We start from the raw sequence: 71,676 nt of genomic DNA, 5'->3' as shown, positions 1-71,676 counted from the left end.
TAATTTGTGTATTTTGTATTTTAATTTTAATAGTAAAATTAAATAAGTTATTTCTTTATTTTTTTATTATATTTAAAATTTATTTAAACAAACTATAAAATAATAAATCTAAAAAATAAGTTTAAATAAAATACTTTTCTTGCTTTTTAGTAAAATAAAAAATAAAATGGAGTTTTTTTTCAGTAAAATATCTGACCGACATGTTTAAATGAGGCTAATTTACATGAGAACCCAAATCATGTAAAGATATTTTATAGTCTAGATCTTGAATTAAGTTAAGTTTTTTGTTAATGTTTAAGAGTAATGTTTTTGAGTGTTTGTGAGTAATGTTTTTGAGAGTAATATGTTTTGAGTGTGTGTTTGAGAGTAATATGTTTTGAGGGAGCGTTTGAGAGTAATATGTTTTCAGGGAGCGTTTGAGAGTAATGTTTTGAGTGTGTAATATGTTTTGAGTGTGTGTTTGAGAGTAATATGTTTTGAGGGAGCGTTTGAGAGTAATGTTTTGAGTGTGTGTTTGAGAGTAATATGTTTGAGGGAGCGTTTGAGAGTAATATGTTTTCAGGGAGCGTTTGAGAGTAATATGTTTTGAGTGTGTGTTTGAGAGCAATATGTTTTGAGCTAGCGTTTGAGAGTAATATGTTTTGAGTGTGTGTTTGAGAGTAATATGTTTTGAGGGAGTGTTTGAGAGTAATATGTTTTGAGTGTGTGTTTGAGAGCAATATGTTTTGAGTGTGTGTTTGAGAGTAATATGTTTGAGGGAGCGTTTGAGAGTAATGTTTTGAGTGTATAATATGTTTTGAGTGTGTGTTTGAGAGTAATATGTTTTGAGTAAGTGTTTGAGAGTAATATGTTTTGAGTAAGTGTTTGAGAGTAATATGTTTTGAGGGAGCGTTTGAGAGTAATATGTTTTGAGTAAGTGTTTGAGAGTAATATTTTTTGAGGGAGCGTTTGAGAGTAATATGTTTTGAGTGTGTGTTTGAGAGTATTGTGTGTTTGAGAGTAATATGTTTTGAGTAAGCGTTTGAGAGTAATATGTTTTGAGTGTGTGTTTGAGAGTAATATGTTTTGAGTGTGTGTTTGAGAGTATTGTGTGTTTGAGAGTAATATGTTTTGAGTAAGCGTTTGAGAGTAATATGTTTTGAGTAAGCGTTTGAGAGTAATATGTTTTGAGTAAGTGTTTGAGAGTAATATGTTTTGAGTGTGTGTTTGAGAGTGTTGTGTGTTTGAGAGTATTGTGTTTGAGAGTATTGTGTTTGAGAGTAATGTGTTGTTGTGGCGGTGTGCTGTAGAGGACATCGAGGTGCGGTTCTTCCAGGACTCGTGGGAGAGCAAGGGCTCGTTCTCTCAGGCTGATGTTCACCGGCAGGTGGCTATCGTCTTCCGCACGCCTCCGTACCGTGACCCGAACCTGACGGAGCCGGTGCGTGTGAAGATGCAGCTGCGCAGACCGTCTGACCGAGAGGTCAGCGAGGCCGTGGACTTCCAGTACCTGCCGGCCGACCCCGGTGAGAGCCCTGCTCACACACACCTATGTGTATATTAGTTCTTATTGTAAAATAACAAGCATAAAATAATGACAAGGATTTTCTCTTTACCCACTTTAGCGTTAATATCCACAATTCTTAGATATGTTGTGTTATCTTGAAAGGCTTTGTCTTTACTCCAGGGAAATGAGTCTGGCTGTAATGCTCAGACAACGTGCAAAATAGTAACCCAACAAAGAATGGTGATTATAATGTGTGTGTGTGTGTGTGTGTGTGTGTGAACAGATGAGCACAGACTGATGGAGAAGCGCAAGAGAACCGAAGGGATGCTGCAGAACCTCAAACTGAGCAGCATCATCACAGGTGTGTGTGTGTGTGTGTGTCATCATCACAGGTGTGTGTGTGTGTCAGTGTAGTGTGTATTGCTCTGTGTAATAATCTCTGTGTGTGTGTGTGTGTGTGTCAGTGTAGTGTGTATTGCTCTGTGTAATAATCAGTGTGTGTGTGTGTGTTTTAAGGATCCTCTGTGCCCGCAGACAGACGGCCGTTCAGTACAGCGAAGCGAACACTAGGTCTCTCTAAACCCCCAGCAGCCAGCGGTCTCTCAGCAGGTGACCAGATCTGACCCGACTCATGTGGAGGAGTGGGAGTTACTGGAGTAGTTACAAATGAGAGTGTGCTGAAAATATCCTCAGGTCATCTGAGATCAGGATGAGTTTGTGTCTTCATCAGGTTTGGAGAAATGTAGCACTGCATCAGTGTCTCATCAATGGATGCTCTGCAGTGAATGGGTGCCGTCAGAAAGAGAGTCCAAACAGCTGATGATGTTTTTAACTCAAACACATCTATAAGTCTATAATCCATAATAACTCTTCCTCCAGTGAAAAGTGCATCTGGTGTCTCTCACACTAGTTTAGATCTGTTTAAACGCTGCTTGATCTGTGCAGATTTCTCTCCTGATTCAGACCAGAACACTTTTCCACTGGAGGAAGTGTTATTATGGATTGCTTCATTTCTCCAAATCTGATGAAGAAACACACTCATCCTGATCTTGGACAGCCTGAGGACGAGGATCTGTAGTTTTTGTGGTGAACTAATCATTTAAAGGGGTCATATGACTGCGCTAAAAAGAACATTATTTGTTGTAATGTAATTTGTTCATGTGGTTTAAGGAAAAAAAAAACATTATTTTCCACATACTGAACATTATTGTTTCTCCACTAAGCCCCGCCTTCTGAAACGTGTTGATTTTTACAAAGCTCATCGTTCTGATGAGTGAGGTGTGCTCTGATTGGTCAGCTGTCCAGTGCGTTGTGATTGGCTGAATACCTCAAGCATGTGACAGAAATGTTACGCCCCTCACCGTACTGTGCTGTGTCCCGGAGCAATGAGACAAAACCAATAATGTGTAGCATCCAGTGGAGACATAATTACTGATTATAATGACTTTTACTGTGTTTTTACACGTTGCATATCACACTGCGTAAACACAAAACCATGTCTGCATTTGTGATCAAACAACAAACAAGCTCTACTCTACACTGCTCAAAACTCATGTTTGAATCATCAGAGACACATTCTTTAAATCTGAAACATACTAACAGACTGTGAGTCAGAAGACCACACTGTTCTTGTGAAGTTGTTATTGCCTCACTTTATAGAAACAGACACCGACAATGAAGACTGCTCTCACAGGAAACAGTCCTCAGTAAAATGTGCTGCACTCATCTGAATATTAGGGTTGAACTGTTCTGGAACAGTGTTGAAATACATCTTAACCACTGATTTCTAGTCCTGTCCTCTTTTGGAAAACCAAACAAAGTAGTTTTGCTTTCACAACAACAACACACAGCGTCTCCACAACATGACACCGGTGGGAACAGAGAGAATAAAAGTTACTCCTTCTTTCTTCTTTCCCACACAGAGATGTAGAGATGTGGGGTATGTTTAAACCAGGTGTTTCAGGGGGGCGTGGAGTCTTAACTTTGATAAAGAATATCTCTCTGGATTTGAGACTTTACAGATCTTCTTCATGCACCAAGAGAGAAAGAAAAACTTGATATCGCATCATATGACCCCTTTAACATCGGTTTTATTCTGTAAAGCTGTTTGTGAAAAGCACTATACTAATGAACTGACTTAAGTCATAGAGCTGGGTTATATTCAACAGCATTTGTGACATAAACCGTAAAACAGTGAAATATTCTTTATATATAAATCATCTGTTTTCTGTGTGAATCTGTGTTAAAGTGTAATGTATTTCTGTGATGCTCCGCTGTATTTTCAGCATCATTCCTCCAGTCTTCAGTGTCACATGATCTTCAGAAATCAGAATAATATGATGATTTACTGCTCAAGAAACATTTCTGATTATTATCAGTGTTGAACACAGTTAATAGTATCAGTGCAGTGTGTAAAGCGTGTGTGTGTGTGTGTGTTTCAGCGGCGTCTGCAGGTGTGTCGGTGAACTCCTCGTTCTTCTCTCCTGCTCCTGGTCAGCTGTTCACTCAGAGTTCACTCAAACCGGATCCGTCGAGCTCCGGTGACTCGTGGAAGTTCCTGCAGAGTCTGACGGTGGACTCCCAGCCTGCGCCTGCGGTGTTCCTGAACCAGAGCGTCCCGCAGGACTTCCCCACGGTCAACCTGTCTGACCTGCAGGACTTCCCCCTGAGCAGCTTCGTCCCGGCCGAGCCCCCGAGCGCCCCGAGCACCGCTCCCCAGGACGCCTTCAGCGACGAGCTAACAGACTTCTCCAGCTTCTCCGAGGTGGACTTCCAGGCGCTGCTGGGCGAGGCCAGGGCTGTGGACGACCCCCCGGGGGGCAGCGGCTCCACCTGGATGTCCATCCCTCCCAGCATCGCCAGCTTGATCCACAGCGAGGGCCTGCAGGAGAACACCCCCCACACAGTCCTGGACGACCTGGAGGTGCTCAGCTCCATCGACGACGACCGCTTCATGTCCATCCTGTCCAGCTCAAACCAGGTGGGCTTCCTGTCCGGACACCCCAGCTAGAGCAGCTCCTGTTCCTGATGACTGACCGCTGTGTGCCTTACTGAGCCCCTCGGCCAATCACTGCGCAGCATCCACCGCCTCGCCGACCAATGAGCGCTCAGAACACTGACCACTGCAGACTGTAGACACTTTTAAAGGAGCATCGCACCATTTCTGTCTTTATTTAAACTGTAAACATGTGTTTTGAAGCCAGTTACGTTTTTATTTGATAATTCATCTTTTAAAGTGTAATCAACTGGAGAGATAAACATTAACAGTTTAGTTATTCTATTAAAAAGTAAAGGTTTTATGCCGTTGTTCGCTGGCCAACATAAACACAAGAGATTCTCTACAGAACAAAATCAAAGATTTCATAGTGATCTGTGCGAAATGGTAATATATTATTAGAAACAAACACTTAAGTAAGCCATTAAAATGGACTCAAGTAAATTTGGGACTGAGAAGAACTGATTTTAAAATAAATCGTTTATTAGATTTCAAAGAAACAGACGTGCTTTTTAAGCACTATTTTATTATTACTTAAGTGTAATTTAAACTAAGATGGAATTAAAATCATAAAATTGAAAGGACATGGCCCAACTTCGACTTTATTAAACGGTTTTCGGTAGATTAGATGAGCTCTGTGGTGACTAATGTTTTATTCACCATTGGATCCAGAAATCTGATGAATCTGCAGGATGAGCCCTAGATCACAGCGAGCACTAGTAAGGGGTCATGTTTATCTAGTGTGCAGTGAGATGAAGGCGCTCAGTGCTGTGTGTAGTTGTGCTGGTCTTCTGTTACACATCAGTTACTCTGAGGACCTCTGCTATCCCCGTCTGATCTGAGCGGAGGACCTCGAGGAGAGACTGAGGCGTTGTGTGGTTACTGCAGTTAAACCTCTTCTTTTGAGTGTTGTACAAATCAAATATGCTTTTGTACTATTATTTGAGCTGTAATAAATGTATTTACATCTCACGATTCAGACTCCTCTCATTATTCTGAGCTTCTATCTCCGATGCGATGCAGATCAGCTGAAGGACATCACTGGATCCTCTTCAGATCAGAGATCTGTGCACGATGCAGTGAACACTGGACTGCTCTATACTCTAACACCAGACCGGGACTTGTGTGAGGATCATACACAACTGCCTATTGTAATATACCTGCACATACAATTGTATATTGTTATTCCTCACTTGTATTTTGTATTCTTTTGTTTGTTTGTTTTTTCGCAGTCATTATGTTTCACTGTGGAGCTTCTGTCACGAAAACAGACTCCTCTTAAGTGTAAACACCTGGCAATAAAGTTCATTCTGATTATTTTTTACCTTCTCGTCACAATCACAAAATTTTCATCTAAAAATGTTTTTTTACTTTTTTTTTCTTCTAATTGAATTTAAGGAAGGAAGGAATTTATATTTCACCATTTGGACTTTCTTGCAACTGTGAGTTTATCTCTGAATTCAGACTGATTTCTCATGCTAATTCTCACACTTCAGATTCTGAATTTGATTTCTGAGTACTGACTGGATCTCATGTCATTCTGTGTTTTGTGTCCGTCGCATGATAATAAGATAACGGAGACATTTTCTCTCACAATTCTGACGGTTTTCTTGTCGTTCTGCTTAAAAGCAGCCTTTTCTTCTCAGAACTGCGAATATAACCCCCCCCCCCCCCCCCTCTCTCTCTCTCTCTCTCTCTCTGAGTTTATATCATCAGCTCTTCAGTTCAGCACAGACCCAAGAACCGTTCTGTTAATGTTCCCTGTCGTATTAAAAGCGCTAAAGTCTCTTTTTTTTATTATTCAGTATTAACAATACAATGCAACAACATCTGTTTATGCCAAGGTTGATGCACAAAATACACTACTAAAACAGACAAACAATAAGCACAAAATAAAATAAAAATAAAACGAGACCAAATTACATAAAAGGATGCAAATTAAACATATTTAGAGAGTCTATATTATATTATATTTATATTTAGAGATCGGTCTTAATAGCCTTTCTATTTTTAAGACCTTGCTAAAGTCTCACTGTTGTGTTTGTGTTTTTTTAGCAAAACTCTGCGGCTCCCACCCACTTCCGCCTTAACACTTCCGGTTTCCGGCTCTTTTTCTTCTTCTACCACTTCTCGGTTGTTAATGTTGGTTCATTACCGCCACCTCCCGTGATGGAGTGTGTTTAAGGGAAATAAAAACAACAACAACAATAATAATAATAATACATATTTTTCATCTATGTCTAAGTTTAATAATAAAACTGTGTTTTATTGTAAGTTTTTTGGGTGTCCGACTTTGTAACATTATTTAAACACCCGGAAGCACATTAATCACCGTAAAGCAGCGAGAACTCGCGCAGGTGGAAATCCCGCAAAGATCCACCGTAAACTGCCGATAAAGTCTCAGAAACGCCCGGACGGTGATCGGTGATGGCGCTTTAATGGTTTGAGCGACGGAGCTGCGGGAATCAGCGAGCTGAGCTTCATCTTCATCAGTTTGACCGCAGACTGCGACGGAACCGAGCCTGAGCCGCGTGTGTGTTCGACATGCCGAGCAAGAAGAAGAAATACAACGCCAGATTCCCTCCGGTGAGACTGACACACACACACACACACGAGCTTCTGGTGAACACGATGAGCTTTAGATCAGCAAACACGGGAGAAACGCACTCGGTTACCGTTAATGTTATTCAGCTAGCCGCTAGCGCGCTAACTCCCGTGTGTCTGCGATAAATCCGCTTTAATCGAGCCCAGTGTGACTCAAGTCAGTCGTGAGGGAGTGTAGTCGATCATATTTACTCGATAAGAGTCTTTTAGTGAGGGCTACTGTAAAGCTCTGGGGTTAGCATACACGCTAGTAACCTCTCTCTCTCTCTCTCTCTCTCTCTCTCTCTCTCTCTCTCTCTCTCTGTTGATCAGTGTGATGTGTGTAGCTGGATCAGTGAGATCAGACCATCTTCAGCTGATCTGTTCAGAGTGTGTTTGTGTCAGACATGTGCTCGTGTTGACATCACACACACACACACACACACACACACACACATCACGCCTGACTGATCTCTGCTCCTCTTTCACTCTCACACACAGATCAAGCTCCAGAGACTGAATGACTGCACAGTCTTTGTGTTTGGTTTTGCAGGCCAGGATCAAGAAGATCATGCAGACGGATGAAGAAATCGGAAAAGTCGCCGCAGCAGTTCCTGTCATCATCTGTATCCTTTGATTCTCATGCTTTATCTTGGGTTTTTTGGGCTATTTTGCTGGAGGAGACTAAAGCTGAAACACATCCAGCATTAAGATGATTTTAACTCAAACACACAGAGTCTATAATCATAATAATACTTCCTCCAGTGAAGAAGTGCATCTGCTGTTGTCTCTCACATCAGAATCCAGACACTTATTTGTTCAGAGCTGTTTTGGCTTGTTAAACTGAGCTTGATCTGTGCAGATTTCAGAGCAGTAAAGCGTCTGTCCGCTGCATGTGTGTGTGTGTGTGTGTGTGTGTGTGTGTGTGTGTGTGTGTGTGTGTGTGTGTGTGTGCTCAGTGTCTGCTCTTTCCTTGACTGTGCTCTGAGCTCGTGCTCTGGAGCTCTTCCTGGAGTCTCTGCTGACCAAAGCGTGTCACGTCACACAGTCACGCAACGCCAAGACCATGACCACCTCACACCTGTGAGTCTCAGCCATCACCTGTGTGTCGTTCCAGCCGCTCTCGGGCCCAGTCCCTCATGTGTGTGTGTGTGTGCGTGTGTGTGTGTGTGTGTGTGTGTGTGTGCAGGAAGCAGTGCATCGAGCTGGAGCAGCAGTTTGACTTCCTGAAGGATCTGGTGGCGGCGGTTCCTGACATGCAGGGCGAGGGAGAGGAGAACCACACGGAGGGAGAGAAGATCCCACGCAGGTCAGGAGAGTGTGTGTGTGTGCGTGCGTGCGTTTGGAAGAGTGCAAGAGAGTGCTTGTGTAAGAGTGCACATGTGAGAGTGTATGTGCGTGAGGGTGCAAGAGTGAGCGAGTGTGTGTGTGGGGTTTCACAGGTCAAGTGTGTGCGTAAGAGTGTGCATGTGAGAGTGCCAGAGTGTGTGTGTGTGTGTATGTGTGTTAGTGCATGAGTGCGCATTTGAGAATGTGTGTGTATATGAGTGAGGGTGTGAGAGAGAGAGAGAGAGAGAGAGAGAGTGTGTGTGTGTGTGTGTGTGTATTTGAGTGAGGGAGAGAGAGAGAGAGTGTGTGTGTGTGTGTGTGTGTTTGGATGAATTCACAGATGAAGTGTGTGTGTGTGTGTGTGTGTGTGTGTGTGTGTGTGTTCCAGAGGTCGTAAGCCCGGCTCAAGTCGTAAGAACGGAGGCACTGGAGCCAAAGGCAAAGACAAGAAACTCTCAGGCACCGAATCCGAGCAAGAGGTAAATGAGAGCTGTCCGCTGTGTGAGACTCTATCCCACAATGCAGTGCCTTCTTTACCCACGTACAGAACTGGATTAAAGATGCATCGTCTCCAAGACATTTCTAGAAACCTTCCTGTAAAGCTCAGTACTGTCAGAAGTTTTAGGCCCTTGTGTCCTTGGTGCTAAAGCAGCTTTCTCCTCAGTGCACTTGAGCAGATCTTCTCAGGAGGTTTCTCGAAGCGTCTGGGAGACACAGTTCTTCTGATTGAGTCTGTCTCAGTGTGTTCAGGTTCTTCATGTGACTCCAGACAGACTGATGATGATCAGATCACACACACACACTGCATGATTAGAGTTAACTGAGATTCACTCCTCACACACTACAGCAGAAGATACACACGACTGACTCTGAACCAGTTCTAGCAGCTGATAACACTAGTGTTCTGTGATTTTGGCCACCTCTGTATGTCAGATCATGTGAAACATGTTATTATTGGTGAACGTCCAGCTCAGTGAGAGTGGTGTGTTCTGTGGTGTGTTCAGGATGATTCAGAGGAGAGTGAGACGGACGGAGAGGAGGACGAGGACACGTCTCAAACCAGCACAAACACACAGCCGGCAGTGTTCTTCCACAGGTACAGCTCTCTCGCTCTCTCTGTCTCTCTCTCTCTCCCTGTGTCTCTCTGTGTCTCCCTCTCTCTCTCGCTCTCCCTGTGTCTCTCTCTCTCTCTCTCTCTCTCTCCCCCTGTGTCTCTCTCTCTCTCTCTCCCTGTGTCTCGCTCTCTCTCTCTCGCTCTCCTTGTGTCTCGCTCTCTCTCTCTCTCTCAATTTCAATTTAGGTGAGCTTTATTGGCATGACAAAAACTGTACATTTGTATTGCCAAAGCAGTGGCAGCTGGGCTGCTTACAAATAGTGCACATATGTATTTACAGAAAGAAAAAGAATAATAGTAATAATAAAATATATAAAAAGTATTAACCATGTAGTGCAAAGTGAATTAGTGTATGTGAATGTATAAGTTAGAAATAAAATAAAATAGAATATGGTATTAGATTTACAGAGGCAAAATATACATCTAAGTAATACAACACAGTAATATGGCATAACATAATCTACATGTGCTGGAAACATCAGGTCAGGGCAGGTTGAGTGTTTTCTCTAACATCATGACAGGCAGACACATACTGAGCAGCAAATACACAGCAGTTCTTGTGTTCTCCTAACAGATACGGCAGTTTCTCCTGGTTCGGAAGAGTTTTAAATGTCTGATGGATCTGCTGTATTTGATCATAGAACCCTGTCCGTATGTCCGTGTATTTGGAGCATTCTGTTAAGAAGTGCAGTTCTGTTTCCATCTGATTCAGATCACAGTGTGAACACAGTCTCTGCTCCGCTGGCAGCCATGTTTTTCTGTGTCTGCCCGTCTCTATCTTCAGCTTGTGTCCGCTGAGTCTGTATCTGGTCAGTGTGCTTCTCAGTTTCTGATCTGACACTGTGTACAGATACTCTGCCATACTGTACTCTCTCTTTAGAGCCAAATAGCATCGCATTTTACTCTGTTGTTCTGTTTGGGTTTGCCAGTGAGTGATGTAGTTCTGTTTGATTTGTGCAGTAATCTGGTTGATTCTGATGTGATTCAGAGCATCAGTAGATGTTAGTGAAGCATCAGTACTGAGGCTCTGGATCAGCTGAGGGAGGGGACTGCTTTCTTTGCTCATCTCTTGGTATTGAAGGGCTTTATAATGATATGATTGGGGGTCACTGAGTTTCAGATGTTTCCAGAATTTAATTGCCCTTTTTTGTATCTTTACGATTAGAGGATATTTGCCTAATTCTGCCCTGCATGCGTTATTTGTTGTGTGCCGGTGCACGTGTAATATATTTTTACACAGTTCTGCATGCAGGGTCTCAATTGGATGTTTTTCCCATTTGGTGAAATCTTGATTTGGATTGGTCAGTGGACCCCACACCTCACTGCCATAGAGTGCAATGGGCTCAACTACTGATTCTAATATTTTCAGCCAAATTCTAATAGGGATTTCTATAGGACATTGCCGTTTTATGGCATAGAAGGCCCTGCGTGCTTTATCTCTCAGTTCATTCACAGCATGATTAAAGTTTCCTGTGGATGTGATTTTCAGACCCAGGTAGTTGTAGTGTGATGTGTGTGTTATCGGGTTAGTGCCTAGTGTAAATGTGTGTTGTGTTCCCTGGGATCTGGATCTTTTCTGGAAGATCATGATTTTGGTTTTCTTCAGGTTGACTGTCAGGGCCCAGGTCTGGCAGTATTGTTCTAGCAGGTCCAGGTTCTGCTGTAGACCTTGTTGAGTGGGAGACAGCAGAACCAAATCGTCTGCATACAGCAGGCATTTGATCTGTGAGTTGTGTAGTGTGAGGCCAGGGGCTGCGGATCGCTCCAGACTGCTTGCCAGTTCATTGATGTAGATGTTAAATAATGTTGGGCTTAAGCAGCAGCCCTGTCTCACACCACGCTCTTGGGAAAGATACCTCGTACGTTGGGTGCCGATTTTTACGCCACATTTACTTTCAGTGTACATTGATTTGATAAGGTCATAGGTTTTACCTCCTATGCCGCTTTCAATAAGTTTGTAAAACAGTCCTTGGTGCCAAATTGAGTCAAAAGCTTTTTTAAAGTCAATAAAGCATGCATATATTTTACCTTTTTCTTGGTTGACATGTTTTTCAATTAGAGTATGTAATGTATAGATGTGGTCAGATGTGCGGTAATTTGGTAAAAATCCAATTTGACTTCTACTCAGTACCTTGTGTGTGGTGATGAAGTCTAATAGTCGAGCGTTTATTATGCTACAGAATAACTTTCCCAGGTTGCTGCTCACACAGATGCCTCTGTAGTTGTTAGGATCAAATTTATCTCCGTTTTTAAAGATTGGTGTGATCAAGCCTTGATTCCAGATGTCAGGGAAGTGACCTACACTTAGAATCACATTGAATAGTTTTAGAATGGCCAAATGAAATTGACTGCTTGTGTGTTTTATCATTTCATTTAATATCCCATCAGGTCCAGATGCTTTTCTGAGTTGGAGGTTTTTGATTTTTTCTTTAAGTTCTTTGTCAGTTATTGGGAAATCTAATGGGTTTTGGTTATCTTTTATCGCTAATTCTAGTTTTCCCAATTGGTTGATTGTTTGGTTTTGTTTACAGTTTGTGTCTGTTTGTACTTTATTAAACAGTGTTTGGAAATGACTTTCCCATATTTCTCCATTTTGGATTGCCAATTCTTCATGATCAGTTTTTTTCAGATTGTTCCAGTTATTCCAAAATTGGTTTGTGTTGACTGACTTCTCAATTATTGTGAGTTGGTTTTGGGTGTATTGTGCTTTTTTGGTTCTGAGTGTATGTTTGTATTGTTTTAGTGTTGCACAGTAAAGAAGGCGGATCTCTGTATTATTTGGATCTCTGTGTTTCTGATTTGAAAGTGTTCTCATTTGTTTGCGAATAGTTTGGCAGTCCTGATCAAACCAATTTTTGTCATTTTTGGGTATTAGATTTTTTCCAGATTTTGTTTTCAATTTGGATTGTTTTGCTGATTTTTCAAATATGTAATTTAAATCTTTGACCGCAAGATTGACACCTTCATTGGTGTGAGCATAGATGTTATTTAGAAAGTTATCTATCAGTGCTTGTATTTTTTGGCTGCTGAGTGCTTTCTGATATTCTTCAGCGCTGTTTTCGGCCCATCTGTATGGTTTTCTGATGTTGTACAGTTTACTGGGCTTTGTGTTAATGTTATTTTCAGTCTTTTTGAGATACACAGTGATTTGACTGTGATCGGACAGAGGGCTTAGTTCTCTAACAGTGAATGATCTGAGAGATGAAGGATCTATATCTGTTATCATATAGTCAACTGTGCTATTCCCAAGAGGTGAGCAAAATGTGAATCTTCCTAAAGTGTCTCCTCGTAACCTACCGTTGATGATATACAGACCCAGGCTTCGACAGAGCTGCAGGAGGTCTTTCCCATTCTTATTCACTATATGATCATGGTTATTTCTGTGGATATGGGAGAATGTGTTATTAATAACAGTCAGTTTGTTGTTGATGTATTTGCTCCCTTGTGTGTCAGTGAAGTCCGGCTGTAGTCCTGTTCTTGCGTTCAGGTCTCCACAGATGAGCACATTTCCCTGGGCCTGGAAGTGGCTTGTCTCTTCCTCTAATATGGAGAACGTGTCTTCTCTGTAGTAGGGGGACTCTGATGGTGGGATGTATATGGCACACAGGTATATATCTTTTCTGGATGGGAGCAGTTCCTTGTGGATTTTAAGCCAGGTGTAGTATTTGCACTGCTTCACTGTGTTGATGTGTTTGTGGAGTTTTGATTTGTACCAGATTATTTGTCCTCCTGAGTCTCTTCCCTGTCGGACTGTGTTGAGTTTTTGTGATGGTAGGATGATTTCTCTGTAGTTGGGTGGGCAGTGGGTGACGGTGTCTGCCCTGCTCCATGTCTCCTGTAGAATTATAATATCCATATCTTTGATGCTCTTCTGGAATTCAGTGTTTGAGCTCTTTAGCCCAAAGGCTGCTGAATTCAATCCTTGAATATTCCACGTTGATATTGACAGAGTCATTTTAAGAGTTCACGGTATAGAGTTCTTGTTTTCAAAAATGGAGGTAATCCTTTTCTAATGTAATATAGTGTTTTGGAAAAGAAAAGTTTTTTATTTTTTTATTTTTTATTTATTTATTTTTTTTTTTATTTTTTTCATTGTTAGGCAGGTGTTTGCATGCTGTGTGGCCTTTCATGCTGTCAGCTGGGTACTGATGTAGTTCAGCAGCTGTCTGATCTCACTCATCTCCAGTGTATTTGCTTGTCCTTTCAGGGCCTGAGCGTAGCTCCTGGAGTGTGGGAGTGGTGCTGGGTTTGGTGTGTTGTCACCTGAGGCTGCATGAGCGGGTGGAAGGCTGGTTGCTGCTGCTGATGTTGGGTTGTTCCTCATGTTGCTTCTCTGCCTGGAGTGATGTTTTTGTGGTTGTGGGTGTCTTGGGTGGTGATCTGGTGCAAACTGGGGTTTCTGCTGATGGGCTGGTGTAGATCTGTGGTGGTGTAGTGCTGGTGCATGGGGTATCCTGATGTGGATTTTAGCATGTTGTGGGGGTCCCTGGTATTGTGCAGCCAGTGGTGGTCGTTCTCTGTGATGAGTTTGTAGGTTTATGCTGGGTGTCTGGTTTTGCGTTCTGTAGGTTCGCAGCTGTGTTGTTTTCAGGGGTGTGAAGGTGTTTTGTCTGCCCCACGCTGTGTCTTTCAGTGTTTTTGCAAACACATTGACTTTGTCCTTCTTTATGTGTACATGGTCATACAGGTCCCTGATTGTGATGGAGGGGTGATGAGCCAGGTGTACATTGGGCAGGCGAGCACATCCTTTGGAGATGTCAGCGTTGACTCTCTGGATGGTGTCTGGGTGGATGTCTCTGCGGGGTAGGAGGGTAGAGATGGTGATCTTTGTGTTGGGGTAGATTTCTGTAGCCTTCTCTGCTACTCTGCAGATCAGCTGCCCAACTCTCTCCTGTTCCCTTCTCAAGTCGTTGGTGCCTGTGTGTATGATGATATGTGAGGGTGTGCCAAAGGTGGAGTCAGAAAGTATTCTGAGGGCATCCCCTGTTTTTGGGCACCAGAGTTTTGTTGTTTTAAGGCCTGGAAAAAGTCTTTCTCCTTGTAGGAACTTCCCATTGGAGTCCATGAGGATGGCAATGTCAGCCTCTGTTTTCACTGGCTGTTTCTCAGCTGGGGTTGTAGCTGTCATGTTTTTCTGAAGGATCTCTGGTTTTTTGGAGGCTGCAGGTGTTCCTGCTTCCTTTTGGCTGTTGCTGGGCTGTGATGGTTTGGTGGGTGCCGGAGATGTGCTGCTGGACTTTGGATGTGTAGGTGTAGGTGTAGGTGTCTCTCTCTGTGCGTCTCGCTCTCCCTGTGTCTCTCTCTCTCTGTACATCATGTGCTTCAGTGCTATCAAAAACATATGTAAAGTGCCCCTGTTATGGGTAATGAGAGATTCATATTTTGGTTTTGGTCCACAACAAGTTAACATGCATGCAAGATCAAAAAACACTTTTATTGTCTTAAAATATGCATTTATTTTTACATTTGCATTTATTTTAAATAACTTCTTTGCTCAGTGACTCCCACATGATTCTTACGATTCATCTGTGTGACGCTAAACTGCTGTGATTGGTCTGATTTCTCCAGTCGCTGATGTTTCAGTTTGACGTCTAAGATTGGTTTTAAAAGCTCGTTTACATGACTTTGAGTCGACTCTGTTTTGAGAGATAACTTCATATACTTTCAGGTTTCACACTGTGCAGGACGTCTGTTACACCGGGACATCTTCACAAAACCATAACAGGGCACTCTAAAGACTTGTGTTAGACACACATTAATCAAACGGTCATGTCTCCCTCTCTCTCTCTCTGTGTGTGTGTGTGTGTGTCTCTCTCTCTCTCTCTCTCTCTCTCTCCGTGTGTGTGTCCAGCGCGGCGCGGGGGTCTCCGCAGGCGTCTCTGATGACTTCTGTCCCTCTCCCGCTCCAGACGCAGGACGAGGACGAGGAGGACTACGACTCCTAGCTGCTCTTCTCACACACACATCCTCCATCACACACCTCTTAGGTTTTTTAATCTTATTTTATTGAGGCTGTTTTATTGAGTCGGCCTGTCTTTCCTCCTCTTTTTCTTTGGATGAACGGCCCAGAAGCGAGTCCCGTGTGTCTTTGGTTGTCCTCCGTCTTCGGTCCTGTTTTAAGAGCATATCACTCGAGATGTTTTGGTTGGTTTTAGCAGCGGATGCTCCTTGAGTTTTTGTGTTGGAAGGGAAATACAGAGCGGACAGTTCTGTTCTTTTGCTTTTGTGACTTCTTCTGTTTCTGGTTTTTGTCCTTTTTAAGCTAGTTTTACGATTAAAGCTTGTGTCTTGCAGCGATGAAACTGTCCAGCGGCGCTTTCATGCAGTTTTAACTGGTTCTGTTCCAGGTTGTTCATCGGATGTTGGTTTGGTTTGAGAGCACTCTCTGTTCATTTCCCCGTCGATGCACATTTGTCTCTGATTTCCCCTTTGTTTTATATCTTTTAGTCTCTTAATGTTTGTGACGCTGGAGAGAGTCTCGTGACTTCTCTCGTCTGTTCGCTTTTAACCTTCTCTTGATTTTGTATGAGTGAAATAAACTTTGAGGTTTGAGTAATGAGCTCTTCTTTCCTCATGATTTGACGGTGACCCGAGAGATTTTAATAACACGAGGAACTACACCATACACCACATCTCAGTCAGCTCAATAACATCTAGAAACACATCGCTGCTGTTCAGATTAAATAAACAAACTAACATTGGAAAAATAGACATTTATTAAAAAAAAAACTAAAGCTAATAAAATTACTAAAATCTTAACTGAAATGAAGTTTAAAATGTATTTCATAATATAAGCAAAAATTAATATGTCGATGGTAAAACAAAAGAAGTATTAAATACATATATTTGCATTAGTTTGTTTTCCATGTTCAAATGATGAATTTGACTTAAGCACTAATTGAAGTACTTTTTCTTATTATTAATCATTATCCCTGATGATGATTCTCATCTGATTTATAAGGTTGCTTTATATTTGGCGCCAGATGAACTAAACGGAATGTTTACTGTCGACGCGCCACGTAAACACTGACGCAACATCTCATTTACATATCGAGCAGCGCAGCCAATCAGCGGATCGTGTGTTCTGTCGTTCCAATAATAATAATAATAATAGCGTAAACATCTATAAACCGCGGTGCATGATTCATTTATACTCCTCACATGAAGAAGTTTGGATCTGAACGGGAAACGACTACAAATGTTTTTTTTTTTTTTTTTTTCAATCGCTCACTGTTCTCTGGTCTGGTTTCATACACACACACACACACAACCGAAAACGGAGAAATAATTAAGTACGGTTGTCTACTAAATAATTATATATAACAATTAACGTAGAAACCTTAACTCCTCCAAAAGAAAATCGGTCTGTGATGCTCAGAGGAAATGCGGCTTGATAAACAGCTTTTTCACACTCAAATAAATAAATAAATGCTTAAATGTCTAACCCAACCTTGGGTAGTTTTATTTAATTTAACTCCACTATTGTTTCTAAATTACTGTATGACTAGCTTTAAAATAACCCAAAATGGGTGATAAATTAAACATCAGATGCATAATTACTAGAGGCATCAGGAGTGATCAAAGATGGACATTTATTAATGAACAACCACATCTTATTAATACATGTTTATTTACATAATATATTCATACATGTTCATTTCCAACCTTTGGGTTCATTTTAAGCAAGATATATAGTCATGTTTAATTATATTATTTTATTTTATTTTATTATAGTCATTTTTAATTATTTACTGTAAGTAATATAAAAGTGTGTGTGTGTGTGATCTTGAAGACGAGACTCGTTCTCTTTTCTTCAGTAGTGTCAGTAAATCAGACAGTATCTGGTGGTTTTGTAGATCTGGAGACCTGTGTTCAGTCAGATAAGTGTTTTGTTCAAATAACAATGAATTTGATGTGAAATATTTCAGTAGAAGGACCCCTCGAACAGTGTTTTCTTGTTAATCATGCTAATCATTTAAATGAGCAGCTTAGGAAACTCTTTTTCCGGGTGTGTTTCTCATGTGTGTGATTTCTGTAATGAGTGTGTTTGAGCTGTGTGTGTGTGTTCTGCTGGAAAAGACACGGATGCAGAGGAAGACCAGAGAGCTGCTGTTTCCTCTGGGAGCTCAGGAATCATGGGTAATAATCACACTCGTGTTCTGCTGGAAAATACATATGATGTTTAATATTAATATTATGACAGACAGACAGCTTCTGTAACTCAACAGTGATAGGCTTTCCCACTGAACACACTGACTGCTTCAGAGGGGCATGTTGTCACACTGTATGGCAATTTACAAAGTATAAAAAGCATTTTCCCAGCATGCATCTGTATTTAAAATGTATTAAACCTTAAACAGTCATTATCAGAAACACCATATATATATATATATATATATATATATATATATATATATATATATATATATATATATATATATATATTAGTATAGCTACTATATGGAATTATATAGGCAATGTCAACATAAAAGCAAACTAAAACTTTTTCATTAATTGTACTATATTATGTATTGCAAGTAATTTGGGGAGTTTAGAAGGCACTCGTCTTTATCAGCTGCTTTATAAATTTAAATAGTATGTTAATTTAAATGCATTTGTCAAACTAAACCTACAAAGCAATGCATGTACATTTTTTTTTTTTTTTTTTTGGCAATTATTATTTTCTATTGTATGAAATGCACAAAATTCATATGTTACATATCCACATACATTTATATAGACTGATCCTTATTAAAGTTATGATTGTTATTTTTATTATATATTTTTTAGGGGACAAATACAAATTGTGCTTTTGTGTGACTTTTATTTACAAAAACTAAAATGTATTATTTTTTTTATCAGTAAAGTAAAACAGCAGAAGGATTCCAGCACGCAGGGGAATAAATAACACGACATATAAACATAAAGATCTGTGTACACACACACACACACACACACACAGAGAGAGAGAGAGAGCGGCCAGGAGAGGGAGGAGGAGAGTCGACAGTCATCTGATTCTTTTCCTGTCCCACCCTCCACCGGACAGACGGGAAGAGCTGACGGCGCTCGAGCTCCACACACCGCCTCTGAGAGCGACTCCGAGCCGCGCGAAGCAACACGGACGACGCGGAGCGGCAGAAACGACGCGACGCGACGCCACTGAAACAGCGAGGCGCGATCAGCCGCGCAGACAGAAGTTCCAGAACTTGAGCAGAACTTGAGAAACTGATCAGACCCGCGATGATCGGAGAAACATGACGACGCCAGCGCGTTTCTGAGCGCGTATGTCCGCGAGTCGGAGCGGCTTTTCCTGCTATTCTTCTTCTGAGCGCTTCCTGCTCGGGCAAAACCACCAACAGCTAAAAATACTGAGCCCTCAATGGAGCCCTGAGCTCAGACTTCAGCTCTCCAGGGCCGATGCGTCTCCAGTCGCTCGGGGGTTTTACAAGGACTTGATCTCTGAGATGTTTTCCTCTCATATGTGATGTTTTGGGGGGTAGATGCTCGTGGAGTGACTGATTTGGTGTTTAGATGGGGATCGATGACTGATGGAGACGCTTCCACCGATGATCCGGGCGTACAGGGTTGTGACAAACCCACATGAACTTCAACATCACACTTCTTCTGATTTCACTCAAAGTGCCTTGTAATCTCTCCATGGAGCCGCTGAAGAACATATTCTCCCGCGGCCCGCTGTCCGCCTGGAAGAGTCTGGATCAGACTCAGAAGGGTAACTTCACCAACCCGGTTTGGACCGCTTTGTTCGACTACGAGGCTTCGGGGATAGACGAACTCACACTGCGTAAAGGAGACCTGGTGGAGGTCCTGTCTCTGGATTCGGAGATATCCGGAGACGAAGGATGGTGGGCGGGAAAGGTCAACAACAAGGTGGGAATCTTCCCCTCCAACTATGTCTCCTTCAAGCCCAGTGGATACGGTGAGCTGCAGGGCTCGGGTCTGGGACCGGCCGTGGTGAGCGAGCTGGAGCCGGACACGGTGGACTTCAGCGAGCTGAGTCTGGAGGAGGTCATCGGGGTCGGCGGCTTCGGGAAGGTCTACCGAGGGACCTGGAAGGGCGAGTTGGTGGCCGTGAAAGCGGCCCGTCAGGATCCAGACGAGGACATCAGTGTCACAGCACAGAACGTCCAGAACGAAGCCAGACTCTTCGCCATGCTCAAGCACCCCAACATCATCGCACTCATCGGTGTGTGCCTGCAGGAGCCCAACCTGTGTCTGGTCATGGAGTATGCGTCCGGTGGCCCGCTGAGCCGTGCTCTGGCCGGACGGAGGATCCCGCCTCATGTGCTGGTCAACTGGGCAGTGCAGATCGCCCGAGGGATGCTGTACCTGCACAACGAGGCCATCGTCCCCGTCATCCACCGAGACCTCAAGTCCAACAACAGTGAGTTCACGTCCTTCTGCTCGAGACATGCTGTTTCCAGCAAACCTTTATGTATGTATGTTATTTAGATTCATGCTGTATATGATACGTTCATGACCTTGCATTTCTATACATTTTTTAATAGCCACAAAAATTTAGACTTGCTAATGATTTTAAAGCGTCCATTTCTTTTATTTTTACATTGTATTCAATATCACATATTTTGTCAGGCCGTGCATTTCCTGGGAATTGAACCCATGCACTTGCATCTTTATTGCCACTCTGCTTTCCGAGCTCCAAAAATGTTTTGACTATAAAGCATCCATTTATTTTGTATGTACATTAATATATTTAGTAGACACAATTATTTGTATTTTTTCTGAAGCAGTTTACATTGCATTCAGTCTACATTATCTGGTCAGTTCATGCACTTCCTGGGAATCGAATCCCATGACCTGTGTTTTTATTGCCACTTTTATTTTTGAGCTTCATAGAAGTTGAGACTAGTGAATGACCATAAAGGATCCAATTCTTTTATTTTGACACTGCATTCAGTCTACACACTTCGTCAGTTCATGCATTCCCTGGGAATCGGACGACATTCTCATTGAATTACAAGAATTCTCAATTTTCCTTTAAAATACCATATAATTCCTTTTTGAACCCATGGCCTTGCATTTCTATTGCCAAACCATACTTTTTGAGTGCCAAAAAAAGTTTAGACCAGCTAATGACCATAAAGGATTATTTTATATTTACATTATTGCATTTGGCAGACACTTTTTGTTTTTCCAACACAGCTAACCCAAACATTGTATTCAATCTACACATTTGGTCAGTGCATTCATTCCCTGGGAATCGGACCCATGACCTCGGTGTTTCTAATACAGGTTAGAACCAGCTAATGATAATGAAGGATCCATTTCTTTTAAATGTACAAAAGTGTATTTGGCAGATGCTTTTTTCCAAAGCAACATGCATTGCATTCAATCCACACATTGGTCAGTACATGCATTCCCTGGGAATAGAACCCATGACCTTCTTGTTGAGCTGCAAGAATGCTCAATTTTCCTTTATAATCTAATTTCTGTTAGAGTCCATCTCAACACTGCCATTTTTCATCCAGTATGGTCTGTTCTTTGGTCCATTCAGCTGCTGGTGGTGTTGTGTTTTGGTTTGGGATTATTATCAGGCCCACATGGAATCTCGCCCGCAGAACTCAGGGGAAAGGGTTTGCAGGTTTCCGCAGAGTTGTAACGCCCTTCATTTACAGAGCTCTACATCCTCTGCCTGTTGCATGTGTGTTTGGTTTGGTATTGTGTCTAACTCGAGTGTGCATTCAGCTCTGCTGGTGTAAATTTAGCTCTACTTAAATCCATTCCACAGAATTCCACCCATATTCTTATTACAATTACATCTTGGTCTTGATCGTATGTATTGGGGTTATCTGGTTGCGCTCCAGGACTCTGAGAGAATCGGCTGTTTCGGAGAAGAGGATATTCCCATGGCATGTATCACACAGTTGTGAAGAGAATGCTGTTGGCCTGGCTATCAAATGACTCACACACACACACACTTTACCAAGTTGTGAAATTTGATTACAATACCACTCACAGGTCAAATATCATATCAGGACACAGACATACGGAGCTGGACTTAGTTTTGCATTGATCATTTTATCGTATCCTGTTTATTTGTTGTGTACTGAAATCAATGCTACCTGTGGAACTGTACGGTCTTGATTTTCCTCGGACCAAAGTAAATGTATTATTCTTAAATTGAACTGTTCTGATCATCAGGATGATCTGTTTAGATAATGCAAACATGGAAAATCACTGGCTCATGATTAATACGTTTAACATATTTTGATCCAGCAGTTGACCATGTTTCATAAAAGCATAATAATAAGAATGAACAGTAATGATTAATATATACATATTAAACTCTAACATGAATTGCAGCTGTGTATATTTCAGCATTAGCGAAGACTTCGATTGCATCTCATCTGATCAGAATAAAGAGTCAGAACTTTAAATATTCATCTCGTAAACACAGAGTTGTTTAATGAGAAGTCAGTAGTTTAGTTAGTAGTTTCTTCAATCATTCGTTTAATGTGAACTCTGTATTAATATACACATTACATCTGAACATCTGTTGATTTCCAGCGTTCTCAGAGACTTTGATCACAGAATATGGAGTCAGTTTATGAATGTTCATCTCGTGAGCACTACGTATACAGAGACGCACAGTGCTTTTTAAAAGCGAGTATTTGTAGTCTTCCTTCCTCAATTTTTCTTTCTTTTCCTCCAGTCTCTCACACCTTTAACCAGTGTCTGTTTGGTTATTGTCCACCCACGTATATCCCATGATCCTTCACTTCCCTCCCGAGTCAGGAGAGAGTGTGTCCGGTGGGCTGGAAACCACCTCAGTAGCATAAAACACACTTTTTTAATGCCGGCTCGCAACACACTGCAGCGGCTGTAGCTGCGATCTTATCTCTCTCTCTCTCTCTCTCTCTCTCTCTCTCTCTCTCTCTCTCTCTCTCTCTCTCTCTTTGTTGTTTTTTTTATTCTTTCCGAGCTCTTTGTCCCAGACCTGCCCTTACTTGTCTCTTGAGCTCTGTCTTTCCAGATCGCAGCATCCTGTGTTTTTCTTTCTTCTTTCGTCTCTTTCTCTTTTTTTTTCTCCCAGCTAACTTCATTTTTCGCTTCCTACTCATTTTCTAAAGACAGCCTCGCTCTGTTCCTGCGCTCCGCTCGATGACGGAGGATCATGGCGCTCAGTCTCTGCCATGCATTTGATCAGCAGTTCCTTCACTTCTCATTATTGTATCACTCGTTTCATCTCAAGAGTTTGTTTTTCAATTAGTAGTTTAATGAAGCGTTCTGTATTCCAGGGTTTATTTAATCAGTAGTTAAATGTAAAAGAGGTTCTTCTTTATTCAGTAGTTTTGCACAATTTATTTAATCAATAGTTTAATGTAAAATAGTTTCTTCTTTATTCAGTAGTTTAGCACAAAGAGTTTATTTAATCAGTAGTTTAATGTAAAAGTTTGTTTTTTATTCAGTAGTTTTGCACAATTTATTTAATCAGTAGTTTAATGTAAAAGTTTGTTTTTTATTCAGTAGTTTTGCACAATTTATTTAATCAGTAGTTTAATGTAAAATAGTTTCTTCTTTATTCAGTAGTTTAGCACAAAGAGTTTATTTAATCAGTAGTTTAATGTAAGAGTTTCTTCTTTATTCAGTAGTTTTCACACGAAGAGTTTATTTAATCAGTAATTTAATGTAAAAGAGTTTCTTCTTTATTCAGTAGTTTAGCATGAAGAGTTTAATCAGTAGTTTAATGTAAAATAGTTTTCTCTTTATTCAGTAGTTTAGCATGAAGAGTTTATTTAATCAGTAGTTTAATGTAAAAGAGTTTCTTCTTTATTCAGTAGTTTGCACGAAGAGTTTATTTAATCAGTAGTTTAATGAACAGTTTCATCATAAACTAGTAGTATATATCGAACAGTTCTTCTTTAATCAGCAGTTAAATGTGAAAAGTTTCTTTAATCAGTAGTTCAATGGAAAGTTTTCTTATTTTTTCAGTAGTTTAGTGTGAACCGTTTCTTCTTTAATTGGTTGTTTAGTGTAAATAGATTAATGCGATAAGTTTATTCTATAATCAGTATGAATAGAAATACTTTCTTTAATCTGATAGTTTATCTAGTTTCTTCTGTGTTTAATCAGTTCATTCTTTCATCAGTAGTTTGGTGTGAAGTTACAGTTCAGTGTATTCTGGTTGAATCGTGAATTAATCGGGTTATAGTTTGTGCTAGGAAGCGTCACCTGTGATTGTGTCCTGATCCTCATGTGTGTCATCTTCAGTCATTCAGATCCTCGCTCAGCTCATTCTGTCCATTTCTGTCTGATCCATTATGATCTGATTGTTGATCTGATGTTAGAAGCTCGGCTTGATTGTGGTCTGGCTGTGATGTTTGTCCTGCGAGAGGATTCGGTGTCCTATAACCACATTCAGTGAGACGTCTGAAGATTTCGCACCCAGACGTGGCTCATTTGTGTCTGCGGTCCAGAAGCATCTGGTGTTTTCCAGGTGAGCGAGGACAGAAGATCACTTTACAGGAATCTAGCTAAGCCAAGCCAATTTGATCTGTATAGTGCTTTTCACAATGCACACTGTTTCACTGCAGCTTTACAGAAAATCATGAGGATATAATATCTGTACTTTCACACTTTGAAGCAGATAGAGCTGGACGGTAATATAGTTACATTATGTTATGATATAAACAATCACACAGTTGAGATCTGCTGCCTGCTGAGTGTTTGCAGATGAAGGATTTTGACACAGACAGACATTGTAATGATAGTAGAAGACCTTTACCAGAATATTCATTCCTGTTAGATTTTTGTGTGTACTGAGAATCGTGTGTTGTGTTTTGCAAAAAGTGTTTCCTGAAATTGAAATCGGAGTCAGAGGCTGATGATTAGTGTATGGATTTGCAGATTTGGTGTGTGCTTCCTCTGTTTGAGTGTCAGCTCTCAGAAACTGTGTGTAAGCCGTTGAAAACAAGTGTAACATAACACTGGGATGTGTTTGGTGAGTAAGTGGTGACAGAATTGAAAAAAATGCACGTCTAAAACTTTTACTCGTTCTGTTTCCTGATATATTAATATTTGATCTGTTTAGGCATAGAATGATCAGTGCGGTGCTGGGAGAGAGAGAGAGAGAGTGTGTGTGTGTGTGTGTGTGTGTGTGTGTGTGAGAGAGAGAGAGACAAGGAGGAGCAGCTCATGGCCTCGCCGTCTCTTTATTTTGGAAAGGCCGCATCCGGAGATTGAGCAGCAGATTTGGGGAGGAGGCAGGTATGATCTTGGCACAGGATTCCCCTTGTTCCAGCCTCAGAAATATTTCCCAGCATGCACTGGGAGTTCTGCTTTTTCCCAAAGACAGCGGCGCTCTGGAATGAGCATGTCAAAGGGGCAGAGTATTCCAGAAGCACACACACACACACAATGAACCAGATCATTTGAATGTGTTTTGTTTCCTAAACGAAATGTGCAGTTTGCCCCCGATACACTACTGCACTCTCCATTGTCATTATAAGTCCACGAGTGTTAGTGCTTAAAGTCGACATGACGTATAAATGAATCAGTTTCTAAATGCCTGTTATTGATTGTAAACAGTTTAGCCTTGCATGTTTCATTTTTAAACACAGATCTGTTATGTGTGCATGATGTTTACATCGATGTACTGACCAAACAATTCCAGTGTTAACTCTGAGATGCTATTATAGCTTTCATTCATATTTTTAGATATATTTTTTGTTTATAAGATAAATAGTAAATATATATAGTAGATAATCATAAATATAATAGTTTAAAATATCATCTTTTTCTTTTCTTTTGTTCTTTATTTCAGGCAAAGTGTTTTGTAATGGTTCTAGTGCTAATGTAAGTTTCAGCTAACATTAATAACCCTGGACACAGAATGATGCCACTGATATTCCTGAGAGCTGGACGGGGTCAGAGGTCACAGCAGCACCCTGCACAAGTTAAACTTCAGCCACTCACAGCAGCACAGCAGAGTTAATTAGTGACCCATTCAGAGATTTCAGAGAACACTAATGAACCTGCTCTCTGTTTGTGAGAGATTTAGAGGCTTTCTCTCAGATCAGTTTTAACTCAACACCACAATATTAGGGGTTGGGTGGGGTGGAGGGGGTTCCGGGGCATTGCTTGCAGGATGGGTTATTGCCAGGGTGTTGCTGTGTTTGAGTGGTTGCCAGGGTGTTTCCAGGGTGTTGCTATGTTGTTTGAGTGGTTGCCAGGGTGTTGCTGTGTTTGAGTGGTTGCCAGGGTGTTGCTATGTTGTTTGGGTGTAGATGGGGTGTTGCTATGTAGAGCTGTGCAAGCAAGACGAGATGTGGATGACTATAACATTCAGTTAATCGTGCAGCCCTATTGCTGTGTGGTTTGAGAGATTGCTGGAGTGTTGCTATGTGGTCTGAGTTAGGGATGCACCGAAATGAAAATTCTTGTCAGAAGTCGAAATCGATCAAAATGAAATGAGGGGTGAATACTGAACACAGTTTTTTGCATTTTCCCCAATGTAAATTGGTTTGTGTAGCTTTTCAAAGAAAAAATCAATTACAAAAACAACAATTTAAAAATATTTTTTTGACTCCCAATGACTGAATCATTCATGTATTTTTTTCTGTACAAATAAATGAAGTCTTGCTGAGCAGAAGAGACTTTTTAAAAAAAGCATTAGAAAATATGACAGATCTCAGTTGGAATGCTACAGAATGTGTAAATTTTATAATAAATGTATTAATAAAGTAAAATTACAAAACTAAAATTTATGGATGTTGATGAATTTTTTTTTCTTTTTTTCTTTTATTTTAGCAGAAAACCTCCAGGAAAGAAATCAGTTCTTCTTTTTGTTCACAAAAGCAGATTTATAAATGATTCTCATTACAAATTTGGGAAGCTGTTTGTCTCACATACTGCATCGTCACATCCATGCCTTGTATAAAAAAATTAAAAATTCCTGAGCAACTGACGAGTAACACTGTTTCAGCACAGATTTTGAACCCTGGCTATCGAGCAGATAGTGCCGTGCAGTTTACATTGTTTACGCTCTACACTGGTTGGAGTTGCTGTGTTGTTTGGGAGGTTGGTGGGGCGTTGCTATGTGGTTGGGGGTTGCTGGGGTGTTGCCATGTGGTTTGGGGGGTTGCTGGGGCGTTGCCATGTGGTTTGGGGGGGTTGCTGGGGCGTTGTCATGTGGTTTGGGGGTTGCTGGGGCGTTGTCATGTGGTTTGGGGGTAGCTGGGGCGTTGCCATGTGGTTTGGGGGTAGCTGGGGCGTTGCCATGTGGTTTGGGGGGGGTTGCTGGGGCGTTGCCATGTGGTTTGGGGGGGTTGCAAGGGCGTTGCCATGTGGTTTGGGGGTAGCTGGGGCGTTGCCATGTGGTTTGGGGGGGTTGCTGGGGCGTTGTCATGTGGTTGGGGGTTGCTGGGGCGTTGTCATGTGGTTTGGGGGTTGCTGGGGCGTTGCCATGTGGTTTGGGGGTAGCTGGGGCGTTGTCATGTGGTTGGGGGTTGCTGGGGCGTTGTCATGTGGTTTGGGGGTTGCTGGGGCGTTGCCATGTGGTTTGGGGGTAGCTGGGGCGTTGCCATGTGGTTGGGGGTTGCTGGGGCGTTGCCATGTGGTTTGGGGGGGTTGCTGGGGCGTTGCCATGTGGTTTGGGGGGGTTGCTGGGGCGTTGCCATGTGGTTTGGGGGTAGCTGGGGCGTTGCCATGTGGTTTGGGGGGGTTGCTGGGGCGTTGCCATGTGGTTTGGGGGTAGCTGGGGCGTTGCCATGTGGTTTGGGGGTTGCTGGGGCGCTGCCATGTGGTTTGGGGGGGTTGCTGGGGCGCTGTCATGAGGTTTGGGGGTTGCTGGGGCGTTGCCATGTGGTTTGGGGGTTGCTGGGGCGCTGCCATGAGGTTGGGAGGTTGCTGGGGCGCTGCCATGTGGTTGGGAGGTTGCTGGGGAAGTTGCCATGTGGTTTGGGGGTTGCTGGGGCGTTGCCATGTGGTTTGGGGGTTGCTGGGGCGTTGCCATGTGGTTGGGGGTTGCTGGGGCGTTGCCATGTGGTTTGGGGGTTGCTGGGGCGTTGCCATGTGGTTGGGGGTTGCTGGGGCGTTGCCATGTGGTTGGGGGTTGCTGGGGCGTTGCCATGTGGTTTGGGGGGGTTGCTGGGGCGTTGTCATGTGGTTTGGGGGTTGCTGGGGCGTTGCCATGTGGTTGGGGGTTGCTGGGGACGTTGCCATGTGGTTTGGGGGTTGCTGGGGACGTTGCCATGTGGTTTGGGGGTTGCTGGGGCGTTGCCATGTGGTTTGGGGGTTGCTGGGGCGTTGCCATGTGGTTGGGGGTTGCTGGGGCGTTGCCATGTGGTTGGGGGTTGCTGGGGCGTTGCCATGTGGTTTGGGGGGGTTGCTGGGGCGTTGCCATGTGGTTTGGGGGGGGGGGGGTTGCTGGGGCGTTGCCATGTGGTTTGAGGGTTGCTGGGGCGTTGCTATGTGGTTTGAGGGTTGCTAGGAGGTTACTATGTGGTTTGGGGGTTGCTAGGTGATTGTCAGCAGGTTCTGTGTGAGATCTCTGTGTGTAGTGGTTTCTGACTGTCTGAAATGTGATAGAGTGTATGTCTCTGTCTGGTGTGGCCTGGATTCTGCTGCACTGGGGGTTTTCCCTCAGAAGAACGAGTCTTTGTCTTGTAGGATGTACAGGAGTCACTGGCAACCTCAGCGAACACACGCACACACACACACACACACACACACACACACAGACGGGCGGCTGTGAGAAGGTTAGCTGATTGATCATGTGATCGCCGGCTCTTGCTGAGATGAGTTCTGGGAGCCGCCTCTCACACAGTAAACAGCCTCTGCATCCAAACAAACACAGCCGGTCACCGTGGTTACCATCGGCCGGTGTCGCCGTGGCATCCAGCATGTGGTGAAGACGGTCGCATTCCTGAAGAAAGCCCAGAGTAATTACAGAGTGATTTCTGAGCAGAGCAGATGTGCAGAGGCTCGCACTGAAGCACATGAGAGATGAGAGACACGTTTACAGTCTTCTTGCACTGTTGCTGTTTTCACTGAACACTTTACCGGTGATAAAGAGTACGATTTGATCTGTTAAATAGTCAGCAGGACACAAAAATGGTCATTTGACCACAAATTTACTTGCATTTGATTTAGGTAGACTTTGATTATTCAGCTTTTAGTTAAAATATTGACTTATACATATTCTAACTAATTAATGTAATCACTTCAGCTTTTGAAAATCATATTATGTAATTATAATTATTATACAGTTAATTTACACAAATGCATTACGCAAACAAAATGAGAAACTCTCATTCACCATTTAATTATCTATATGAAAAAATGAGTGACATGTCATTCTGCAGAATTTTTGTAGATATGGATTAGAAAAAAAATAAAGGTATGTGATTAAGATGCTTTACTTTTGGATAAATTGTTTTATTCATTGCATTATCTCTCTTAAGCTTATAGGGTTATGATAATCAAAACAGTACTGAGCTAGACCAAGCTTTGATCTCTGAAAACCAAAACATCACTTTAATGAAATCATATTTTCCTGCTGATAAAAATGTCTTATAAACTAGGGCTGGATGATATGACCAGAATTTATATCACAATATATTTCTTAATTTCAGTCGATCCAATATAAATCCGATATAAACACCATAAAAAAAAAACAGCAAAGAACAGCCACAACAGAAGTCTGTACCTACAAACTTATGGAAAATTAATTTGCTGAGTCCATGAAACCTACTCCTGTAAAACTATACAATATTTTAGGGTGAAAAAATGGCACAAATAAATACATTTTCACCTTTGTATTTGTATTTAGTCTTTATGCAAACAAGAGATGTGAAATCTTAACTTTAGATCAAATTAAAATATCCTTGCTAAATGAGAGAATATTTTCTATAATTTAAATATATCTCTAAGCTTTTGAAGCTTTGTAATGGTATGGTGTACAATGTTACAAAAAGCTTTTTATTTCAGATAAATGCTGATCTTTGGATCTTTCTATCCATCGAAGAATCCTGAACAAAATGTATCATATTATTCTGATTTCTGAAGATCATGTGACACTGAAGACTGGAGGAATGATGCTGAAAATACAGCGGAGCATCACAGAAATACATTACACTATAACCGATATTAAAATAGAAAGGAGTTATTTTACATATTAAAAATATTTCAAAATTAGCTATAGCTCCACACTGTAGAGCTGCGTTATAACAGAAAATCAAGTTATAATTCTAATCGAAAGCCACACAGACGCTGGTATAAGTAAATAAACGTGATGTGACTGGACTTTACTGGAGTACTGAATAAACATCCAGATCGCTGTAATCAGATGCTTTCTGAACTGCTGCTTTCTCACCGCTGTCAGCTTCTGCTGTTTATTTTGTTATTAAGAGGAAAAGTGCATATATTCACATATTCATCCAAACGCCGCTCAGCAGCTTCAGGTCGGGCAGAACTGAAGCGCTGTGTCTTCTTCTCTTGAATTACTCTGACTGTGTGTTTTGGAGGTGTATAAGGATGTCAGCTGTTGCTTGAGCTCTTCGGCTCGATCTCTCATACTGCAATACAGGAAGTGCAGAGAGCAAGACTCAGACGTGCTGATTTTACAGAATCATTTCTGTGTGGAAATCTCAGTATGAACGCTTATCTTTGTATTCTGTGTCTGATTTATGAGGCTTTCCTGTGAGAGTGTTTACTCTAGATCTGCTTCAAATATACTGATCAGCACAGGGAGATTTCCTTCTCCATTTATGTTCATGCACATGAGAATAATGTCTGTCTTTGTTATGTCTGTGCATGTTTGCTGAACATTTTTATCTGTTTAATTAGTCTGTGCTCATGATGACTTTGGCTCTTCTGTTCGATCTCTTGCTGCTCTGTGATGAATTGCTTTTGTTTCTCATTTGTAAATGTCTTTGGATAAAAGCATCTTCTACATGTGTCGGTGTACAGGAACGCATGCCGTGGTGACCCAGTGTATCTAGTAGTTCGGACAGGATCTCTGATGAGGTGTTGTTAGTGAGTGATGGTTTATAAAAGACTCCACAGTGAAGCGTATTCTTGAAAAACGTCTTGAAGTGAACTTAAGAAACTGCCAGATTCTGTCGTTTTTATTTAGAATTGTGTCGATTTCATTTGCGTCACTTCCTGTAGAGAGCAGATCGACGGAAACCAGCCTTACCGCCACAGAGGCGTGTGTGTGTGTGTGTGTGTGGGTGTGTGTGTAAATGCGGTCGGTGGCAAAGAGACAGACGGATTCTTCTATCTGGATTGACGGCAGAGCGGCAGTTTCACTTCTTCTTGTTCTGCAATTTTGTTCCACATTTCCATTATCATCCAGAACACAAATGTGTGTGTGTGTGTGTGTGTGTGTCTAAATATTTACCACTTCAGAAACTGGCAAGTTTAAGGTCTGCTGACTGTGTGTGTGTGTGTGTGAGACGCAAAGCTCTCTCTCTTTTTCAGCCTTTTTCAACAGCTTTGACGTCTCTCTCTCACTCACACACACACACACACACACACACACACACACACAAACTGTCTTCCTACTGAGAAAGAGACAGGCAGATCTCTTGTTCTTTGTGTATTTTTTAAATGTCTAATATAGTGTTTCCACGGTATCAATATTTCAGTGACATATGTGTACATATTAAATATTTTTAAAGGGGTCATATGATGTGATTTCAACTGTTCCTTTCTCTTTGGAGTGTTACAAGCTCTTGGTGAATAAAGAAGATCTGTGAAGTTACAAAGATTAAAGTCTCTAATCCAAAGAGATATTCTTTATCAAAGTTCAGACTCGTCCTCATCGCCCTAAACACCTGGTTTAAACACACCCACATCTCTACATCACTGTGTGGGGAGATTAGCAGAACATCACCCAAATGTTCATACAAAGAAAGGAGGAGTAACTTGTATTCTCTCTGTTCCCACCGTCATGTCGTGGAGATGTTGTGTGTTTCACTGTGAAAGTGAAACTGCTTAGTTTGTTCTTCTAAAAGAGGATGATAACTGCTTGGTCATGCCTTGAGCTGATCCATGCTGATCGCTGAGGAAATACATCAACTTCACGCTGTGGGTCACAGGATCTCACCGTGGACGAAGCCCAGGGTCCAGGGTCATCACTCCAGCGTGCCGTACTCTAACCAGCCGAACGTTCCTCACTCAAGACCTCAGTGTGATCTGTAGACTAGCCTACAATGGGTCTGTGCTTAAAGCCTGCTTCTATAAATTGAGACCATTTAAACTTCACAAGGACAGTCTGGCACTTCTGACTCACAGTCTGTAAATACATTTACATATTTAAAGAATGTGCCGCTGATGATTCAAACGTGAGTTTTGAGCAGTGTAGAGTAGAGCTTGTTGTTTGTCGTTTCTCTAATCACAAATGCAGACATGATTTTATGTTTATGCAGCCCGATAAGCAATGCAATGAGTAAAAAGACAATAAAAGTCATTATAATCAGTAATTATGTCCCCACTGGATGCAGCTAATGTCTTGTCTGTAATGGATTTTATTGGTTTTGTCTCATCACTCCGGGACACACAGCACAGTACAGTGAGGGGCGTAACATTTCTGTCACATGCTTGAGGCATTCAGCCAATCACAACGCACTGGATAGCTGGCCAATCAGAGCACACCTCACTCTTCAGAACGAGGAGCTTTGTAAAAATCAACACGTTTCAGAAAGTAATAGAGGAGAAACAATAATGTACAACACGCATATTTAAGATTCACAATTCATTTAAAAGCCTCTAGTGTGTAAAAATAGTAATATCATCTTGCCTTTTTTTTAGCCTAATAAAAGTTCTAGGTGCATTAAATAGATAATAATAAAAAAATGTCATTCTAATGCCCGTTATATTATCGTTAGCCACGCTTATGTTAGCGATTAGCTTCTCTAATAACTGCTAGAGCGCGCAGAGGTTTCCCTGGTAACGGCTGTAATCAGATGAACTCATTTGTGTTCTGCATGTGTATGTCGCTTGATTGTTCATCCCAAAGAAGCACAAAGTCACTTTTACAGACTTTTAAATTAAATGTTCCCTTCTGGTGGAATGACCTCCCCAACTCAATCCGAGCAGCTGAGTCCTTAGCCATCTTCAAGAATCGGCTTAAAACACATCTCTTCCATCTTTATTTGACCCTCTAACTTTAACACTCACTATTCTAATTACATTCTTTAAAAAAATCAAACTACCTTTCTAATCTTTTTGTATTCTATTTTCTTTTCATTAATTATGTAATTGTATGTGTGTGTGTGTGTGTGTGTGTGTGTAAAGACCTCTAACTAGCTTGCTCTATTCTTTTTTTTATTCAATCTGTTATTATTTATATAAAAAGAAAACATAGAATAGATAAATAATAGAGCAAGCTAGTGTTATTATTATTATTTTTTAAGTAAACAATCAGTAAGTATATGAATAGAGTGCAAGTCTAAAAGGAGCATGTTTGTTTTTAGAATAGTATAGCATGATTGTTTAGAGGATGTGAAAGATATTCTGTTTGTATTTATTTATATATATGTGTGTGTGTGTGTGTGTGTGTGTGTCCTGCTGTCGTTGTGTGGTCTATGTTTGTATGATGCACATTGTTTTTGGAGGGAAAACATTATCACAGTATTTCTGACATCTATCTCTCTCTGTGTGTGTGTGTGTGTGTGTGTGTGTCAGTTCTGCTGGCAGAGCCTGTGGAGCAGGACAGCATCGAGGGTAAAACCCTGAAGATCACTGATTTCGGTCTGGCACGTGAGTGGCACAAGACGACGAAGATGAGCACCGCAGGAACCTACGCCTGGATGGCCCCGGAGGTCATCAAGTCCTCCACCTTCTCCAAAGGCAGCGACGTCTGGAGGTAAAACATGTCTGCTGTGAGATCAGCGTTAATGAAAACTACAGAAAAACACTCATTTTCATTGTGGTTGCCAGATTTCAATTTCCTACTGTAAACATATAAAAACGTAATTTTTGATTAGTAATATTCATTGCTAAGAACTTCATTTGAACAACTTTAAAGATGATTTTCTCAATATTTACATTTTTTTTTGCTCCCTCAGATTCCAGATTTATGTTAGTTGTATCTCAGACAAATATTATCCTCCTAACAAACCACACATCACTGGAGAGATCATTTATTCAGCTTCAGATCATGTATAAATCTCAATTTCGAAAATGTTACCCTTGTGACTGGTTTTGTGGTCCAGGGTCAAATATATATATAGACAGATTCACTGCTTGCCCTCAAAACCACACTTTCTTCTGCAGGGAACATCAGATGCTCTTGATCCACCCGGCTGTGTGTGTGTGTTTGTATATATATTGTGTGTGTGTGTGTGTGTGTGTGTAGTGTGTGAGTGAATGCTGTAATTAGATGGCTATATAAAGCGGCTGTGGGCCTTCTCTCTCTCTCTCTCTCTCTCCCTCCCTCCCTCCCTCCCTCTCTCTCTCTCTCTCTCCCTCTCTCTCTCTCTCTCTCTCTCTCTCTCTCTCTCTCTCTCTCTCTCTCTCTCTCTCTCTCTCTCTCTCTCTCTCTCTCTAGTTATGGTGTGTTATTATGGGAGCTGTTGACCGGAGAGTCTCCCTACAGAGGGATCGATGGTCTGGCCGTGGCTTACGGAGTCGCTGTGAACAAACTGACCCTTCCGATCCCGTCCACCTGCCCGGAGCCCTTCGCCCAGCTCATGTCCGGTGCGTCCTTCATACTGTCATACACTCAGTCATGCATTTTCTCTAATGGCCAATGAAAAATATGTCTTTCAATAGATGCTTGTTTTTTAAATCTTTATCTCAAATTAAAATTTAATATAAAAATAAAACCCCAAACCATAAAACATTTCTGTTGAAATAAAATACATTTTAATAATAAATTATGTATTTAATAAAATTATTATAAAAATAAAACCAATTTTAAATAACTTAAACTAATTTTATTTAAGCTAATATCAAAGTAAAATGCACCTGAATGATAGAAACTAAAACATTAAAAGTTCTTCAGTTTATTTTAAGCTCGATGCCAGAAAACTATGGAAGCCTGTTTCCACCACAGCTGAGAGAAAAAAAATATATTTCTTAATTCATAATTTCTTAAGGTTTTGGATTGGAAGAAGCATTTCCCCATCTTCCCGGTTTCAGACTGCTTTGAGGCAGAATTCGTAGCTACTTGCTGATATCTGTTGGTCTGACCGGCGTCGAGAGGGTCAAGCGGTTGTTGAATGACTGGCATCTGTTGTGAAAGCTCCTTGGTGAAATTGGTTATTGCAGTGCACAGATTTAGTTCCTCATCCGGCCCGTTTACAAATTGCGAACAAACCATTGTGTGGTTACCTTTTGTTTGGTTCCTCCAAGGTGCTGTTTCATTCTTTGCTCCTTTGTTGCTTCTCTGTCCTCCTCTGTTCGCAGCAGTAATAAAAGTTTAGTAAAAGATAAGTTTAAGTTCTGAAATCAGTCGATTGTCCCTACAAACTCTGCAGAATTGAGCCAATAAGCGTTTATCCATGTCTCTCTCAGATACTCCTCCTCTCCTCACGGCACATTGCAGTGCCACCTGGAGTCTCTGCAGATACTCAGACGACTTCTCTCCATGATTTTGATTAGTGTCCATGAACTTGGCGTAAAGTTCCTCACCATCCTGGACGGTGCCATACGCCGACTCCAGCTGCTGCAGATACACATCAGGCAGCGCATCATGGCTTAGATGTTTCACCATGTCACAGGCAGGAAGCAGCAGGCTATCACAAATTAGTCTGGTGCGTTGAAGATCAGAGATGGCTGGATCACGCAGCACTAATTCGACACCAGACCGCCAGGTGTCATAGTCCATTTCATGGGTTGACCTGGGCACTTTACCAGAGAACGTCTCAGCCGATGGATGGCATGGAAGGATGTATCACTGCTCTGGACCTCAACCACAAATTAACCATGGTTTTGCTAAATTAACCATAGTTTAACCATGGTATTTGTAGTAAATCTGTGGTGATACAAATAGTAGTCAACATGCCAAAAAACCATGGGTTACTACAGTTTTACTATAATAAAACCATGGTTATTTTTCCAAGGGGAGAGAGAGGTTTGTAAGGGAGCATACACTGGGCCAAAAGTTTGACTTGGTACAGGAGGAGGTACAGATGGCTCTGGAGGTCTTTTTGGTTGGTCAGCTATCTTGTGTTCCATTTTAGGGGCATTTACACCAATGGGATGAAGTTGTGCTATAGCTTGTTTATCTGAGACATCATTTCACCAAGGACCATTGAATAATCTTTTCCAGACATTTTAGCAATTTCTTTCAGGTCAGATAAATAAGTATCAGTCTTTGAACCACCCAACTTTGAAGTGTAAATTTGGGATAAATTCTTAATATGGAATTCAGAAATAAATTTATACGGCCGTCGTGAAGACAGTTTTGCTACTGATGCTCCAGATGTGAATTCAACAACGAGCATATGATGAAATTCGGATTCTCTATCATTAATAATGTCATTGCGATTAATGTCGCCATATTGATCAAGAAAATCTATAACTTCAGAAGAGCTCTCTTCAACTGGCCCATCCACTAAGACGGCATTAGGAATTTTTATCCCGAGTTCTTCGAAAACTTCCATCTCAAAAACGGACTGGTGAGTCTGAATGAAAAAAATTTAATTACTGTACAAACCAGCTCTCGGCTTGCTCGCCAAGATGTAATGGGTCTTTGAGACTTTCTAGCCAAATTTTATCATTATGATATATGTGCATATGGGAATGAAGCGCTAGTCTATGGAGACGTGTGCGGGGGACAGACCAGTAGGGCGGCTGTTCAGTAGATGCTGCGTGGATGGTAGGCTCCTAGCCGTAGTAATTCATTCATCTCCAGACAGAGAGAGAGAACCTGGCCTGTAGTGCAACAACAGGACAAGTAAATAACAAGGCTAATTTGGAACCAAGTTTGCATTAAACTTTAGCTACACTCAAATATAATTTCCATGTGTATACAATTCTAAATCATTACAAAATCATTAAATGTACAAACTACAAATAATAAACATTAATTGCCTGACAACACAGTCAAAAGTGCAATATTAAAGTTGTATTGCCTGCACAAAGTTCAAATAAATAATCCAACAGTACTGTGTAATCTGATTTTCTTAATGCATGTAAACAGACTTAGTGCAAACAAATCTATTTGTAAACCAAAAACAGTGTTCACAACAGCATAAAAGGAATCAAAAACAATTGTTTTTGATCAGCCAATGGCAATGTTAAAGCTAACACTAATGCTAATGTTCAGCTCTGCTAACGTAATATGTTAGCCTCTAGCATGTAGTTCATTCATTCATCCAGATTACTCACCAGTTCCTCGATGTAAACATAACCTGATGGCGGTGACGAATTCCCTGCAGCCAGTAAGCTGTTCTAAAAGGTTACAATGATATGCTTAACTTAAAAGCATGAATTGAGCACAAGAGTTAATCGTTTGTACGACACAAACCTGTTCACAGCTGTCGATCGGCTTCCCCACACCTCTGAATGAGGAAGACGCCGCAGTCTAATTAAACACTCGTGCCCAAATGTGTGATTGGCTAAGCACAGTCAAGTGACTGGGGTCACGTGAGGTCACAGGGCACGTACTCCACACAGGCAATTTAAAGGGACAGGGACGGCAGAACCAATATACAAACATTTAATATATATGACAGATTTTAACCTGAGTTACACTTACAAATCATTAAAATGAACATCTATTCATTGAGTTTATACAGTGCCCTCCACTATTATTGGCACCCTTGGTAAATATGAGCAAAGGTGGCTGTGAAAATAAATCTGCATTGTTTATCCTTTTGATCCCTTTGACAACATTCTAATGAATCATTAAACCAAAACAATTGAAAGTTGGGGAGAAAATCTCATGATGAAATAATAGTTTTTCTCTGATGCGTGTTAGCCACAATTATTGGCACCCCTAGAAATTATTTTGAGTAAAATATCTCTGAAATATATTACCATTGATATTTACATCTTTTTAGCACATCAGGGTGACTAGGACCATGAAATTGTCCATCTATGACTTCCTGTTCAACAGGATTATAATTATGAGGAACACAAAGGCCAATTACACCCTAATCATCCATCACAAGGAGTAAAACCAAAGAATATAGTTCTGATGTACAGAACAGGATTGTTGAGCTTCACAAAACAGAAAGTGGCTGTAAGAAAAGAGCTGAAGCATTGAAACTCCCCATTTCCATCATCAGGGCAATAATAAAGAGGTTCCAGTCAACTAAAGATGTTTCCAAACAGCCCCTACATCAGCACATGTTGTTCAGGAGGGTTTCAAGAAAAATTAAAAAACAAACTCCAGCATATTTTGTTATCAGACAGGACTGGATCTTCAAATGGTGCTGGCTTCTGTGGTAAGACCAAACTACAAAAAAAAAAGAGCTTTTGAGCAGCAAACCCACCAGATGGGTTCAGTACAAACAGAGATAAATAGCAGCCTATGTCCAGGGTTAAATACACTGCTGGATCTTTAATGTTGTGGGCCTGTTTTACTGCCGGAGGTCCTGGACGTCATGTTCTTTCAGATACCAGCAGATAACTAATCTAAACCTGACTGCTTCTGTCAGAAATATTATAATGGTCTGTGGTTGGATCTTCCATCAGGACAATAATCCAAAACAAACATCAAAATAAAATAAACACATAAGCACATTACAATGACTGTGGCCAATATGAACTAGAGAAAACATTTATTTAACAATGAGATTTTTCACTTTTGCATTGGATTAAGTCATTATTTTGAGAAAGTTTATCATTATTTCGAGAATATTTCATAATATTGAGAGTCTTTACTTTGAGAAGGTTTCGTAATATTATGACTTGAGAAATCTTTTTTATTTTATTATTTTTTCTCAACTGTGGCAGCAACGGACTTACATATAAAACCTGTTACTTGAAATACACTTTAACTGACTTAAAATAATGAAAAAATAATAAAAGTTTTAATTTTTCTATTTGCCAAGGCAACATTTAAAATTTTCATTTAGTTTAACTTCATAAAAAAAAAAAAAAAAAAAAAAAAAAATATATATATATATATATATATATATATATATATATATATATAAGAAAATGTATAAGAAAAAAATATAGACATATTTAAAAGGGGGGAAAAAAGAAACTGCAAAAGTACTGAAACTGGACCCAATTTTCAAATGAAAACAATAAATAAAATTCAAGGGACTTCAAAATATGAATAAAACCCATGACAGTATTTAATGGGATTATATAAGATTCCAATTTATTGTCAGTGTGCAGAGTACAGAGACGATGAGAATGAGGTCATTAGAGTATAGAGACGATGAGAGATCAGAAGTTGTAATATTCTGTTTGAATAACTGTGTGTGTGTGTGTGTGTCAGAGTGCTGGGATCAGGATCCGCACCGCAGGCCCAGCTTCTCCTCCATCCTGCAGCAGCTGATGGCTCTGGAAGAGCAGGTGATGCACGAGATGCCACAGGACTCCTTCCATTCGCTCCAGGAGGACTGGAAACTGGAGATCCAGGACATGTTTGACGAGCTGCGGGCCAAAGAGAAGGTGCATGATGGGATACATTAGAGCCGTACATTAGAGCCGTTTGTGCTGTAGATCTGCTCTTCATGGGTCGGTCACACACAACTCCTCCTCCTCAGCAAACACATGCATGGAATAGATCAGCTCAGAAAATGAAAGAACTTTTTACAATGGCATTTCAACTCTCTTACCATAGTCTACATGCATTTGTGAAGGGGCCTGGGACCCACTGGGGGCCTCAGCACAATTAAACGATGTAAAATGAGCTAAGACAGTTAAAAATCTAGATGAAGAAACTGAGAGCCAGTTACTTATTTTTATACATTTTTGTGTGATGTTTAATTAAGAACAACAATCTTGAAATTCCTGGATATATATATATATATATACACACACACATACAGGGGCTTGTCATATAATTAGAATATCAGAAAAAAGGTTTATTTCACTAATTCCATTAAAAAAGTGAAAGTTGTGTATTATATTAATTCATTACACACAGACCAATATATTTCAAATGTTTATTTCTTACAATTTTGATGATTATAACTGACAACTAAGGAAAATCCCAAATTCAGTATCTCAGAAAATTTGAATATAACTTAAGACCAATACAAAGAAAGGATTTTTAGAAATCTTGGCCAACTGAAAAGTATTGTGAAAATCAGAATATTGTGAAAAGGTTCAATATTGAAGACACCTGGAGCCACACTCTAATTAGCTAATTAACTCAAAACACCTGCAAAGTCTTTAAATTATCTCTCAGTCTAGTTCTGTAGGACACACAATCATGGGGAAGACTGCTGACCTGACAGTTGCCCAAAAGATGACCATTGACACCTTGCACAAGGAGGGGTCTGCAGGGGTCACAAAAGGTCACTGCAAAAGAGGCTGGCTGTTCACAGAGCTCTGTGTCCAAGCACATTAATAGAGAGGAGAAGGGAAGGAAAAGATGTGGTAGAAAAAGTGTACAAGCAATAGGGATAACTGCACCCTGGAGAGGATTGTGAAACAAAACCCAATCAAAAATGTGGGGGAGATTCACAAAGAGTGGACTGCAGCTGGAGCCAGTGCTTCAAGAACCACTACACACAGACGTATGCAAGACATGGGTTTCAGCTTCACATTCCTTGTGTCAAGACACTCTTGAACAACAGACAGCGTCAGAAGCGTCTCGCTTCAGAAAGGACTGGACTGCTGCTGAGTGGACCACAGTTATGTTCTCTGATGAAAGTACATTTAGCATTTCCTTTGGATATCAGGGTCCCAGAGTCTGGAGGAAGAGAGGAGAGGCACACAATCCACGTTGCTTGAGGCCCAGTGTAAAGTTTCCACAGTCAGTGATGGTTTGGGGTGCATGTCATCTGCTGGTGTTGGTCCACTGTGTTTTCTGAGGTCAAAGGTCATCACAGCCGTATACCAGGAAGTTTAAGAGCACTTCATCAATCAATCAATCAATCACCTTTATTTATATAGCGCTTTAAACAAAATACATTGTCAAAGCACTGAACAACATTCATTTGGAAAACAGTGTGTCAATAATGCAAAATGACAGTTAAAGGCAGTTCATCATTGAATTCAGTGATGTCATCTCTGTTCAGTTTAAATAGTGTCTGTGCATTTATTTGCAATCAAGTCAATGATATCGCTGTAGATGAAGTGACCCCAACTGAACAAGCCAGAGGCGACAGCGGCAAGGAACCGAAACTCCATCGGTGACAGAATGGAGAAAAAACCTTGGGAGAAACCAGGCTCAGTTGGGGTCAGTTCTCCTCTGACCAGACGAAACCAGTAGTTCAATTCCAGACTGCAGCAAAGTCAGATTGTGCAGAAGAATCATCTGTTTCCTGTGGTCTTGTCCTGGTGGTCCTCTGAGACAAGGTCTTTACAGGGGATCTGTATCTGGGGCTCTAGTTGTCCTGGTCTCCGCTGTCTTTCAGGGATGTAGAGGTCCTTTCTAGGTGCTGATCCACCATCTGGTCTGGATACGTACTGGATCCGGGTGACTGCAGTGACCCTCTGATCTGGATACAGACTGGATCTGGTGGCCACGGTGACCTCAGAATAAGAGAGAAACAGACAAATATCATGCTTCCAAATATCAAAACTTCATGCTTCCTGTTGCTGACCAACTTTATGGAGATGAAGATTTCATTTTCCAACAGGACTGCACACAGAGCCAAAGCTACCAGTACCTGGTTTAAGGACCATGGTGTCCCTGTTCTTAATTGGTCAGCAAACTCAACTGACCTTAACCCCAGAGAAAATCTGTGGAGTATTGTGAAGAGAAAGATGTGATATGCCAGACCCAAGAATGAAAAATGAACATTTTATACAGTATTTTGGTTCATGTTTATTTTATTCTGAGTAATGAATATGGCTTTGGTTTTAGTTAAGGATGATAACCCTGAGAAGCGCTGATCTAGTGTGTGTGTGTGTGTGTGTGTGTGTGTGTGTGTGCAGGAGCTGCGGTGTCGTGAGGAGGAGCTGAAGCGTGCGGCGCTGGAGCAGAAGTCTCACGAGGAGTTCCTCCGTCAGCGCGAGCAGCAGTTAGCGCAGTGGGAGCAGGACGTGTTCGAGCGAGAGCTATCACTGCTCATCATGGACCTCAACCAGAACCAGAAACCCAACGTCAAGAAGCGCAAGGGAACCTTCAAGAAACACAAGCTGAAGGGGAAGAACGGAGAGAAGATCAGCATGCCGCAGGGTGAGCTTCACCTCATATAAAGCTGATGATCATTTATTAATCAGCTGCAGATCGTGACAGCAGAATGGGAATAAGTGAACATGCAACAGAACACAGAAAACACACACTTCTTCACATCGTTAGTAATAATTAACCATGTTGTACAGTGAACCGTGTTAAAATCATACCTACACTGTTAATTAAACACCGTACAATAGAAAATAGTTTTATATTTCTGAAATGTTATGTTTAAAAGGTTCATATGTTGCTTTTGTAAAGATCATTATTTTGTGTATTTGGTGTAACAGAATATGTCGACATGCTTTAATGTTCAAAAAACACATTATTGTTCAAATACTGTACTGCTCCGTCTCTCCAAAACACAGGAATAAATCTCTGAGTTTGGATGTGTGTAAGGGCCGCTGAAGTGGAGGAAAAACTCTTTAAAGATCTGTATTGTAATTGACATCTACAGACACAAATAGACATTGCAATGAAACGAACAGTTAAATCTGAAAGAAGGCATGGTATAGAAGCAGAATAGAAACAGGATCTCTGTGGTGTGATGCGGTTGTTGTGATCTGAGTGTAAATGTCACTTGTTTTCTGCTGTTTAGATTTCATCCATAAGATCACGGTCCAGGCGTCTCCGTGTTTGGAGAAGAGGCGTAACTCTCCGGATCTGGGATCGCCGTCCATCGGTCCACGCTTCCGAGCCATACAGCGTGAGTTTGTACATCTCACTGATATGGATTCCAGAAAACCCAGTGCATGGTGAGTGTCTGTCAGCACATGGTGGCGCTGTTGTGTCTCAGATGTTGTCTGTGTGTCTCAGTGGGTCCCAGTGAGAGCAAGTGGAGCTCGGTTTGGCCGCTGGAGTCTCTTCCTCTCAAGCAGACCAACGGAGAGAGGAAATTCACTCCTCATCTGAGCCCCAAAAGCCCCAAGAGTCCAAAGATCCTCCGTCTGAGCACGCAGGAGAACAGGTACATGTGTGTGTGTGCGTTATATCAGAATGTGTGTATGAAACCATTGATTCTGATGTGTGTGTGTATTTGTGTGTCAGTCTGTCGATGAGAGCCAAACTCCTGGAGGTGGACAGTAACGAGAGCGAGGAATCCAGAGCTGATTTTGAGGAGTACAGACCCATCACACCAGAGTCCAGCCACAACGGTAACACACACACACACACACACACACTGCATTATTACAATTAATGACTTAATGAATGTTTGGAAATGTAAACTGATATTTCCTACTGACACACTACAGAAGAAGATAGACTTGATAGACTTTTACTTTTCCTGCTCCGTGTTGAGAGAAATTGGGATTAAGTGTTCTTCAGCCTGAGCCTTCTTCATTTCACTTAATTGTGAATAACCTTTAAAGATTATTTATTATTTTATAAAGCAGATTATTCACCAGGCTGTCACTTCTAGTTGGACGCATGTGGACTCGAATGCCGTAGCATGGTCAATCACAGAATCAGTGCTAACAGTTCACAGTTAAATCCAAATCCTACCTTTTCTTGTAACCTGATAAAATCAATCATGGTGATGAACGTCATCAGAGATGTTTAATCCTCAAGCATTCTGAGCATTATTCCTGCTGGTGTTCACATCTATCCACAAGTCTTTACTAAATGCAGCAGTCTATATGAGACAGAATACAGGTGTTACTGTAACGATTTTACAAATGGTAATCAGCAACCAAATATTGATAAAGTGAAAGTTACTGCCTTTTCCCTTGGTATGACTTCTCACTTTTGCAGACAATGTAAAGGCAGAGTACAGTAACTTCATTATAGGGGAAATAATTGTGTTTGAGCTCACAATTTTTTAATGTAGATAATTTTCCAGTTTCCAAATTTCCAGTGTCCTACCTACAATACTGTACATTTGGCTGGACAAATTAAAAACATTAAGGTATTTTTTCTTAGTTTCACACTCTAGCGAGACGCCTTTTAGAGCAGCATTACTTTCCATAAAAAGTAACTAAGTAACGCAATGAATTACTTTTTTATGGAGTAATGCACTATTGTAATGTTATATTGACTTTGGCCAGCTCTGAATGTAAGTGAATGTTTGATGTTCCTCGTGTGTCTCAGAGGGCTCTGAGAGCGAGGAGGGCTCGTCCCCGTGTGGTTCTCCCAGACCGGATGCCCCCGGGCCGGTGTGTCGAGTGAAGAGCACACACCGCGCTCTGCTCAGCAGCGCCGCCCTGCTGGCCTCCGTGGCTCTGGGCCGCTGTGTGGAGCCGCAGCACCCGCCCACTCCACCGCCGCGCACCTCGTCCCGGACACACCTCCCGGAGCCCGAGGTGGGGGATCTGATCAGCTTCAGCACGGACTCCCTGCCGCAGGGCCTTCTGGACTCGAACCCACGGCACGACCGGACTCCACACGCTAACGGAGACGCCGAGGGACCGCGGCAGAGCGGGGAGCGCAGGAGGAGGAGCAGCTGCGGACTCAGCTCCTCACAGCTCAGTAAGACCACTCCGCTTCAGTTATACAGCTTCATTGCACTCGCTGCACCATGCTGGATAAACTGAGAATCATGAATCAAACAGATTTGATGAAGGGATTGAAGCATTTTGTGCTTTCGGTTTGAGTTTGTTTGACAGACACTGTGCCGAAGCACAGTGCCCCAAAACACAACTTTAGAGACCTTTTATGTTAGAATAAGAAGATTAAATCTATTTTAAAAATGACACTTTTTGTCCAGAAGACCTGTTGTTTCAAATCGACATGTGACCATGATAAGTTTTGCTAACGCGATATTGATGATATCGTTGCATGCCTAATTCTCCTCTCTATCCTCTGTTCTAGTCTTGGATCTCCCGCTGTGTCAGGACACGTTTGAGGCCGAGGACAAGTCTCCGCTGCCGTTCGCCCTGTATCCAGACCCTCGCTTGTGGAGCCCTAAAACCCGGCGTCTGGAGGTCAACATCATCCCTCGGCCGCGTCCGTCCCCTAACCGTCCCCGCATCGACCCGTGGAGCTTCGTTTCGGCCGGCGTGAGAGCGGCCGCCCATAGGGTCATCAGCAGCCCCACGAGCCCTCGACTGGCCTACCAGCCCTCGCCCACAAACCCCTTCACAAACTGTGACCCCTTCCCTTCCCCGGACTGTGACCCCTTCCTTCTGAGGGTCGACCCTGCTGTGAACTCGGACCACGCCTCGACCTTTGACCCCTTCTCAGCCCCGTTCCCCACCTCGCGCTCGGCGCCCTGCTCCACCAATGGCAGTCCCAATCTGTCCCTGCGGGTGGCGCCGCTGAACCCGGCCGACTCTCCGCTCTTAGACCTGAGCTGGATGGGTGTCAGCCGGCCCCTCGACAGCCCCAAAGAGAGGGTCCATCCTCACCGGAGCCTCGGCCTCAGTCCGTTCAGATCCTCAGCGCCGCTCAGAGACGACCGCTTCTGAACCCTGTCCCGCAAACGAGGGTCCATGCCAGTTCTGGGAGGCCAAGCGCAGGGGATGTGACACACCAGTATTGTTGATGTCCTGGAGTCACTTCCTCTCTGATTGTGTGATCTTTCGGTGCTGTCTCAGGGTCGTATCGGCCTCTAGTTGAGCTTAAATAGATCCGCACTTGTTGCATCGCTTTAATCAGTCTCAAAAGTGATGCAGTCAGTGCCAAAAGATTTCAAAATGATTGCTAAAGCACAGATTCTTCTCTGTTGACCATTAAGGTTGAGTTATTATGCATTCTGAGAACGTTCCATTACACTGGTGGCCAAAACCATCAGAACACTAGTATTATCAGCTGCTAAAAATGGTTTTAAGTCAGTTATGTCTATCTTCTGCTGGAGTGTGTCCAGTACTGTTAGAAGTTTGGACCTTGACACAGTTCCTTTGGATTTAGTCTGTCTCAGTTTGTTCTGTTTCTTCATAGAAATTACTGACTTAAATTGACCATTACTGACCATTTTTTAGCTGGTACTAGTGTTCTAATCATTTTGGCCTCCACTGTAGTTGCCAAAGATTAGAATAAGTTCACGTCTGATGTTGAGTTGTGGTTTTTATGTTGAAGCCGGTCAACAAACGAGCAGAATGGATCTAGTAATTCACATGATGCATGAGAAACGTTCTGCTGACCTCGCTGGAGGTGTTTGGGCAGGGGAACTGCACTTAACCCATTTTTAGGTAGACTCTAACCAACTAAAAGGATGTCTCAGCAGACAGAAGTAGAAATAAAGATCAGCCAATAATAGTCAAAATCAACATGGAAACCCAAATGTAAACCTCAGATCACTTCCAGTAAAATAATATTTAAACATTCTTAAAATGAGATGCATTGAGAAGAAATACATTTTGTATTTCTCAAACCTCACACTGTTGTTATATTTATGGCTAAAACATTTTGGAAATGCATTGAGACAAAAGTTCATACAAGCATGCTGGTTTTAGGTTGGATTTCCAGTACAAAATATCTAAATTAATACACATTTCCTGGAGATTGATAATTAATTGTCATTTTTTATTTTATTTTACTCTAACCCAAGTTTCCCAGACAAGACTTAAGGTAATAACATAATGCACTGATTGATCTTAAACAATGTTTTTTCTAAGGCAAGTTTAAAACAAAATGACTTCATGTCCTAATTGAAATATGGCTTGATTTAAGCTTAAATTCACTTCATTTGATCATTTTTATTGGAAAACTAGACTTTGTTTCTCAAATAAATCCATCTCTGGGAATGGTTAGGTAGTTTTACTGTAAAATATAGACACAGAGAAAATCATTTTTGCATTGCTGGACGATGGCCTCCTTTGGTGCTTCGCTCCGTCATCGAGCATTTGTACAGCAGATTTTTAAGTTTCTCGTTTTTAAAAAAATCTTATGTATTATTTCAGATTTTTGAGGCACAGTCTGTGAATGTCGTAGAGTGAATCTGGTGTCCTTCACCATTGTGAACCATCAGTTATCAATCTGAACTTTGAGATGCATTTTTTATCCTTCATTAAAAGTTTCCATAGATCTGTGAAATTGATCCATTGAATAAACTCAGAACTGGAGTTTATTGTGAGATGAATTCACAGTTAGGACCAGTGTTAGAATTGCAAAATGTAAACTTCAAATTTAGGAGGAGAAAAAAGTTAATTGTGAGATATAAATATATTTTAATTCTGAGAAGATGTAACTATATACTTCCATTTAAGTAAAATATATAAACAAATATTATACACTTGCAATTTGGAGTTTATAAATTGCAGTTGTGCGATACAAATTCATAATTGTGAGACAAAAAGTTGCATTTAAAAAAAGTTTAGTTGTGGTGGAAACCACAGACTTCCATTGAATTGTGAGCTATGAAATAAGAATTCAGAGAAACGAAGCCTGAATTAGAAGATTGAAAGTCACAATTACCCTTTATGTTTTTATTCTGCGGTGAAAATAAGAAAATATATGGGATATTTCTGCTTGACATCTTTGTCTTCAAACAGCGCTGCTAGTTGTGTTCAGATCAGATGGTTTCTGCTCATGTGTGATGAAGATGATCAGGTTCTGTGTTTTAGCCACCATCTGTTCCCTCGTACTGTACATCGTACTGTTTGCAGATCCTGCTCACAGTGAATAAAGCTAATCGCAAGCTATTAATATATTTATTACTGAGGCCTTTAACACACTGGATTCGAGAGATTTTAAAGGGTCAGAGACACAGTCCACGTTAGGATGCTTTATTAAATTGTACATGGAGAAATATCTTTTGGTTCTTCACTGGAGTCTGTGGAGTTATGGGTGCCGCAAAGGGACAAATCTGTGTTTTACAATGTGAGAAATACAAACAAAGACTTGCCTCGAGTGAAAAGAGAAATATCTGATCTGTTTTTCCTGGGAATTCTTCTTTTATGCTCATTGTTTTTTAGATTTATTTGACCAAAACACTCCAGGCGTCTCTCAGGACAGACGGATGTTCACGTTTATCTTCCACTACCTGCTAAAAACACACAGATTTGAGGAGAATCTTCTGTGCGGGAGGAAGAGCTCTTTTTCATGTTGATTCATGTTTTATTGTAAGCTTATTGCAATATATTCAGTCTGGTGAAGCCCGTATAACATCTGTCGTGTGTGTGTGTGTGTGTGTGTGTGTGTTATTCTCAATGGGCTGGGCCTAATCACTCCATTACTGTGTGTGTGTGTGTGTGTGAGAGAGAGAGAGAGAGACAGAGACAGAGCTCGATGACGAGTGTGTTTCTTTGTTAAAGAAGGTGTGGATGTTTATTTTGCTAATTGTAATGGGTTTTAACCTGTGGAACTTTTAAGACAAAAAAAAGAGATAAAGGAGCAAGACCAAATAAAATTTAACGCGACTCTAAACCTGTGCTTGTGTCTGTCTGTCTAATGTGATTCACATGTGGGGAAAGATACTGGTTAGTTTGTGAAAACTGTAGCGGTTTAAAGCATGGTAAAGATTCTGGGCACATGAAACACATCCAAGTCATATTTCACCCCAAAAACAATAGAAATATGGCATTTTTAAAGGATTTGTATTAACATTATTTATGATACATAAGAAATTGCCTTAAGTTTCGTGTTGACTTAATCATCAGTAGGGGTCTAAACATTTCATTTCATGTTAATAAGGACGTAGCACTATCTGATCACTTCTGTATTGTCTTTGATATATTGATCTCTGCTACCACTGAATCTAGATCTGTCTCTGTCAGAAGGAGATGCATAAACGAGAACACAAGTTTACTATTTATGGAGGCTATATCTTTAACACCAAACATTTCTGCAGACTCTGTTGATATTCTCCTTGATTCCTTCAACTCAAAAGTTAAGAATGTTATTGATGATATTGCTCCAATAATAGTCAGTAAGAAAACAAACAGACAGAAATCAGTTTGGAGAAGATCAACAGCAGTTCAGACTATGAAAAGACAATGCAGAAAAGCCAAGCGGATGTGGAGGAAGACGAAACTTGAAATTCACTATAGCATCTATAAAGACATCCTTCATGCTTTTAATGTGAAACTAGCCACAGCTAGACAGAACTTCTTCTCAAACCTTATAAACAGTAACTTAACACTCGTACTCTTTTTGCCACTGTTGAGAGACTGACAAACCCCCCAAGTCAGATTCCCAGTGATATGCTCTCAGACAGCAAATGCAATGAGTTTGCTTCCTTCTTTTCTGAGAAGATCATCAATATCAGGAAGACGATTAGCACATCCTCAAGTAATGCAGAGGTCAGACAGAATCGGCCGCAATATCAAAAAGTAGATGCTATGTCTGTTTTTGAAACAATTGATGAGAAATATTGCAGCACCTTAAATCAACCTACTATCTTGACACACTTCCCACATCTTTTTTCTAAAGTGTGCTAAACTGTTTGGAAGCAGATCTCTTAGAAGTGGTGAATGCCTCACTTCTTTCTGGGACATTTCCAAACTCCCTGAAATCTGCAGTTGTTAAACCCCTCCTGAAAAAGAGCAATCTTGATAAAACCATTTTGATGATTTATAGACCAATATCAAATCTTCCTTTTATAGGGAAAATTATTGGAAAAGTTGTCTTTAATCAGCTGAACAAATACTTCAACTCAAATGGATACCTGGACAATTTTCAATCTGGTTTCCGACTGCATCACAGCTCAGTGCTGGTATTGCTAGATCTCAGTGCTGTGTTTTACACTGTCGATCATAACATACTACTAGAGAGACTGGAAAACTGGGTCGGGCTTTCTGGGATGGTACTCAAATGGTTCAGATCATACTTAGAAGGGAGAGGCTATTATGTGAGTCTAGGAGAGCATAAGTCTAAGTGGACGTCCATGACATGCGGAGTCCCACAAGGCTCAGTTCTTGCACCGCTCTTGTTTAGCTTGTATATGCTCCAACTAAGTCAAATAATGAGAAAGAACCCAATTGCCTATCACAGCTATGCTGATGATACCCAGATTTACCTAGCCTTATCTCCAAATGACTACAGCCCCATTGACTCCCTCTGCCAATGCATTGATGAAATTAATAGTTGGATGTGCCAGAACTTTCTTCAGTTAAACAAGGAAAAAACTGAAGTCATTGCGTTTGGAAACAAAGATGAAGTGTTCAAGGTGAATGCATACCTTGACTCTAGGGGTCAAACAACTAAAAATCAAGTCAGGAATCTTGGTGTGATTCTGGAGACAGACCTTAGTTTCAGTAGTCATGTCAAAGCAGTAACTAAATCAGCATACTATCATAGCAGATATGCTCACTGAATATAAACCCAACAGACTGATCACTCAGATCATTAGGATCGAGTCAGTTAGAAATACCAAGGGTTCACACAAAACAAGGGGAGTCCTCCTTTAGTTACTATGCTGCTCGCAGCTGGAATCAGCTTCCAGAAGAGATCAGATGTGCTAAAACACTAGTCACATTTAAATCTAGACTCAAAACTCATCTGTTTAGCTGTGCATTTATTGAATGAGCACTGTGTGATGTCCGAACTGATTACTCTATACTTTTTATATAGTCATTCTATTCTTATCTGTTTTAAATTCGGTAACACTTTACGATAAGGGTACACAAATTTCCATGAATTAATGCATAAATTAATGTGTGAATTATGCATTACTTCATACAATTATATCTCATGAATAATCAGGAACTAGCCTGAGTGCATAGTCTTTCATTCATGACTTCATGGATGAACAACACCTTAATTAAAGTAAGGTGAGTACATCATCATGATTTATGATTTATTACACATGATCATGAGGTTTTATTTGCTCACAAAAAAAAAAGGTCTCAACTGTCCATTGTGGATAAAGCTATGCTTATGGTACATCATTTAAAAAAAGCATCATTTTGTGCATGTAAGACTACTTGAATTATTAAAGGAATATTTAAATAATCCAAATTACCTCATACAGACTAGAACAGTATATCAATTAATGTGAGAACTAATGTTTTTCATTAATTATGATATGAGTTATCAAGCATGTTCATTTCTTCTTCATAGCAGGTAAAGGGACAGCCTAACATCGGCCAATCACAGCACATTTCAGGTGAACTCTGTTGACATCCAAATTCTTTCTTTCTTTTCTTTTCTATCTTTTCTTTGTAAAGCACTTTGAATTACCATTGTCTTGCCTAGTGTGTGTGTGTGTGTGTGTGTGTGAGAGAGAGAGAGAGAGAGAGAGTGTGTGTGTGTGTGTGTGTGTGTGTGTGGTGGATCTGGACAGAGTCACTGGACTCAGAGCTTCATCAGCTCAGATACACTCACAATACACAAGAGCAGTCTGTTTCCATGGACACCGCAGGTGCATTCACTGTCAAACACTCATTAGTGCTCATCTCTAACCAAACTGACTCACGATCCACGCACTCATCCACTCTCGGCAACGGATAACTGTCAGTTTTTATAACAGCATTTACTCACCAGTAATCAGTACAAAACCGATAAGTACCATTGGATTTACTGACAAGCAAACACAACAAACTCCAAGAGCTGGAGCTGGACTCAGCGCTGTGATCTTCTAACATCTACTGCACCTCATCCTCAGACACAAGCATCATGTGTCTGACTGATCCAGATCATCTTCATGTTTGTGCTGAATTATTGATCTTCAGTTTCAGAGCTAATCAGCTGAAGCTCATGCAGCAAATAATAAACGTGATTAAATCAATCAGGAAAATAAGTGAAGAAGATAGGCTCAAGGTGGAAGAGTTGTTAATGACTCTAACTGATCTCTTTCAGTGAATCTCAGCTGGACTCTTCAAACGCTCGTCCTCACGCTGCTCCAGAGAACCAGATGGAAACCAGCTGCTCTCAAAGAGTTTGTTCCCGATTATCCGTTTGCTGTAAATCCTAAAATCAGAGCCTCTGCTGGGAGATTGAGGGACTTCTGAACGGAAGTCAGAAACCATACGTTTTAAAAGTGAATTATTTATGTTTGCAATTTTTACTGCATGATAGTTCTGTGGAGCTCAAAAGCAGAAGCTTAGCTTCGAAGGGCGAGCAGTCAGACAGAAACCAGGACTCGATGAAGAGTGGTTTGTGTGCAAAATGGATTTAAAAAAAAAAGTGAATGATTCAAAGACATATAAATTTTTAACCGCTCCTTTTCACCAGCTAAGAATAAAAGATGCACACACAGGAATTGATCGGTGGTATCGAAATTTTAATTTTACAACAACTATTCACTTCAGGACCTTAAGTATCTGATTTTGGAATTGGAATTGATTTTCAATTCCCAACCCTACTCACGAGTTGATGTGGATCTCCCGCTTCACAATGACAGTGTCTCCAAAACCTCTTCAGAAGGGGACGTGTTAGCTTAATTTGATCATAAGATACTGACCTGTGGTTCACAGCGATCCATTCAGTGCAGTTTGACAGAATGATCTGAAGACTTCTGCACTGAAACAGATTAGTAAAAGATTCATTGAAACACAGAGCTCAGAAGAATCGATTTGTGGAAATGTGTTGTGCATGTGTAAGTACAGAAGTAAACAGAAGGATCTTATTGGCTCCTGAGGGACGGTGAATGTTCGCCTCCTCGCGAGATTCAACTTTTGAGAGAGTGATTCTGTTCTTGTGATTCCTGCATGACTTTAATGATGTGTCAGTGCGAAAGCACCTTGTTAAAGTCAATGTATTCAAACATTTAAATTGCTTTAATTAGAAATCTCCACTGGAATGAATAATTGAGCCATTTGAGATCAGTGATTCATATGATTAGATGAATCAGAGACACTCACTGGCCAATTTATAAGGTACACCCTGCTAGTCCCGGGTTGGACCCCCTTTCGCCTTCAGAACTGCTTTAATTCTTTGTGGCATAGATTTAGAAAGGTGTTGGAAATATTCCTCAGAGATTTTGGTCCATATTGACATGATTACATCACACAGTTACTGCAGATTTACTGAGATCTGGTGACTGTGGAGCGCGTTTGAGTAAAGTGAACTCATTGTCATGTTCAAGAAACCAGTCTGAGATGTCGTAGCAGAAATCGAGACTCAGAAGAGACAACGTTTTCCCAATCTTCTATTGTCCAGTTTTGGTGATCCTGTGTGAATTGTATCCTCAGTTTCCTGTTCTTATCTGACAGGAGCATCAGCCGGTGTGATCTTCAGTGTGTCGTGTGTTCAGAGATGCTCTTCTGCATAACTTGGTTATAACGTGTGGTTATTTGAGTTACTGTTGCCTTTCTATCATCTCTGACCATCTGTCTATTCTCCTCTGACCTCTGACATTAACAAGGCATTTTTGTCCACACAGTTGCCACTGGCTGAATATTTTCTCTTTCTCGGACCATTCTCTGTAAACCCTAGAGATGATTGTGTGTGAAGATGTCAGTAGATCAGCAGTGTCTGAAATACTCACACCAGACCATCTGGCACCAACAACAATTCCACGTTCAACGTCTCTTAAATGCCCTTTCTTCCCCATCCTGATGCTCGGCTTGAGAACTAGAACAGCAGTGTGCTGGTGACACCCGATCAGGGCTTTGACTTACAGGGAGTGTGTGAACTTGATAAATGCACAAAGTAATATTTCAACCATTTTGACCCACACAGCAAAATCATAATTTTTATATGCATATTAATTTTTTTTGACAAACTTTTATATACATTGAAATACATTTAAGAATATTTATATAAACAAAGTACAAAACATGGCCAAGAAATAATTAGCAAAAATGTTGCTGAACTTTGTTTATATGCATATAAACATGTTAGTTCAAGATACATTAATGTTAACAGTGACAATGTTTGATTTTAATAATGTTTTAGTAAATGCTAAAATTAACATGAACTAACATTTAATAAATGCTGAAAAACAAAGTGCAGCTTATTGAAAGTTTAATTAAGCTTCATTGTTTACAACATATATCTGAAATCTATTTTGGTCAGAAAAAATATATATGTATATGCATAAACGTAAATTACTATTTGTGCCATAATTTCTTATCAAACACATAATTTCTTATTTTGTTTTGGTGACAGTTACATTTTGTTTTGTTTTTTGGCATATTTATTTGTTCATCAAAGCCCATTTTCAGGTTGCAATTGCACATTTGGCAAGTCATGGGGTAGGATTTTTGACTATACTAATATTTGTGTAAATGCTTCTGTTGATGATCCGGTTGAGAGAATGCAGTGTGTGTGTGTGTGTGTGTGTGTCAGTAAGGCTTGTAATGTTGTACATCATTGTGTGTTCACTGGTAGACGGTGTTCACGAAAAGCTGGTAATATCAGGGACAAACTGTGATTTCCAGGACTACAAGCATTATGGATTATGATATTTACTCAACAAATGCACTTAAACCTCGTGATTACTGAATAAATCATCGGTCAAAAGACAAACACTGGCAGTTCTTCTTGTTTTCATCTTCAGTTTGGTCTGTTTTATTTCTCTGCCTGTTTCCAGAGATCACTGGAGACTCACACACACACACACACACACACTCGCTGTCATGAAGGACAGAAGCCTGTTTCCATGGAAACTGCAGGAGGAGAGCTGTGTGTGTGTGTGTGTGTGTTTGTTGTGAAACATCTGCACTTTTCAACACTTCCCATCGTTCCCATCTTCAATCCTCACGGCGTTTGTCCTGAAATCAACATTATGTCTTTATCTCTCCATCATCATTAACAGAAGGGGCCTGTTTTACCAAATAAACCAGCTTTATTTCAGTTAGTCTGACTTATTGTGAGTTGATTTGGTTCAAAATAAGTCAGACTTAGTGAAATAAGCCTGGCTTATCTGGTAAATTTGTTTTATGAAACAGGCCCCAGGTGAAATGTATTTTATCTGTGTTATTTGATTTGGCGCTTGTTTTAAAATTTCAATGTAGTTTTGTTATTTACATTGTTATTTAGCAGATGCTTTTCTAAAAAGCGACTTACAAATGAGGGCAACAGAAGCAATCAAACACAAAAATTGAGCAATTATATGCAAGTGCTATATTAGTATATTATTATAGTTATATTTCACAAAGAACATGTACAGTTGTTGTCCGAGCAATAAAAAAATAAAAAAAGACACTATTTATTTTTTCATTTGTCTTAAATACCATTTTGATAAAAATGAGTGAATCGTTACATCCCTACTGTACTGTAATGTCCTTCGGCCAGATATTCTGTTTTTTACTGTACTGTTCATACAATTCTTTGATATTTCTAGTGCTTTCATCTAATGCAAGAGAATAACACTAGTAAGAGTGTTGTGTTATATATTATATATATATATATATATATATTAGTATGTGTTGATAGAGTTTGTTTTGGGTGATAAGAGACTAAAGACTTAATAAAAGAAAATCAAACATTGTTTTCAGAACTGATCACGTTTCAGTGCTTTGATATTACTGTATTTCTCTCTGTTAGAAACTCAAACTAAACTCTAAACTCAGGACTAAACCTGATTATACCATCTAAATAGACTATATGTCATCTTAATAGAAGCATGATACAAGCTCAGAAACATTTAGAACCTGCTGAAGTTTTTCTATATTATGTATTGACTTGGTGCCATGATGGATATTAAAGGATATATGATTAGATAATGGTACTACCATATTTATGAACATAACTGTGTATGTCAGACCATAAATCCTCAAAGATTATAAAAATTCTATGATTGTATTTCTTGTTTTCCCTCTTTTTTTCTCTTGAAAAGGTTCTCCCTCATTTTTCTTTCTCTCTTCACTCGTTTGTTCTTGAATGCGTTACTAACCTCAGCCACCAGCTATCATTATCATTAGCATTAAAGCTACTGCTTACATGCCTTTATCTGATGATTTGAAAATTACATTTAGGAGAATGTTTTGTAAATCAAATTGAACAAACTCAAGAAATGTAAATCAGGTTCACCGTCATCTTTATGATTTTAAAATGATTGTCTATGAACATGTGCTCAGACTGAGACGCCCACCCTGGAGAGGGGGAACAGTGTTTCAGTAGAGGACATGCAAACATTTGGAGAGGTACAAACAATGGAAAGGGAGAAACTTTCTGGAAGATAACATGTCAGAGACAAAAAAAATAAAAATAAAAAATAAATAAAAATGATTCTTCTATTTTTTTTTAAAAAAAGAGGATATATATATATAAGATTTTTAAAGATTACTTTTTTTTTTAGCAAAAATGCTGGATAGAAAAGAAAATGTTTTGTGTAAAAGAAAATTTGAAGAGAGAAAAAAAAAAAAAAGAATGGAGAGAAAAAAAAATGTTTTATGGAAAGGAAAAAATTAAAAGATAACATAAACCTTGAAGATAAAATAAATAATAATAATAATAATCGGGGAGAAACTGCTTGCAGTAATGCAGTAGTTTGATCAGCACAATAAATTCAACAACAGCGTGATGAAGCACAACACACTGCTGGCCCTGAACCACAACCTGAACAACCACCAGTCTCATGTCCTTCCTGAATCACCCCTTAGCCTTTCTTCTTTCCTGCAATAAAATCCTTCTCCCCCAAAACCAAAAACCTTTAGAGAAAAAAGATAAAAATAAATGTCTTTTTTTTTTTTAGAAAAAAAGAAAAGAAAAAATAATTGGAGAGAGAGATTGAAAAAGTTTTGTGCAGAGAAAAAAAAGTTACTTGGCAAGAAAACAGAAATCAGTAGAGAAAAAAAATTTAGGAAAAAGAAAACATTGGAGTGAAAAAACAAATCAGAGAGAGAAAAACAGGGCAAAACAATTAAAGACAATTAAAAAAAAAAAAGGAAATCATTTTGTTCAGAGCTTCAATTAAATCTGAAATGTCTGTGTTTTTGACTGTCTCTTCAGAAACTGTTCTTTCGCTTTCTTCAACATAAAAAAGAGGGAGAGAGAGAGAGAGAGAGAGAGAGAGAGAGAGAGCTTTATCATGCAGTACCAACCTCGGCCACGGGGTGCCACTATAATTTAGCATGAAATCTGATGCTTACACTGCTTTCTGTATTTAGACTTGTTTAAGTACATTTCTTTTAAGCTATGGTTTGGCAAATAAGAATCGAGACAAAATCTGATTAAATATATGCATATATGACCTTAGAATTTTTTTACATTTTTATCTAATGTTTGACAGTTTTTTTTTTTTAAGAAAAGAATCCATGAAGAATCTTAAGACGTGGGCTCAGAAAAGATACAAGATAATTTTCTTCCACCTTGACTTTCTCCTCACATTACGGCTCAGGGCTTCCATTCAATATAAATAATGCTGTCGAAGCTGAACTGTTTCTGACCGCGTCTGACTGTCGTATCATGAGATTCAGTGGTCAGAGAACTCAGTCAGTGTTTGTACGGTGATGAACAAAGAAAACAGGCCTGTCGCACAGTGATAGGAAATAAAACTAACATTAATTAGCATCTACAAGTAATAAATTATCATCCCATTAAAAATTATAATGAATTATAAATTGAAATAATTATAAATTATAAAATAATTACTATTACAATATTGCTAGCTTTAGTTTGATAGTCTGATCATTGGCATTATAAACCACGTGGCGTTATGAGAATAAAAGACTTTCCGTCACTCACATAAATGTGTTTTAGGAGTCCACAGCTACACTGTACTATAAATACACTCCAGTTTACACTCTCAAAGTGTTTGTGTCGAGCTGAAGTGAGGAAGACTATTCTGGAAGGAAAGTGTGAATCAGAAATAAGCACACGACACAGGGTGTAAGAAGTATATAACCAATTGTATTCCCTTCTGATAATATACACGTATGCAGATTCATCTCACTGGGACACTCTACAATAACATTTAGAAAGAACAAGAGAGCTGAGGAGAAACGCATCCGACAAACCTGAACTGGAACGGATAGAATGGAAACACATTCACACAGACAAACGCTCACACAAACACACAGAGATGGAAGAGTGAAATCGAATGATGATGATGAGGTCTGGTCCTCATTGAGTGAGAATGGAGTATGAACAGCCCTCCACACGCTGAGTAAAGCGAGCAACATGATTTAAACGGAGGATGATGACGATGATGATCAAAGTCTTCTGGATACAAGGAGATACTCTCCTGCCTGTAAAGGAAATGTTCTCTTGTAAACCAAATCACATTTTGCTGTTTTATACTAAAAAGAGCATCTGCTTTCTGGAATCCGATTCACTGATCTTTGCATTTCACTGCACTTTCTTTTTTTGTTTTTCTTTTTTTTTTCTTACGGATGATAATTAGGAAAAACACATCTCTTTTAGCACTGGGATGAGATTCAAATATTTAGACATTTCACAAACTGTTTTAAACATTTTCTTTTCAATGTAGAGTTTAGTTCTTTTCATAGAGTTGAGAAAATTTGAATACTAGAGTTCAAGATGTACATCTTCCAAGGAACAAGCCATTTTGTCTTTCATTTGAGAGTTCGTTCCATTAAATGCTCAAAGTTCATACCTTCTTTCCTCCTGAGAGAACGTGGTCAAAGACGCAGCTGAGTTTACGTTCCCTACATGGGATTTACATTAATTGGATCGTTATTGTCTTTTCCCTTTGACATTGTGACTAAATAAAAAAGCACACATACAGACACACACATATAGAAAACAAAACAAAAGACATCCTAGCATCCTGCTCTGCTGTTTTCCACTGATACGGTTTGTTGGCATGATCAAGCGCATCAGACCTTCAGTTGCTCATGTCCCTTTGTCTTTGTATTTGAATATATCTATTTGCTGCTGGGGGTTTCATGTTCTTAAATGTGGAGCAGAAACCAAGATCCTCAGCGGGTCCAGGACAGATCCTTGGGGAACCCCAAAAACACACAACGAATATTTGCTTGAATGCAGGGTGACTGCAGGCCACCGAGAGTCCTAGGGGCTTAAGGTATCATCCACAGATGTTTCGCTAGTTGTAACAGTTTGATATATAGATATATATTTATTTGTTTAACTCCACAGAACAGTTTTTGTCTCTTTTCATTTTGAATACCACATGCTGGAAACACAACAGAATTACGTTGCATCTGCTCCTGAGCACCAAGGAGAAAAAGAGAGAACAAGCCAAGAAAGGGTGTGAGGAAAGAGAGAAAGAGAGGGATGATGGGATGGGAGAATGGAAACGTGAATCACTTGGAAAGAGAGGGAGACGGATTTGACACGGAGCTTGTTTGGCAGTATTACGGAGTAGTGTGACTGCTAAACGTTTTCGCCACCATCTGTTCCTGAAATGTCACCAATGCCAAGCCGTTCCAACTGAACTGCTCTCATTCCCAAACGATTCTCAACCGCATCCAATACTCGAATGGAGCAACAATGGATCGCCCAATCAGCCTGGCAAACGGGGGTGTTTTGACATCAGATTAGGAGATTTTATGAATATTGAGGACTAGTATTAACAAAGTACAAACTAGAGTGTTAAATTACAAGTGAGGGAATTTTTATTTTGGTAATAGGGATTAGTTATCAAAAATGGAAATGAGGGAGGGGGTGATTCTGAATCCTATGTGCTTTCGAACTCATATACTCTCTTACTGGAAATGAAACCTACAGCTAGATTGGAAATTAAAGAGACTGGTAAACTGCAATAAATACTCCCTCCCTTTCCATTCCTCATCCTATCTCTCTCCTTCTCCCCCTCGCTTCCGCCTCGGTCCCTCTGGAGGCCGAGCTCAGACGTAATACTCCTTGTCTTTGTTCTTCTTGCTCTTTGTGCCCATCTTGGCTGCACCGGGTTGCTTCTCCTTCACCAGGGCTCCGTTGCTTTGCGTGGCCGAGTTGCTGATGTAGTTGCGACTCTGGTCCACCTGGTAGGAGCCTTCGTCGCGGTTGCGATACTTGTACATGGCATAGAGTAGGATGAGGATACAGAGAGCGGCTGCAGCCACAATGCCCACCACCATGCCCGTCGTGCTACTGGACTCTCGGATCACCTCCACTGCTCCTGGAGGCCCTCGGTCTGGTGATGAGGGGTCTGTAGTGGGCACATGGGGAAAATTGGGAGGATATGTTATACCTGGGACATGCCGGTGCCGCCCGCCATGTTCCGGGTCGCCCGATGGCTGTATGGGCGGCAGCAGCACCTGGTCACGGGTGTTCATTTTACCCGCGGGGATGTTGGGGCCACTGTTGATGCCGGGTTTGAGCCGGGGCACCGGGGGGGCCGTGGGGGCGAACGGGAGCGGAGGGCGAGGGGACTTGGGATTACGTGCGATTGGCCGGTCGCCTCGGGGGTCCCCGGCTGCAGGGGGAGGGGGGAGTACAGTCCGGTCAGTGACAAGGGGGGAGTTTTTATAATAATCCTCATCGTCGGACTCCGTCATCTCGCCCGAGCCGTAGGCCGAGACCTCCATGGGCTCTTCACAGTCCTCCTGGTCCAGCGGACAGGGGGGCCGGCCGGGCAAGGGGAGAGAATCTTTGGTGGTCTCGAGCAAGGTGAGGAAGGGGCGATAGGTCGGGGGCGGGGGAATAACGGGGTAATGTGTCACAATTGATGGGGGGTCAAGGGAATCCACAGTTATAATTGGCAACACTAGTTCACCTCCTAGGATGAAAGAGAGAAGGAACACAGTGTTAGTTGGAACACAAGCAAATTAATGCACAAGAGAGAGAGAAGAACCATCATTAGAACAGCACTAAGACTTAATGAGGTTAGTTCTAAAGTTAGTTTCGTTAGCATCTATTTAAAATCAGTCTATAAACAGCTAGGCTAAGGCTAAGTCACTACAGCTGTATACATTACAGGGTTAGAGTAATACAGAGAAATATTAAGTTAAGCATGTGCTAGACCAGCTAGAAGGTACATTCATGTAAAAATCCTACAAAAACAGTTCTACATCTGTGCTAATGCTAATGCTAGCTGTGCTAACCTCCACTTACTGACTGCATGTTTAAGAAGAGAGCAAACCACGTAGTACAGGTCACTTACATCAACAAATTGGCCGCATGATTTTTGCATGAAAAAAAAAATTACAAAAACAAAGCTGTGTAAGATTGTTCTGGGATAGTGATAAACAAATTTCAGCCCATGTTTAAAAGTAGGTAAAGTGTTTTGAACTCATCATTCAGTGAATGTTTTCCCAGAGCTCATAAGGCTCATAATCCCCGCTCCCCGTTGGCATGGTGATAGCTCGCTAATGATGAGGATCTATATGCAAAACTTTCCACTCTCACCCCGGGGTACCAAAGGTGATATTTTCAAATTACTGTCCCACAATACTTCCCCCCCCCCAAAACACAGACCAAATCTTTAAAGATAATTATCCATAAGCCTGTCCCTTGGAAATATCATACCATGAATAACAAAAGGCTGTATTTTCCCCCGGAATAGGCTTGTCAAGGAATGTCAAAAGTTGAAATTACACACAACGTATTCAAGTATTCATTAGAATTCAGCTCAGATTTGTCAAACAATTTCATCTGTGGCATCACCACCTGAGATGGAGCAAAAATGTAGGAAAACTGGGTGCAGAAGAGATTATTTTGTTTAAACACATAATGCACATTGTTTTTCATATGATGAGGCAAATTAGTGTGACAAACATTGCTGGGGGGGGGGTTGCTGGGGGGTTTGGCTGTGATCTGTGCGCTTTGGGAAACCTCCTCAAACCATGGCATCAACACGGCACCCACCCCTTAACCAGAAGAACCTTCAAAAAGGCCATCCTGTTTGCATACTGATGAACAGAGTCATTAAGCTCAAAACTCAGAATCTACCAGGAGGAAAGGTTACATTAACATTCAGAACACACATACATCTGTTAGAAGCTGAAAAGGAAACAGTATGTTAATGGTATCTTTTACAGAGTCTGTCCCATCCATCAGCCCCGGTGTAGAAGCGTGCATCTGCGGGTTGAGAGTCTGGGGAGCGCTTCAGAATAAAATTAATGCACATTTACCACCGACAAATATTTTATACCCATTGCTTGAAAAAAGTTGCTGGAGGCCACCAGCCATTTAGAGGAACGATCTGTCAAGGGCGCCGAATGGAGTCTGATAATTCAGTAACTGACACCGCCGAGACCACGTGTTAATGTGCCACTGGGCACAACAATATTTCCTTCTTTTATTAAATTTGTTGGAATATCTTACGATACGCAGCCAGAGCAATCTGTTCCCAAAGAGGGCGGAATCGCTCTCAGGAGAGGAACCTTCAATCCTGATATTACCTTCTAGTATCTTCTCTAAAATGCACATGAAGGAGAACTAATGGAAATGAGCAAAGATATGCAAACGATAAACTTTCTCAAACCGTCAATCCGCAGACGCACAAGTCAGTGAACGTTTGCACAACCCATCAGTCGTCTGTGTGTTTGTGACAAATCTCATATAGATAAGAAATCTTTGTTCCAGCAGTATGTGATTGGTCAAAGTTGCCTCCTGTGACAGTTGCGTTGATAACAAGAACAACATCAGAATAGCATCATGACTCATGCGTACAAACGGATATCTCACATGCTTAGCGCAGTGCTGTTCTCACTTGTTTCTAGATGATTGTCTGTAGTGGAACTGGAGTAATGACTGCAGCTTTATTCATGCTTTTATTTCTTAAACTGCAACAGATGACTCTTACGTCTGTCTGTTGTAAATCCATCGCGAGATATGCAATTTAAGCCAGACAAACTACTAGAGACGCACTGTTCTTTAACTGGCAAATTAAATGTCATTAACAATTAGAAATCAAGAACCCTGAACTAGTCTAGCACAGAGCACCTGCATAAACACAAAGTAAAAATAGACACTTTTGTGCTTATACTGCAGTTTTGAGATGAAAATGGAAATACAAGCACAGCAACAAAACAAAAACAAAACATCTTTTTCTCTTCTTCACCTTCACATTAAAATTAGATTACTATCTCTCAAAAAGTAATGCATGTCATATCAGCCTCAACCAGTTGAACAAAACAAGGACAGACATGAAATCGCTCTTTTAATTATTTGAAATAAATAAATTTGATTCCTGAATCAAAATAAATGATTCTTGAGCTGGCCAAAGTATTTAAAGGTTACAATTAACAAATGTTCTAACCATATGTTCATTTATGTTAAATCCACTATTGATTTATACAGAATTTGTTTTATAGTTTATAAAGAATGTAAAGCAATTACAACAGAAGTAACTAAGAAAAGAAAAATCAAGAGTTATCTCTCTTAGAAATGAAAGACTTTTACACCCAATATTGTTCATGATTCTGAGATCTGTCTAAATGCACTGTAAAATATGATTTTCTTTTACAGCTTTTTTAGTCTTGTTTTGCAGTACAAATATCTAAACTTCCTTAAATCAGGTTACATTTACTTGAGAAGCAAAATTAAAATATTATGTCTCGGTTTCAAAAAAAAAAAAGAAAAAAAAAAAGAAATGAAATTACTTTATGCTTTTAGGGAGCAAGAAAACAATCCACTATTGGGGTAGGAAGAAAAAAAAACTATTCAATTGAAAAACAGGTAGATTTTTCTTACCTCATAGACATTTGTTTCTTCATTAAAATGTAAACACTTAATTTAGATTATTATTTATTTACCCCCCCTCTCTAACCTAGTTTTTTTCCTCACAAGTAATTGTATCTTGATTTGAGAATGATTTGATATGATTACTGGAAAATAATACAAAAATACTGAAGTGTTTTGTCCTGGAGGTTTGAGCAGAACCCTGCACGTTGAATGGATGCTCTACTGGATCATTAATGACAAGATGAGCAGCACAATGAGAGAGACTCGTATGTCCAGAATAAAGTCCAGCTTGTTTTGGACATTCAGGAGCCTGTTTACATCCACACAGTAATGAAAGCTGGAAATGTGACTGCTGTTTGCTGCGGGCGCTCCTGCCATGGGGAAGGCTGAAATTGGAGTTGTCTCTCTCTTAGCTAATTTGATTTTGAAGCTGAACACTAGAGAGATGGCGGGGGTGAGACCGACCCTGATGCTTAATAATTGACGACAGAAGACACCGGGAGCCTAGACGCTCAGAGAGACTGAGATTAACCTCTATAAATGTACTCGCTTCACATCAAACCACACATTTCATATGCAGCAGGATGAAATATTCATGTTTGTTTTGTTAGTCTTGCTTCTGCAACTAATAAATTAATCTTGATTATATTTGAAGAGACACAGAGATGCTTTATGGTTTCTATAAAGCCAGTGAAACCAATTTCTAAAGCTATAAATCAAAACCTGCTTCTTGTTCTCATATATATATATATATATATAGTTTTTCTTTATATACATAAGAAGTAATTGTTGGAATGCCTCACATATAATGAATGTATATGCAGGATAATGCTTCGCTGCATACAACTTTGTTAAGTAAAACTATTCAAATCATTTTTGTTCACTGCATATAAATATATCAATATTTAAATAAATCGAATGATTAAATAATAAAAAGTAAAAATTGTAAAAATTAGAAATGTTGGCTTGGAACCTAACTGAAATAAGTTAAAGCTAAAAGAAATACCCCTCCCCTCTAAAACTAAATAAAATGACAAAAGCCCAAAAACAAAACTACTAAAACTGAAATAAAAAATAAAGCCAAATAGAAATATTAGCCTGTACAATTAAATATTACAGACTGAAGTGTGTGTGTTTGTTTGTGTATGTGTGTGTAACAGTCAGTCTGTCTTGTTTGTGTGTAACAGTCAGACTACAGTCTACTTTAGTGTGTTTGTATAAAAGACAATAGTGTATTTGTTGGTTAGTCAGACTGTCATGTGTTTGTGTGTAACAGTCAGACTGACAAGTGTTTGTTATAGTCATACTGTTTTGTGTTTGTGTGTAGCAGACTGTCTCATCTTTGTGTGTAACAGGCAGACTGTCATGTGTTTGTTATAGTCATACTGTTTTGTGTTTGTGTGTAGCAGACTGTCTCATCTTTGTGTGTAACAGGCAGACTGTCATGTGTTTGTGTAACAGTCAGACAGTAGTGTGTTATTTGTGTAACAGTCAGACTGTCTAATGTTTGTGTGTAACAGTCAGAGTGATGTGTGCTTGTAATAGTCATGTTGTTGTGTGTTTGTGTGTAACAGTCAGATTGTCTTGCGTGTGTGTGTGTAACAGACCGATGTGTGTTTGTTATAGTCATGCTGTTGTGTGTTTATGTGTAGCGGTCAGACTGTCTCATCTTTGTGTGTAACATTCAAACTGTCTCATCATCACAATCTATCTATGCAGCTGTAGGTTTGAGATATAATGCTGTTTGTATGTTTGTGTCTAACAGTCACTCTGTTGTGTGTAAAAGTCAGACTGTTGTCTTTGAAACAGTCTGTAGTTTGTTTGTGTAACAGTCGGGCTGTAGTGTGTTTCTGAGCAACAGCCAGACTGTAGTGTGTGTGTGTGTGTGTGTTCGTAACAGTCAGTCTGTCTTGTTTTTGTTTAACACTCTGCTGTGTTAAAGTCAGAATGAAGTGTGTTTTTGTTTGTAACCATCAGATTGTCTTGTATTTGTGTTACAGTCAGACTGTAGTGTGTTTGTGTGTAACAGTCAGACTGTCGCATGTTTGTAAGTCAGAATGTAGTGTGTTTGAAACTGTCGATCATAACACACTACTAGAGAGACTGGAAAACTGGGTCGGGCTTTCTGGGATGGTACTCAAATGGTTCTTGTCAATCTTAGAAGGGTACTCAGATGTGCTAAAACAGTAGTCAAATGTAAATCTAGACTCAAAACCCATGTGTTTAGCTGTGCATTTATTGAATGAGCACTGTGCCATGTCCGAAATGATTGCACTGTGTTTTACGTATTCACTGTATTTTATGTAAAATCATTTTCTATTTCTACTTGTTTTAAATTCATTTTAAATAAGTCAATTTTAAAATAATTTCCAAAGTTTTAAAATTGCTTGTTTTATTTTTGTTCTTCAAGATTATTTTACTTTCTATTATGTTTGTGTGTAACAGTCATACTCTGGTGTGTTTGTGTGTTACAGTCAGATTGTTGTGCAGTTGTAGTTTCAGCTCATTATAAAGTGGAGAATGGTCGGCAGGCTCCAGTGAATGATATAACTAGGAGCTTCTAATGTGGGCAGAGATTAATTGGCCCATGGAGATCAGCTGAGATGAGGGATGTTTCTGTGGGACCCTGGAGCAGAGATTTCTGTCCCTCCATCCATCCGTCCGTATCTCTCTGCTTCATCTGTGGCTCATCTATCTATTTCATGATCCAGCAGATGTGAGGAACATGTTAATGCAAGTCAGAGCCCCCCCCCCCTCTCTCTCTCCTCTCTGTGTTTGATTTGTACTTCATCTTTCTTGTTTTCTTTTACTTTGTTGTCCAGCATTTGACGGTGAGTCACACAGTTTGTTTGCGCTCTTTGTCCTTCTTTTCTGCTCCAGTGTGCAATAGAAATATTTGCTTTCAGGCTCCAACACTCAAAGCTACTTTATGAAATGAAAATGATTAAAGACATTGTATGGTACAATATACATTTATTAATAACTTAAAACCATAAGAGTTCCTTCTACATGACATTAATTTAGGTTGAATCTGATTGTCAGCTTTAAGTGAGGCATATTTTGTCCAATCACAGCTGCACACTGGATGAGATTGTGTGTGTGTGTGTGTGTGTGTGTTTACAGCATATAAAACACACAAGGATGATAAGACTGACTCACCGTTTCCAGGCTCACACTCCTCGAGATCTTCATCATCACTCGGACATTCTGCTGACGCTACTAAGAGATCGTCAGTATTCTGCAGATAAAAGGAAAAGTCAGACAGTCAGTACAGTGTCTGTCTTCAATATAATGAATTAAAAATACATCAGACCCCAACCACATCCATATACACAGCTGTCATGAGACGATCCCTCACACTCTCTGACTGCAGCTCTGCTTTCAGTCCATTAATCAGGTGCCCATGTGTAAATAGATAATGTCGTATCTGAACACACAGAGCACTGGAGACTGTCATCTCTGAGTCAAAGCTGCCAGACACAGTGTCTGAAATCATCCTCATCCGTTTCTCATGACACGTCAAACTAATTTCAGCATCTGCACTTACAGAGAAAAGGAATCTCTCTGAGGAAAACACACAGTCAGCGGTGAAACCTCAGCAGAGAGATTCTCCATCAAAGAGCTTCTGATCAGACCTGTGATTGACTTCCTGTCCCTCTGTCTGACTTCCTGTCCATCCATCTGCTTGTCCATCTTTCCATTTACCTGTCCCTACAATTATTTGTCTGCTATCCATCTATCTTTCCATCAGTCTTTCTGTCCGTGCATTTGTATGTCTATCTGTGCATCCATCCATCCATCTCTCTATCTCTCATCCATCTATCATCTTCCCTTTTGTCTGTTCATCCATCTATCTATCCATCCATCTATCTGTCCGCCAATCTGTCTATCTGTCTGTCCATAACTCAAACTCAAACTATAAAACAATCAGCTAATTGCCAAGGCAAAGATTCTCATTAAATTAACGTACTAAAATAAAAATGTAAACTGACTGATCAAAACAACACTGTATACTGTGTAATTAGTCACTAATCAGAATACCTAAACTGCAAACTAATATAAACCTTAAAAAAAAAAATCTGAACTGATTGTTACTAAAATATTTAGGAATACAAACTCTTCCAAATTGCAATTCTGATGATAGATACAGTATACGTAAATAAGTGTATGAAGAGAAGCAGTACTTGGCGTTAGTCCTGAATGCACGGATTGGTTGTGTGACCGTGAACTGGACGAGGAACTCATTCTCTGCAGATTTATTTGACGCTCACACTCGCTGAACCAGCCGCGGGACACAATCCTGTTTTCTTTTAATTAGTTCTGAAAAGCTGCAGACTATTGTACTGAAGCCTGGAGTGGTTCTACACTTATTTATTTCATAAAGTGATATTTATTAGAGACTACATCATTTGGAGCGCAGTGATCAAAATCACATTTCAGCATCACGTGTTTCTGTAACCCAACATGACATTTCAGTTGTGCGGAATCGTTTAATTCATCCTCTGCCCGGTGAATACATTAACGCCACAGCCCCGATACCATTCCCGCTGGAAAAGGCTTTTGTTCTTCAAATATTAAAGGGCTGCTGTTTTAAATGTTTCGTTGCCATAATCAAATGTCTCTTCTTGTCTGTGAAACATTGAGCTGGATTCTCAGTACAGGAAGAGGAAATCTATAACTGCAGGCAAACGCCGGCGTGTGTTTTCATACTTGTGAGATGAGTTGTAGTATCCGGTATACAGTCCAACAGCTCATGAGGACATTTAAGATGGCTGTGGGTCACTGCTGTACATCTGACATTTCTGAGGGTTTTTTGAGATTGTACACAGACTGTAGGCCTGTGGCGTCACGACAGCTTCATTTAAACAGCCTGTACATACTGTTTCAGACCTACTTCTGCTACTGGAGCAGCGCCACAGCAAAAGATCTGCAGAATTAAGTTACTATTACAGAATTCCACAGCTGATTCTACTGCACTGCCTGTATAGCCCCGCCCACCGATTATACATCACTGCCTGTATAGCCCCGCCCACCGATTCCACATCACTGCCTGTTTATCCCCGCCCACCGATTATACATCACTGCCTGTATAGCCCCGCCCACTGATTCTACATCACTGCCTGTTTAGCCCCGCCCACCGATTATACATCACTGCCTGTTTAGCCCCGCCCACCGTTTATACATCCCTGCCTGTTTAGCCCCGCCCACCGATTATACATCACTGCCTGTATAGCCCCGCCCACCGATTCTACACCACTGCCTGTTTAGCCCCGCCCACCGATTCTACACCACTGCCTGTTTAGCCCCACCCACCGATTCCACATCACTGCCTGTTTAGCCCCGCCCACCGATTCTACACCACTGCCTGTTTAGCCCCGCCCACCGATTCTACACCACTGCCTGTATAGCCCCGCCCACCGATTCTACATCACTGCTTGTTGAGCCCCACCCACCGATTCTACACCACTGCCTGTATAGCCCCACCCACCGATTCCACATCACTGCCTGTTTAGCCCCGCCCACCGATTCTACACCACTGCCTGTATAGCCCCGCCCACCGATTCCACATCACTGCCTGTTTAGCCCCGCCCACCGATTCTACACCACTGCCTGTTTAGCCCCGCCCACCGATTCTACACCACTGCCTGTATAGCCCCGCCCACCGATTCTACACCACTGCCTGTATAGCCCCGCCCACCGATTCTACACCACTGCCTGTATAGCCCCGCCCACCGATTCTACACCACTGCCTGTATAGCCCCACCCACCGATTCCACATCACTGCCTGTATAGCCCCACCCACTGATTCTACACCACTGCCTGTATAGCCCCACCCACCGATTCTACACCACTGCCTGTATAGCCCCACCCACCGATTCTACACCACTGCCTGTTTAGCCCCGCCCACCGATTCTACACCACTGCCTGATTAGCCCCACCCACTGATTCTACACACCTGTTTTTGTCAGCAGGATCACCCTGAGTTTTGTGATGTTATCTGCCATCAATGCGACAGGATTGCTGTAATATTGTGAGATAGATGTTGTGTGTAGTTGTGGTGGTGAGTCTATTTGGGGGCTGTTATTCAATCCCAGTCCGTATACATATATCAATCCTGCGGCCCTACAGTCTGTTGATCATCACAGGAATTAATCCTGACACTCATTAAAAACCAGAGAAGAACTGTTCTCCCACACACTGGATCTTTTGCTCCTGTTTTCTCTGTCTGATCGTAGTGTTACTGTTACTGACCTGCGTGACGCTGTCTCTCATGGTGGGCGAGCGCTGTCTGCGGGTGGTAGTGGTGGCCATGGTGGTGGTGGTCTCCATGATGGTGGTGGACATGTCTGCGAGGGGTGTGGTGGAGGTGGTGTCGGTGCTCATGACGGAGGGCACGTCTCCCACCAGACGCAGGTTCCCCTGCACCTGAACATTCGGATCGCCCTCCGCCGCCAGCTTCAGCACCTGCAGGCCGTTATAGTACAGCCCCGAGACCTGACCCTGGAAGTTACGGCCCTTCTCACCCCCGCCCACCTTAATGAAGGCCTGGCTGTTGAAGATGGTCAGCTGCCGACCTGCGGAGGGCGAGAAACACACCCTGCCATCAGCCTCGGGTCACTGAGAGACACACACACACGGAGAAACACCCGCAAACACACCGATAACACCCTGAGACCACACAGCCAGACTCTGAATGATACAGCTCTTACTGTTTCTTCACATTAATGCACTGCGTCCTACAAAACATCAGAATACATCAACGGCAAATCAACTGGAGAACAAAGAGAAACACCAAACAGAAGAAAAATAGGAAAACAAACAAAAATACAAAAATAATGAACAGAAAAATAAATAAATAATCCAAATTAATTCAAAAGAAAAAACAAACAAGTAGAAAAAACAAATTAATGAAATAAAACTAAACATATCACAAATAAATAATTAAACAAATAAATACAATATGAAGGAAAAGAAAAAAAAGAGAATAGACAGAAAATGAATTATTAAAAATAGAAAGAATAATATTAAGGAAGAATAAATAGAATTGGAAAAAGAAAACATGTGAATGAAAATAGAACATAATCAAAAATAAACAAATAAATAAATACATCATCTATCCATCTATGTGTGTGTGTGTGTGTGTGTGTCTCACTGTATAGTCTGATATAACTGTGTCACATGATGTGCTTTTGCATCTTCTCATACTGTATCAAATCACAGTTAAAGCTGGTGGTCAACCTCGCTTGTGTTACCGAGAGTGAGGTTTCTCTCTCATTCACACGCCATCCTCATCCTCATCTCCATGGAAACCTCACGCGGGCAGAATGACCTTTACAGGCTTTCAGAGACGAGAGATGGACAGAATGAATAAGATGATGAAGATGGGAAATATTCATAGAGCAGCTGATGATGAAAGACGGACAGAAAGCAAAGGAAAGCAGTTTGTGAGACTGATGGTGTTTGATTCGGATAGTTTTAATGCTTTAATGTTGCCTCTGATGATGATGATGATGGTTGGTGAGGAGATCAAAGCACACACACACACACACACACACACTGGATCCGTCACACATCTCCTCCTCTGTGAATGTGTGTGACTCTCTATTCCTAAACGTTCCTCTCTTCTCCTCCTGTGAGCTTCTCACATCGAGCGAGCGAGCGGAGAGATGTGTGTCTGATTGAGCGTCTGACGTCACATAACGGATCTGAGCAGGACTGAGAAACCCCCGAAGAATGGAAACGTCCAGCAGTGAGAATTCATGATCTGAGCTGTGAAAAACATCTCCAATCATCTGAGAAACATCAGCGAGTGAGTGAAGATGCTCTGATCAGTCATTCTGAGGAGACCAGTGACCCGCAGGAGACACACAGACAGAGAGAGGAACACATGAACATCATCTGAACAAGAAGAGAAACAACTGTTCAAAATAATCACTAAAACGGAGACAGATAGAAGAGCTAAGATAGAAGGTAGAAGGGAAAAAATTACATGTAAAAATAAATACATATATTAATAAAGAAATAAGATAAAGATGAAAAATAAATGGAAAAAAAAAACTAAATAAAATGTTAAAAAAATAAATATAAATAAGTAAACAGATATAATACATAAAAAAATTAATGAAAATAAAAACAGAAAATAAAAAATAACAGAATGAGAGAATAAAATAATTAAAGAAAGAAAGAATCAGAAAAAGAAGGGAAAATAAATGAATAAAAAGAGAAAGCATGAACAGTACGACGACGGTGACTGATCCGGATCATTCTGTCATCATTCATCTCAAACCTGTAGGACTCTTCTTCTTTGGTCAAACATAAAACACTGAGACATTTCTCGATATATCTTCTTTAATGCTCTTTATGTGTGTGTGCTTCCTCTTCTTTGACTGATGACAGAATGATCATGTGTGGGTGAACTGAAGCTGAGCACAGAGAGCAGAGCGACCGCTGAGTTCTGCTCTTTATTAAGAACAAATAAACTCACAGATGAAAGACGAGTGAGAAGAGTGCTGCTCCCTAATTACAGAGTGTGTGTGTGTGTGTGTGTGGTCTCCTCTGATCCAGAGCACTGGAGTGTGTGTGTGTGTGTGTGTGTGTCGCCTCCTCTG

At 40.7% G+C, this 71,676-nt stretch overlaps 4 protein-coding genes across 12 annotated transcripts in view; 3 read left to right on the top strand and 1 right to left on the bottom strand.

Moving 5' to 3' along the window:
* LOC127962241 (transcription factor p65) overlaps positions 1-5,453 on the top strand; it is an 11,651-nt gene extending 6,198 nt beyond the window's left edge. Inside the window, exons 8-11 of the mRNA XM_052561781.1 lie at positions 1,290-1,505; positions 1,770-1,847; positions 2,003-2,095; positions 3,928-5,453. Coding sequence (XP_052417741.1) covers positions 1,290-1,505; positions 1,770-1,847; positions 2,003-2,095; positions 3,928-4,496 — 956 coding nt within the window. The 3' untranslated portion in view covers positions 4,497-5,453. The remainder of the gene's footprint in view (positions 1-1,289; positions 1,506-1,769; positions 1,848-2,002; positions 2,096-3,927) is intronic.
* Positions 5,454-6,805: 1,352 nt separating this feature from the next.
* LOC127962272 (dr1-associated corepressor) lies at positions 6,806-16,063 on the top strand. 2 transcript variants are annotated; one of them, XM_052561827.1, is made up of 7 exons: positions 6,806-7,067; positions 7,566-7,690; positions 8,054-8,147; positions 8,254-8,373; positions 8,782-8,872; positions 9,398-9,489; positions 15,359-16,063. In XM_052561827.1, exons 2-7 carry the CDS (start codon positions 7,585-7,587, stop codon positions 15,450-15,452), a joined length of 597 nt encoding a protein of 198 aa, XP_052417787.1. In that variant the 5' UTR covers positions 6,806-7,067; positions 7,566-7,584; the 3' UTR covers positions 15,453-16,063. The 2 variants fall into 2 exon arrangements, with proteins under 2 accessions (XP_052417787.1, XP_052417786.1); XM_052561826.1 differs by having other exon boundaries at positions 6,808-7,067; positions 7,618-7,690.
* Positions 16,064-18,470: 2,407 nt separating this feature from the next.
* On the top strand, positions 18,471-48,055 carry LOC127962231 (mitogen-activated protein kinase kinase kinase 11-like). The gene is made up of 10 exons (XM_052561767.1): positions 18,471-19,909; positions 33,178-33,358; positions 34,043-34,191; positions 38,897-39,072; positions 41,512-41,755; positions 42,351-42,458; positions 42,569-42,719; positions 42,800-42,906; positions 43,841-44,218; positions 44,561-48,055. The coding sequence occupies exons 1-10, from the start codon at positions 19,108-19,110 to the stop codon at positions 45,154-45,156; spliced, it is 2,892 nt and encodes a 963-aa protein (XP_052417727.1). The 5' UTR covers positions 18,471-19,107; the 3' UTR covers positions 45,157-48,055.
* Positions 48,056-57,347: 9,292 nt separating this feature from the next.
* Positions 57,348-71,676, bottom strand: part of LOC127962221 (neurexin-2-like) — a 408,062-nt gene continuing 393,733 nt past the window's right edge. For 7 of the 8 annotated variants that reach the window (XM_052561735.1, XM_052561731.1, XM_052561733.1 and 4 more), the window contains 3 exons: positions 69,320-69,642; positions 66,227-66,305; positions 57,348-60,158 (listed from right to left, as the gene is read on the bottom strand). In XM_052561735.1, coding sequence (XP_052417695.1) covers positions 59,287-60,158; positions 66,227-66,305; positions 69,320-69,642 — 1,274 coding nt within the window. In that variant the 3' untranslated portion in view covers positions 57,348-59,286. The remainder of the gene's footprint in view (positions 60,159-66,226; positions 66,306-69,319; positions 69,643-71,676) is intronic. The other variant, XM_052561736.1, reaches the window with a different exon arrangement.

This window comes from Carassius gibelio, chromosome B7 (genome assembly GCF_023724105.1).
Source record: "Carassius gibelio isolate Cgi1373 ecotype wild population from Czech Republic chromosome B7, carGib1.2-hapl.c, whole genome shotgun sequence".
Classification (NCBI taxonomy): Eukaryota; Metazoa; Chordata; class Actinopteri; order Cypriniformes; family Cyprinidae; genus Carassius; species Carassius gibelio.
This window is presented reverse-complemented; position numbering and strand designations above follow the sequence as displayed.

Bases quoted from the DNA above. Each gene is read 5' to 3' on its own strand.
- LOC127962272 (XM_052561826.1), top strand. From the start codon at position 7,026: ATGCCGAGCAAGAAGAAGAAATACAACGCCAGATTCCCTCCG. The intron at 7,068-7,617 runs GTGAGACTGACA...TTGGTTTTGCAG, and splicing joins ACAACGCCAGATTCCCTCCG to GCCAGGATCAAGAAGATCAT. The intron at 8,873-9,397 runs GTAAATGAGAGC...TGGTGTGTTCAG, and splicing joins GCACCGAATCCGAGCAAGAG to GATGATTCAGAGGAGAGTGA.
- LOC127962231 (XM_052561767.1), top strand. From the start codon at position 19,108: ATGAACTTCAACATCACACTTCTTCTGATTTCACTCAAAGTGCCTTGT. The intron at 41,756-42,350 runs GTGAGCTTCACC...TCTGCTGTTTAG, and splicing joins GAAGATCAGCATGCCGCAGG to ATTTCATCCATAAGATCACG. The intron at 42,720-42,799 runs GTACATGTGTGT...TTTGTGTGTCAG, and splicing joins CTGAGCACGCAGGAGAACAG to TCTGTCGATGAGAGCCAAAC.